Source organism: Phalangium opilio, unplaced genomic scaffold (genome assembly GCF_054372755.1).
Source record: "Phalangium opilio isolate 3A_F unplaced genomic scaffold, DU_Popi_V2 ptg000063l_1, whole genome shotgun sequence".
NCBI classification, from domain to species: Eukaryota; Metazoa; Arthropoda; class Arachnida; order Opiliones; family Phalangiidae; genus Phalangium; species Phalangium opilio.
Genome location: NW_028324180.1, coordinates 9,369,131 through 9,440,151, shown reverse-complemented (window position 1 = coordinate 9,440,151; position 71,021 = coordinate 9,369,131). Strand labels below are relative to the sequence as shown.

Sequence of the window (71,021 nt, the reverse complement as noted above, 5' to 3'; positions counted from 1 at the left end):
ATATATATATATATATATATATATATATATATATATATATATATATATATATATAATATATATATATATATATATATATATATATATATATATATATATATATATATATATATAATATATATATATATATATATATATATATATATATATATATATATATATATATATATATATATATATATATATATATATATATATATATATATATATATATATATATATATATATATATATATATATATATATATATATATATATATATATATATATATATATATATATATATTATATATATATATATATATATATATATATATATATATATAATATATATATATATATATATATATATATATATAATATTATATATATATATATATATATATATATATATATATATATATATATATATATATATATATATATATATATATATATATATATATATATATATATATATATATATATAATATATATATATATATATATATATATATATATATATATAATATATATATATGACATATGTGACATGTGCTACAATTGGTCCCATATCCACTGCTCTAAAATCGCTAAGACTCTCTACCAAGCGCACCTCGACCATCCAAGTGACAACTTCAAATTCTACTGCGTTAAATGTATTACATTAATGCCAACATTTTATCAGATACGTTCGAGCATACAAACAATTAATCAAGACCACCTCTCGCTTCAAAGCGCTATCACTGGTCTCCCTAGTCAAAACGAATTTACAGAGCTTAAAACTACAATCTCAAGTACTGCTACATCCTGTGATTCCCAACGTTGTGATATTTCCCAACTACAAACATTTCTCCATAAGAATGAAGATCTTATCTCAACACTCAAAACAAAATTAGATAATCTTCATTTGATCCCGGACAATCTCCGTTTGATTGAAGAAAAACTAGCCACAACCCTACAAGAAATTCAAGTCCTAAGTAACCTCTCACAAGATCTTCAAAAGAAATTCGCAACTATCCAATCACCTCCCACTACATCGGACACATTGAGTCCCCAAAACTCCACACACACTGAACTTACGGCCCTACGCCAAGAAATCGCTTCTATAAAGTCCTTGCATGCGGCCCAACCTACGCACCCCCGTGATACCAACTTTACAATCGAACATCGCAAACGCAATGCGTTACTCTTTAATGTCCAAGAAACTTCACAGTCGGACGATACGACCTTCTGTAAGACCCTTGTCCGCGATACCGGCCTCACACGACGAACTCGTTCAAGTTCAATATTATCGCATCGGCAAACCGACGTTAAATCACAACCCCGCCCGATTATATTTAAATTCCCGACTGTAAAAGACAGACAAAATTTTATAAGTCAGCTACACGACTTGAAGTCAGACCAAAATTATGGCTTTTCTTACTCTAACACTGTTGACCGATCACCAGAACAACGGCGACACCACACTGAGTTGCGTCACCAATTGCGTCTCCTTCGGGCCCAAGGTCGTAACGATCTAGTCATTCGCCAAGGTAAAAATCTGCGAAAAATCTTTCAATCGGCCCTCATATACCTCCCCAATGCCACAAGTGCCTATTCTCAACCAAGACAATACTACTACTTATATCAAATCCTTCAACCGATACGACACCCCTCCACTTTTGCCAACACCCCCTAATCAGACTAGGGCCCACCCTATTATGCACTTGCCACCAAGTACTCTTCAAGTACCTTGTTACACTCCAAGACTGTCCAATCCAGCAAACGTTATTATTATTGTTATTGTTTAGGAGGGTACGCGCCCTAGCACCGCTGCCAAGCGTTACAACACTCTCACATCAAAACTATATGCCGTCGTTCAACGTCTTCCCCAATAACACGATTTAACAAAAAAACTGACTTTAACCCCTATACTCCAAGTCACCTCATCTAGTCAAGCTACATCGTACACACAACCCCAACAGCCTTACCATCGATCTCCCCAATTACCATTTAACCCCGAAGTTTCACCCTTTGTTCCTTCACCAGACACATATCTACATTGCTTATTGACCTCCCTACCATCAATCATTCCACCACAACCTAAACTTGCCCCCCAATTAAACATTCAAAAGGCATCTTAGTCAACGCAAGAAGTTTGTTCGGTACCTTAATATTTGCAGAATTTCTCTTACTATTTAAACTACATTGCCCTCTACTCGCTGCCGTCACCGAAACCTGGTGGACACCAGATCACTCACCAAATGAACACTTTATCCACGGTTACAACCTATTTCACAATGACGGTCCCCATTCCCCTGGAGGCGGAGTGGCTTTATACTTGCTAGAAACTCTCCCCACTAGACAATTAGACCCCACTGAATTTAATTTCTGCCCCCCATCGTCGCATATTGTGGATTAGATATTATAACAGTCCAAATAACACTATCACATGCCCAAATAGTCATCAGCGTTCTATACCGCTCCCCAACTGACGATAAGCATGACATTTTGACGGACTATCTGACCAAAAATACCTCCTACTGTGATTCCCGCCAGCACCTTCTGATCATTTTGGGAGCCTTTAATTATCCGAAAATAGATTGGAAAACCTATACGAACCTACCAGGGGCTAGCCCCCACTCGCGTACCTTCCTCACCACTATAATTACTTGCGATCTTACCCAAACAATTACCACACCTACCCATAATGGTGGTTTACTCTCCGACGATAACCTCCTAGATTTGATCCTTTGTACCGATGGAAATTGTATTCAAAACCCGATCTTTGAACCCCCACTAGGTCTAAGCGACCACAATGTAATTTTATTCACTAACCACATATCTGGCTCCAATTATATACATCGTCCCATTAGAAACTTCTTCCGTTGTGACTTCGACACCTTCGCCTCTTATCTAAATACAATTGACTGGGTTATTCTCCTCCAAGATAATCACTTAAACTCACTATGGATGGCATTCCATTCGGTCATCTCTCGTTGCATAACTGCCTTCGTACCCTTTCGCACAAACACAAAATCGTCAACCATCAATCCCCGTACCATAGCTTCGTGATAAATTTATTATGTGTGAGAGTGGCCTTGATATGTACTGGTTCAATTTTTCAATTTGTTTAAAGTTTTAATATCTATGTCGTCGTACCCGTTAGATATCGAATTTTTTAAGGATGCTATTATTGTTGTGATATCTCTCGAATCTATCGGCAAGAAAAATATAGACTTGGGGTTGTTATTGTTAGTATTAAGATTTTGCGAGGGGTCGTTATTGTTAGATAGTATGTCATTTGCTAGATTTTCACCTATTGAGTAGAAATACACATTAAAGCAATTTGCTATTTCCTTTGGCTGTTTGTCACTTTGATATTCTTGGCCTTTATATATGATTTTCTCTATGGGGTTATATTTTTTCCTATGATTTGTGGACTCATTAATAGTCTCCCATATCGTTTTTGGATCGCGAAAGTACATATATTGTACATACATATTTGGTTTTATAATATTCATTTTGCAAAGGATTACCCCGGGTATTATAAGTGGCCGGTCGCAAAGAGGGGAATCGTTACAAGCCGCGGAAAATAGAAATAGGCCTATTTGTTCCGAGCGGAAGAAAAATGTAATATCAAGAAAACACATACCTTCTATGCATATCGTTGTAGTTTCTTTTATTAAACAAATCAAAATCAAAAGTTGTCCAACAGAACTTTAGAGAAATTCCAAATGGATGACGCGATATTGTCCTTTCACGTTTAGACCGATTTAAACAAACAAACGACCCGAGCTTGGTCCACTGGAATGTTCGAGAGAACTTACTCTCGCAACCGAAATTAAGACTAGACTATTGTATATGAGACGGTGCTACTTTACACCTCGGTATAAAACTAAACAGGGAGGGGGTAAGGAGGGTCGCCGTAGACGGGGCTGAGCATAAGACGTGTTTTTGTCAGCCGTCGTCTGCAACGACTTCTGCAGACCGTTGCATCCTCCCCCCGAAAGAAAAAGAGAGGGACAGGAGGAGACCAAGCTCGGGAATGATCCAAATATAAGTACATTTCGAAACAAAGAAAATTTTTTTTTTCTATTTATGGCGCGACGCTTCATTGTTCTGAAAAGTCGATGTAGGAATTTTTTATGCCGCGGTTACGGTCTTTCTGGATAAATTTTCTTGGGCAGACTTTTGCACGGTGAAGGCCAACGGCCTCGCAGACAGGACATATGTAGGTGGCTGCGGGGCGAGTTATATGTGGAAAACCCGTTGGGGTCACGGGGTAGAGACGCGCACGGTCAGATTCCAGCATGCCTTCCCATGCGATGGGAAACAGTTCCCGGTTGCGTGGAGGGGCGCGAAGATATGGCATATCTGGAACGAATAGGCGGTCGTATTCGGATACTTCGTACAATTGTTCCTGGGGTATGGGAATCGGCCCATAGTCTTGGTGGAGGCGTTCGAGTTGAGTATAAAGGGGCAAGGTGTCCCGAAAGGGGACGGTGGGGCGATGCGGAGAGAGTGGTCGATCTTGTTCTTCGATGTTGCTAGCTGCCTCGGCACCCAACAGGGGTCGTTCGTCATCTGGCGCGTCGGCATTGGATTGCGGAGGGGCGTCGTGAGACGCTTCCTCATGGAACGTCTGTAGATCTGCGCCCACAGGAACGGGGACTTCGATGGCGGGAGCTACGGTTGGCGGTTTCAGGGGCTACTTCTTCCATGATTTCCTGTAATGATCGCACAGGTGATAGGTGACGGGCCGCTTGGTGGTGCGGTGGGGTGTCAATCGCCACTGCCCGTGGAACAGGGTTTTGTTCAGGCTCTTCCGATGCCAGCAAAGCTTGTTGTTCGGCGCGGTCGGGATGGATTTGCAATACGTCCGGATTCGGATCGTCATTGGGATAAGCCCCAAGGTCGGGACGGCCTTGTAGAGCTTGAGGCGGTATGGCCTGAATATCCTTGAGTCGTAAAGGTTGAGGCGGCATGGCCTGCATATCTCTAGTTCGATCGTCTGTGTCTGGGGTGAATTGGCGGGCCGGAGGCAAGGATATTATCGGACATTCCCGTGGAAGGGGGCAAATTAAAAATTCTTCTGGGGCACACACCAAAGGGGTTCCTCGGAAACGTCGAGGTGGTATCCTCCAATAGACAGGACGATCTGGTTCTTTCCTAGGAAATAAGAGTACATAAATGAATTAAGGTTTCCAAAAGGATGCTGTGATAACCTTTGCACCTTATCGATTTATCTGTTTTTTATTAATACGTTTCAAGTTGTGTAAAAGCCAGTAGTAACATAATAAAAAAGTCGGTTATTGTTTACACGTTTACAAGGGTAGTCGTGCTTCTTTTACGCGTTACATACGGCGTTATTACAGTGGCGACGGAGTGAACTTTCGATTCTCGATGGCGGCATATTTGGGGTCTGTTGGCGAGTTCCTTCCAGGGGAGGACGACTGGAAGTCTTACGTCGAACGATTGGAGCTGTTCTTCACGGTTAACGGCATTGACAAGAAGTTCCAGGCGGGTGTGTTGCTGATTTCGGTGGGTAAGAAGGTGTATGCTCTTATCCAGGACGGTTCTCCTTGGGTGAGCTAATCGGATTCGTTCCCAAGGTGGTTTGGCTATGGGCGTCCTCTTAAAGCAAAAGTCACTCGGATCTAAATCTCGTATTCCCTTCTCCATTAAATATTGACTAACTTCATTAGGGGAGCGTAACATACTGCTCTTTCGACCAGGGGGATAGTAATAAATATCCATATCCACTTTTCCGGGTTGGACTGTATGGCGGTAACATAGTTCGCGAATCCATCCTTTCCGGAAGGGTTTTTCATAGTTTGTGGCTCTATGCTCCGGAATGGAGGGAGTTATTAGGGGTCGAGTGTCATCTTCACTACTCGATGATTCAGTTTCTTCTGCTACGGCGGAAGGGGGAAGATCGCCTTCCGGGCTTGTTGATAAGGTGTGGGCCTTCTGCATTTTCCTTTGAGGTCTGGTGGACGAACTTCCTGTTGTTGGCACTCTGGTTCGTTTGTTTCCTCGTCCGGCGCTTACAATTCGGCCCGCATTTTCGGAGGACGAACTCAATTCATCCCGCTTTTGAGCTCTCGGTCGAACTACTCGTTGCTTAGTCCGAATCCTGGGATCCTCGGTCGGAGGGCTTCTACTGGAGGCCTTTCTAAATTGCTTCCTCTTCGGTCTAATACCAGACGACGTTGTTGTCGGGTGACTTCTTTTACGGAGATCGGGGATCTCAGGTTCGTCGTTAGTGGGGTTACTACTCGACTTTCTTCTCAATGGTCGTCTCTTTCGTCTTGGAGCCGCGGAGGAGGTCATCGGAGGACCTCGTCTTTCTGGTTCCGTGTCGGATGCTCTGTCGTCATCAGTAGACGTACTCAATTTCCGAAGAGTTTTCTTCCTAGGTCGGATCCCTTCCGTTGTCGTTGTGGTAGGGTGGTCCCTCTTCGTTCTCTCAGTCGTAAGCTTCGGAGATACTTGTGTGGTCGCGGAGGGAGGTATTGTTCCTTGTGGTAGCGAGTCGAGTTCTGGATGTATTTCCTCCGGTTGAGGTACTTCTGCTCGAGGAGCATCTGGAATAACCTCTTCTGGTTCCTGAGTTTTCCTTTTCGGAACTCGGTCTACAAATCGGAATGGTCCGATCATTTCTACAACTTCCTCGAATGACTCAGAGGGTGGTCGAGGTCTGTCTTGAGATACGTTGGGAGTATGCGTTCCTTCGGGAGGTGGTGTTATTGTTGTCCTTACTGGAGTAACAGGTGTGTTCGGTATAGTGGGTTCCAAATTCCGAACTCCTTCCGTAGAGACGACTTCTTCAGGTATTTCTCGCGCTGGTGTTCCTTTTGGAGATGATACTCTTGGCCTTAGCGGAGAGATAACTTCTTTTGGTCGCGTCTCCTCGCTTTCCTGGTTAGGATTTTCCGGATCGATTCTTTCTTCTCCTGGGGAACTGGATGTCTCGTTTCCTTCCATTGGAGCTTCTGGGGTTTGATATAACTTCAACTGAGCGATGTTGATGGGGCCGGTCTTTTGTCCAGAAATCATGTCTTCCAAAATATATACCAAGGGACTGCGCTTTTCAATAATTTTGAACGGGCCGGTCCATTTCGGACATAGCTTGGCCATTCGGCCAAGAGTGGCGTTGGATAGAGGATGAGTTACCTTCCATACGATAGTTCCGACTTCAAATTCAAGATCTTCCCTCCTGAGATCGTAGTATTTCTTTTGTTTGGCTTGGGCCAATTTGGAAAAGTTCTTCGTTAGTTTCCATTGGTCCCTGAGGATACTTAACGTCTCAGATCGATCTTCGAATTCTTCAAGAGGCATACCAATGTCTATATCCCAGGGGAGTCTTGGTTCTCGTCCCATGTTTAGGTAGAATGGGGATCGCTTAGTTGTCTCGTGAGGAGCGGAGTTGATCGCGAAGGCGAGAGCATTTAACGTTTCATCCCATGTCTGGTGATTATTTTCGACATAAATGGAGATCGTTTCTCCCAGGACACGGTTGACTCGTTCGGTAATGTTCGATTGCGGATGATATGGGGAGGTATGAATTGGACCAATGTGCAATAATTTGCATGTGTCATACCATAAGGAGGACACGAACTGCGTTCCTCGATCACTGAGGATCTGTTTTGGTGCGCCCCATGAAGTACAGTCTTAATGGTAGTTCCATCAATGTCTTTAAGTTTAAAATAAAAATTTTAATATTTTGGTTTCGGGTGGGTTAGGTTAGGTTAGGTTTGGTTTGGTTTGGTTCCAATAATTCGTTGACACCTTTTCCAAAATATTCTCCATTTTAATTAGCTACCACCTTTTCCAAAATATTCTCCTTTTAATTAGCTGTCACCTTTTCCAAAACATTCTCCTATTAATTAGCTGCCACATTTTCCAAAAGATTTTCCTATTAATCAGCTGCCACCTTTTCCAAAATATTCTCCTATTAATTAGCTGCAAGCTTTTCCAAAATATTCTCCTATTAATTAGCTGCAACCTTTTCCAAAACATTCTCCTACTAATTAGCTGCCACACTTTCCAAAATATTCTCCTTTTAATTAGCTGCCACATTTTCCAAAATATTCTCCTTTTAATTAGCTGCCACATTTTCCAAAATATTCTCCTTTTAATTAGCTGCCACATTTTCCAAAATATTCTCCTTTTTAATTAGCTACCACCTTTTCCAAAATATTCTCCTTTTAATTAGCTACCACCTTTTCCAAAACATTCTCCTATTAATTAACTACCACCTTTTCCAAAACATTCTCCTATTAATTAGCTGCCACCTTTTCCAAAACATTCTCCTATTAATTAGCTGCCACCTTTTCCAAAACATTCTCCCATTAATTAGCTGCCACCTTTTCCAAAATATTCTCCTAACAATTAGCTGCAACCTTTTCCAAAACATTCTCCTACTAATTAGCTGCCACACTTTCCAAAATATTCTCCTTTCAATTAGCTGCCACATTTTCCAAAATATTCTCCTTTTAATTAGCTGCCACATTTTCCAAAATATTCTCCTTTTAATTAGCTGCCACATTTTCCAAAATATTCTCCTTTTAATTAGCTGCCACATTTTCCAAAATATTCTCCTTTTAATTAGCTGCCACATTTTCCAAAATATTCTCATTTTAATGAGCTGCCACATTTTCCAAAATATTCTCCTTTTAATTAGCTACCACCTTTTCCAAAACATTCTCCTATTAATTAGCTGCCACCTTTTCCAAAACATTCTCCTATTAATTAGCTGCCACCTTTTCCAAAACATTCTCCTATTAATTAGCTGCCACCTTTTCCAAAATATTCTCCTATTAATTAGCTGCAACCTTTTCCAAAACATTCTCCTACTAATTAGCTACCACCTTTTCTAAAATATTCTCCTTTTAGTTAGCTGCCACCTTTTCCAAAAGATTTTCCTATTAATTAAAAATATATTTAATGCAAAACCTCACAGTATGTCTTCTTCCAGTTCAATAGAATTTCGGTCCAATGGGACTATAATAAAATCGCACCTTTTGGCTACGTTCGGTCGAATGGGACACCACAAAAAAAGCCGTTCTGTCGAATGGGAATTCGGTTCAATGGGACCAAAGCCTAAATTGACTACCAGTAAATTAAGTTTATTCAATGGAATAGGGTGATAGAACATTAGTTTCTTAAAGGGGCTGTCCGACGCCCTCTCCTTTTTTACCCACCCGCCATGTTAAGCTCTATGAGGAAGATCGTCCTTTGTCCCACTGTCCGAACAGCATCTTAAGCATGCAAGTCTTAATTTAAAAAAAACTTTTAATATCTGGGCCTTCAGTCACTTGCTTAACTCTCTTCTTATCGGTACTTTTTAGGTCTTGGTTAAATCCAAGACGTTTTGATTAATATAAAAAGGACTTGGTTTGCCCAAGCCTTAAAAACAAAATGATAAGAGTTTTTCCAGTTGATGAAGCGCTGATATTTTTTTTCATATAATTTTAAAGACAATCCGTATGTTACTACTCTTTAGAATTTAATTCAATCTCCTGATTTTACTGATAATGGATTTATTTCCTATAAATTAATTGATATAAAAAAGGGATATCGTGTAAATTTAATCTAATTGACACATTATTTTCTAATTTCTGAGGATTTTCCTCTCGAAAGTTTTCAAACACAAGAAGTTTTCATAAACACGAACTTTTCTATTTCGTACCTCAAGGTTAAACAATAAAAATATTGGATCTTATGGATTACATGACTATTCAACTGTAATTAATCCAGGCCTCTTGAAAATAAATATTCTTTGGCTACTAAAGTTTGATTTCTAGTCATCTTATAAGCCTTTTCTTTCTGCTCTTTAAGATTTTATGGGGGTAAGGTGGGGTGTTCTACGTCTTACTAGAGGGGTTAGGAAGATGCAAGACAAACACCTACCTTTTTTCACTTATGATTCAACCTCGCTAACGCTAGACAAGATGTTAGAATGCAGTCAGTTGTGGAGAGTTAAGGCCTTATAACGGGAACGAGGGGCTTATAAAATTTCTGAATCAAAAGTGACCGCGTTTTGATGGTATGTGTCAATTGAGAGAGTCAAAATAGATTCTAATCAAATTTTTAATATTCAACATAATATTTAATCTTGTTCACAAATCTTCATACACTTTTATAGGGGTCAAAATAAGAATTTAAGCAAACTTTAAACTTACATCTAAGGGAGGTTTGCAATTTATAACCTCTTTTGAATGTCTCCTCAATTGGAGTACCTCCTACAGCCTTTAGTTTTAAATGTAAATTTAAGGGTATTTAGGGTAAAATTTTATCGTTATGCACTAAAATTATATTGTTCAAAAATAGAAAATTAAAATTTAAAAATTGTATCATTCCGTCAACCATAATCTAAGTTCTTTAACCATAGTTTCAAGCCAGTTTATCAAAATAATATCAAGTTTTTTAATTTCTTACGCCAATAAGTTTTTCTTCCATATTCTTCTTAGGGGTTCAGGATCTTTTTTCTTTCTTTTTTACGCGATTTAAGGGTTTTAATTCAGGATATTTTTTCTTTTCTCGCGATTTAATAACAATTCGCGCATTCGCGATCCTTCTCTTCTTCTAGGGGTTTTAGGGGGTTAAAAAAAAATATCTCCGAGTTTTCTCTTCCGAAAATAAACATTCAATTTGACGAAAAATAAAGGTATCAAATGAATAAAAAAATTCAATATAAAATAATACTCCGGACTTCTAAAATTTATTAAAGATGAGCCGACAGAGTTTCGTTAAGCATTTCAGGAATCGACTGAGGGTGGGACAGGAGGGACTTCGTATATATAACTTCTAGTTTCTCGCAAGGATCTCTGGGACAATGACGTTTGTTGATTGACTTTGTTTTGGCGAATAGTGGACCATATTTATTACGTAGCCGGGCGGATTCATGTTATCAACGAATAGGCAAAACTTTTAAATCTGGGACCAAATGGGGATTGGTCAGTTTAAGGGTTAAAAAAAATGTTCTAGAAGTTTCTCGGGCCAGGTACCAGGGTAGTGACTCAAGGTCTTGTTGCTTGGGGTCTAAATCAGCGTGACATTTCTCTGGGTTCTTGGAAAGAGTTTTCGTTGCTAGGTATTTCATTTTGCACTATGGATATAGGGGTATAGGATCTTTCTAGAAAGTTCTGTGTCAACATTGAGGGCTAGTTCCTTTTCTATTGTACGAAAGAATTTCTTTTCAGTTTATTTTAAAGGGATAGGTTTAAGATTAAAGGGCTAATATTATCTTTATAGTATGAATTTAAGGTATTTCGTTATTAATTAATGATTATTTATAAATTTAATTCGATTTTTGGGTCAAGATGGTTATAATCTTTGACCCCCCCAACTACAGAAACTCTACTTTAGTTCATTTGTGCTTTACTCTCTTTGTTTCACCATTATGATGAATTAACTAAGCTACCCTGTGTTGCTTTATGCAACTCAACCAACACTTCTAAAATCTTCCCTAAACCATCCAATAATTGTGCCTGTGCATAAAGAAAAAACAAAACCCTTTCTCAAATATATTAAAGGTTATAAATGTCCTCCGTTTTGTAGTCGAATAGACCGCTTATAATATGTTTTAATGAGAGAATTATTAAAAGTTAAACACCTTCTCCCATACAAAAAAAAAATTATATGATAAAATGTTTTAGGAAAATGGAATTGTTGTTGAAAAATCTGAGATAAGTAATTTTTTATTTCAATTAATTTATAGGAAATAAATCCATTACCAGTAAAATCAGGAGATTGAATTAAATTCTAAAGAGTAGTAAAATACGGATTGTCTTTAAAATTATATGGAAAAAAATATCAGCGCTTCAGTCAACTGGAAAAACTCTTATCATTTTGTTTTTAAGGCTTGGGCAAACCAAGTCCTTTTTATATAATCTCGTTAGGAACCCCACCCCGTTTTTATCATTTTTTCATAATAAATACTTATGTGTACGTACATTGATTGAAATAGGTTCCATAACTGTCCTAAAAATAAACAATTTATACACCCTAAATATATCAAGAAGTAAGTTTGCGTCAGTTCAAGGTATATAATTTAGAGTAATGAAACTAAATTTCTCGTGTAAAGAAGCCCATCGTATACCTTTGAGGCAGACTACTGCGTAAATTAAGAGGATTGAAGGTAAATTCTGAAAATGATAGAATAAAATGTCATAATAATTTGCCGCCGTGTATCAAATATTTTAAGAATACTTAGGTGATAATTTAAATATCGTACGTTTGGCCCATGACAACTAAGGGAAAGGAACAACCCTGCCATAATCCTTGCCAGAATACACACCCTACTCCCGAATTCTAGTTGTATAATGGCAAAATGAGAAGCTATTAGTGGTTTAGATTTGTATGTGCACTTATAAATTTGGCCCTAACTTTTAAAAAGCAAATCTTCACTTATATCCAAATTTTGTTTACAGGACAAAACTTAAGTATCGATGAGCGATAGGTTTTCTTATTAAAGCAGAATGCTGCTGGACGAAGAAGAAGAAGCGAGAGAAGAAGCCATGGAAAATGACTCGAGAATACCGATAAAAGAAGAAAAGTTAAGGCAGTGGAATTTGGTAAGAGTTATATCGTTGCACCTTTTTTAGCGGAACTTACATGGGTAGGTAAAGTAATTTCCGCAAAAACCAAATACAAAGTTTTAAATTAAAAATAAAATAAATCTACGTTTGTAAACGTCCACAGCAAGCTCCTCCTTTCCGGGAAAAAACGGCGTCGTCTGCTTTGTTAATTTTTAATTTTTTACACTTATTTTGGTATCGTGCTAAATCTTCCCGAAGTGGCGCCTTTGCTAATTTATTCAATGTATTTTTAAGCGGGACGGGATAAAAAGCCCGCCGCCCCTTTCTGGACACTCACTATCTTTCTCTCTCCGCCTAATTTTTGTTCTTTTCTAATCGTGTATTCCAGTTCCATGAACTTGTTCATTAACGTTTTTAAAATTCATAGTCTATGGTTTCACCTTGCGATATCTAAAACATTAATTGTACAGGGGTTCAAAATAATGTAGGCTGATACCATTAAACTCACTTGGTACTGCCTGTGGTTTTAGCTCATAACCAGGCACACTGACGTTTGGCAGCAAGACAGGGTACGCCGGGGACCTAAACTCTGGAAGCGGCACGACTGGAGTTTTGTATCGTCTCTGGAACATAGCCTTTTGCGACGACAGGACAGGATATGAAAATGCCGCAGAATCAGCACTCTGGCTCGGCATGGGCTACGACGACGGTCTCACCGTCTCTGCACTCTAGTTTGGCGTGGATCCCTCGTATTCGTACAAAATGACCTCTTCCAATTTTAACATTTTAACACAATTTTTAAATGTTTCTCTAGGCAAAGATTTCGTAAATACATCAGCAACATTATTTTTCCTCGATACATGCTTTAAACAGAACATATTCTCATTTAGTTTCTCGCGTATAAAATGGAATTTAATATCGATATGTTTTGACCGATTGTCCTCAACTGGGTTTCGGGCAAAGTAAATGGCTGACTGATTATCACAATATATAGTCGCAGAAGTCCATTAAATTAGCCTAGGAAGTGAGCAATTACAATGGCTGGTATAGCGTACGTCTCTGCTGGGATAAAAACTCCTTCTAACTCCATGGATAGGGGCTTAAATTTTTCCCCCTTTCCTAACACACAAATCTCGAGCTCCTCTCTAGGAAGTCTTTCTTGACGTGAGCGGGGCGTGACTTCTTCAGCCCATGAACGCTGGATCTCTAAAGGGTAGATTGTTTGCTTTATAAAATATTAAAAAAAGGCACGGCCACGGTTGTTAAAGGAAGGGTGAAGTAGTAATCAAGTGTTTTTTATCGATTCTTCTACTAATTATAAAAAGGCAGGGGGTTACGCGATTGGTCGGACGTCCTTATTTAAAATTATCCTATAAATCTGAACCTAATTTGAATTTTAAAATCATTCGGAAGTATTTCCTGAATGTTTGACTATGCAGACTGGTCTTGTAAATAGTAGAGGAATCGATAAAAAAATCACTTGATTGTCTACTTCACCCTCCCTTTAAATATATTTTTTTCAATAGGTTTATGAAGAGTCATAAAAAACTGAATGACCTTGACTGTTCCAAAATTCACACCCCCATCCCTTCTCCTATGCTAAAGCAGGCTCGGTTTTACAGTGGAAGGGGGCGTTTTCGGCCAATAGTTTTTTCTCTCTCGATAGGGCAAATTTTGGCGTACGAGTCGCACCTAAACCGGAGATCTGAGAAAATTACCGCGAGGTGGCGAATAAGTCGCCCTTCTTCAGTATTGCTACACAAGAGAGGGGAGTCCCAAACCCCGCTTTTGGTTACTTCCTAGGCTAATTTAATGGACTTCTGATAGTCGGTAAATGTTTTAGCAGGTAGATTTTAAAATCTTGCAAACCCTGAATTATAGGTCTTAACCAGAGGAGTTCGGTAACCGTTTCCGCAAGAGCGACGTATTCAGCTTCCATCGTTGAAAGTGAAACTGACTTCTTGAAAAATGATCTCCACGTGAACGGTGACTTTCCGATATACCCGATGTAACCACTACAGGAACGTCTCGTATCCCGATTGGAACCCCAATCACTGTCCGTGTAAAAGTTCAGCTGAGGATCTTTCTCCCGTTGATATATCAATCCCATGCCTGATGTTGATTTGACATATCGTAGAAGCTGGATCAAACAATTTCAGTGTATCTGTCCAGGGTTACTGTTGTACTGAGACAAAGATATAACAGTGTGTAGTATATCAGGACGAGTACGGTGAGCTACAAATAGCAAACCTCCAATGAGTTGACGATAAGGATATTTGGACATCTCTTCTTTTTCTCCTTCCGTCTCAGGACAATCGCTTCTGGATAAAATGTTGTTATGATTTGCGGGAATATATACTGGCGATTCAATCTTCACTTGAAATCGTTTTGCCAATTCTCTGCAGTAATTGGTTTGTTGAAGTTTCATTGAACCGTCCCGAAGTATAATAAATTCAACCCCAAGAAATTTCTTGATAGGACCCAGGTTTTTGATTTGGTATCTTCCTGATAGTAAATGAGAGACATCTTCCAAACATTTTTGGTTCGCCGCAATCAGGGCTAAATCATCAACGTAGACCATAATGATCGTTTTCCATGGGATAAAATATATACAGTTAGTACCAATGAGTTTCTGAAAACCCAATTCCCTGAAGGTTTTATCCAGTTCTAAATACCACTGACGACCGCTCTGTGGTAAGCCGTACAGCGCTTTTCGTAACTTGAGACATTTCGACGTATCTTGTAGACTAAATCCAGGTGCTTCTTTCATGAATACGTCATTATCGAGTGCGCCATAAAGATATGCATTTTTAACGTCCATGTGAGCGTGTACCCATCCAAGCGTGAGGATAAATAGTGCGGTGAAAAACCGAATTAGCGAAAAATTTATTACGGGGGAAAAGGTCTCGTCGTAGTCGACTCCTTCAACTTGATTGTAGCCTTGGTCTACCAGCCATGCCTTGTAGTGAATAATCTTATCATTATTATCGCGCTTTAGAGTAAAAACCCATCTGCAGCCAATAATTTTCTTCTTCTCAGGTTTTTCAACACTGTCCATAACCCCACGCTCCGCTAGGGTATCCATTTCTTCCTGCATGGCAGACTGCCACTTTTTCCTTTGCGGGGACCTTAAAACATCGTCATAATTCTTTCGTATTAGAATTTCTGCGCAATTTGCTTGGGGAAGAGTATCTTCTGCGTCATCGAATTCTTCCTCATCAGACTCCTGTGGTCCTTGATCTTGTAAGACTGGTGGTAGGTTATCTGGTATGTAATTTGTGGTTAGGTTTGTCCGAGAGAAACAAAACTTGTTGATGTCATCTTTTAGTTTATTTCTCCGTAGGTAATTCTTGACCTCCTTTATTGAACGTAATCTAGACCCATCCTTCCTGTAGTATATATCAACTCTTCCTTTGGACGCTCCACCAACACGAACAGCCACCTCCCTCAACCATCCATCCACCAGCCCTTTTTTACTGTATGTTCTTGTAATTCGTTGTGTCCATCCTCCAAGTTTTGTGGAACTGTATTGTGTTGTGCTACGTCGTGTCCGTCTTCTAAGTTTTGTTGGACTGTATTGTTTTGTGCTTCGTTGTGTCCGTCTTCTAAGTTTCGTTCATGCGTTTTCTCTTCATCGTTTTCATGCTATTTGAACATCGACCAATCCAGATATTTTGCCTCGCCACTCAAATTTACTCCTCTCAGATTATCCACCCCAAGTTTCGACTCATCGAAGGTCACATGCTTTGATTCAACGATGGTTCTTCTATCCGGCATCCAGACCCGGTAACCCTTGGTTTCGAATGCGTACCCAACCAAGAGACCACACTCAGCTCTACACTGAAACTTGCTTCTTTTTTCTTTCGGTATATTTACAAACGTTAAACAACCTATTCTTCTGAGATGAGAAACGCCGGGTTTTCGTCTAGTCCACAGTTCCAGGGGTACCCTCTCACCCAGTAAGGAATGTCTGTGTCGATTTTTCAGGTACACTGCCGTATGTACAAGCTCTCCCCATAGGTAATTTGGTAACTTTGCGTGTTCCATGAATGCTCGGACCATATTCATTAGAGTTCGGTTAAGGCGTTCGGAAACTCCATTCATTGGCGGTGAATAACAATTTGTCTTCTCATGCGTGATGCCCATTTGATCGCAATATATCTTAACCTCGGTGTTACAAAATTCCAACCCGTTATCTGAGCGCAATGCCATCAATTTCTTCCCAGTCTGTCTTTCTGCCTTCACATGATATCGTTTGAAACAAGACAATACGTCACTCTTCTTAGCTATCGTAAAGATATAGATGAATCTACTGAAGTCGTCGATAAAGATGACAAAGTATCTAGCTCCTCCTAGTGAAGCGACTGGTGAAGGACCCCAAACGTCTGTATGGACTAGTTGAAGTTACTCTGTGCTCCTGATTCCTTTAAGTGACTTGTGAGGTTGTTTTGTACTTTTACTCAACTTGCAGGGAAAACAGAGTTCCAAACTTCCCGGAGTTTTACTCAGCCCTCGTAGCATTTCATTCTTAATTACGTGATTTAGATCATCCTCGTTGATGTGACCCAGACGTTGATGCCAAAGATCCATTGTTCCAAGTTTTGATGAGTGATTCGCCTCTGGTATCTTGCCAACCGGTTCTATCTTCAGTACTTGTGCTTCTGCAGTGTATAAGTCTTGATACACCGGTGCTTGAAACTTGAATTTACCATTGAGATATATTCTTAAGTTGGAATTGTTCAACAGACCATTGTATCCAGCTAAGTCAAGTCGTCTTCCGGATATTAAATTATGTCGCATCCCAGGAGTGTGAAATACATTCTTCAGACAGAAATCAGTCTTCTCTAAACGTAGCCAAACTGTTCCAACGCCTAGTGCTTTGGTCCCTCCTTCTCCAACACAAACATCCGATCTTTGAGGTGTGTAGGTTGAAAACGAACTTCGGTTATTACAGAAGTGGTGAGTTGCTCCTGTATCGACTACCCATCTGTCTGATCCTCCTGGTTTTGAAATACAGGCAGTTGCAAAACAAGCATCCTTGTTATCCGGTCTTCGTTGATTCGATTGCCATCTTGTAAATTTGGTTTTAGCCTGACTTCTACATTGCGCTTCCTTATGTCCTCGTTTTCCACACTTGTAACATTTCCCAGTGAACCTTGAATGATTAAAATTCTTCTTGTTATATTTGGGGTAAAGCTCCAATCATAAAATATGCCATGATCCTATCTGATACAGGATATCCAGAATCCTTCAGTTGCTATCCAATCCTGGTCATTCTTCCGACAAAAGTATTCATGGGTTCATCTTCGTGATATTCCGCATTGGCCAATTCTTTGAATAATTTCCCAATTGTTGCTTTGGATTTGGGCATTAATTCGTCCCCTAACACCTTCCATGCTGCAGCTGCTGTATCATGACCAATTATTGTGTCCCGAACGTCATCGTCCAGACTAAGGGCTATAGTTGCGTGTGCCCTAGCCTCACGTTCCTCTTATTCAGCCTTTTTCTCTGATTCTTTGGGTTCCAACTCCGTCCCTGCAACTATCTTCCATAGTCGTTCTGCTTTAAGATTATGTTCCATTTCATATTTCCAGCGTGCATAGTTGTGAGAATTTAACTTCACTATCTGCCCCATCTTGAACTGTCTTCCTTCCGCCATTATTGTAGTTAAGCCTTTGCAGTCGGCTTGTCTTGGCAATTAATTCGGTAGTCTTCAATGCTGAACAGGTTTACGATTGTTGGGCTTTGTTAAATTACTGCAGTGGCCATCCCATGTAACTCGTTGACGGACCACTAACCACGCTCTGCTACCATGTTGAGGAGTGGTGGGGATAATTAGCAGTAAATTAAAACCCGTAAATCAAACATAACGCATTTATTTAACCATGTAAAATAAACTATATAAACCAATTAATAAATAATAAAAGCAACCATTTAATTACTAGGGAGGAGTACTGCACCGCTCAACTGACAGAAGGCATCTAAAACTAGATTAAAGAACTCAGTATAAAGACAACTATGATAGCAGACGACAATATCTTATCTAATACTAGCGACTAGGGTCCCCCTGGTGGTTGTTATGTTAAAGCTCATAATTCAATATAAAGTCTAATGTATTTTTTTAGCAATTTGGCGCTTACACCATCATGGCCAACAGAGGAGCTATCATTTAGGTTTTTAACCAATTGTATTAGTTCCATTTCATTCACTGATTCCAAGTATATAGAGTTTGACAAAGGATTTGTAGTTTGTGGTTGAGTGAGCGTATTGTCCCTTGTAATCGTTGTAGCCATTTTTTCTTCAATTTGTGAAAAATACATATTGAAACAATTTGCACATTCAAGCGGGTTTTTATAGCATCTACTTCTTTCTTTTCATTATTTATGATTTTCATAATAGGATGGTTTGTTTTTAGTCTAGATGTATGTTCATTAATAATACTCCATATTTTTCTACTATTTTTGTTTGCTCGTTCTATATGTTCTTAATAATAGTTATGATTTCTCAGTTTTATTAAATTGTTAAGTTTGTTCCTGTATGATTTATAGAATAGTTTTAAATTTTTATTGGATGGTTCTTTTAATAGTTTTTGATGGATTTTGTCACGTTTTTTATGTAGAAAATTATGCCGTTAGTCATCCATGGTTTCATTTTAGCGTATTTCTTCATTTGAGTGTTATTGAAAGCGGTTTTGGTAGATGCTAAGTCAGTATAAAACTTAATGAGTCGATAAAACAACTCATAGCTTCATTTATATTCTGCTTATTAATGGCAGAGCTCCAGTTATCAAAACTTAGTAATAATTTCAGCTTATCGTAGTCAAGGTTAATCGTGGATATATCTGATTGATTTGGTATTTCTTGATTAGTTTTCATTTTGTTGTTTTCAGCTTCGATATCTAATATTACCGGGTAGTGGTCCTTAATTGAGGTTTGTAAGATGCAGCATATACTATGGATATTTCCCATATCCAATTTGGTAAAGCAGTGATCTAGACACGATTTACAATGTTCAGTTTCTCTAGTATAATTTTTTATGCGCGGAAGATACCCATGGATTGATAAAATATCTAAGTAGTCCGAAAGTCCTCTCTTCTGAGTGATTGACAGAATGTCATTATTGATATCTCCAATTATAACACAGTCGTGTACGTTAGATTTTTCAAAAGCAATCAAAGTTTGGTTTAAATTATCATTAAATTCTTTCACATCGCTATTCGGCGATTTAAAAATGCATAGTATTCTTATAGGTTTATTATTCAGTAGGAGATCTAAATATAGGTTATTCGATTCAGCAATATTTACTTCATGAAAATTTATAATGAGGTTATCTCGAGCGAATACACTATTTCCATCACTTCGATTTTTAAAGCAGCTTGTATAGTATAGCCATTTATTCGAAAGTTTTTTGTATATTTTTGTTCGAGCCAACATTCAGTTAGAATAATATCAAAATTTGCATTAAGGTTATTTAACATTAAACATAGTCCTACAAAATTTTTAGAGATACTTCGAATGTTGGCGTGGAATATTTTAAATCCGTTCTGATTATTTTTTAGTGATAAGTGATATTGATCAATGGTAAAATAACCCGGATAATAATTCTCATAAATTAGGTTAGGTGGGTTAAAAATGTTTTCGTGTAAAGATAAGGTCATAACAAGTTGGAAAAACCAAAATATTACCTCTCCGAGTCAAGAGGTCTACTACTACAAACTTATTTACCTAGATATGGAATTATTTCACTTTTTTGAAGTAAAAATTTACGAAATATTGAAGCAGTATTCCAAACATAGCGAATGTACAGTAAAGCAGACGACATTTTACATCCAATATGGATAAATCCTGGACACATGGAGATCAGTCAATGGGGAAAAGAACAGGAAATGAAGTCAACGCTTCAGCTGTTTACCGTATATTCTGATAGCTACATTCACAACTGGTTTGCAGTGTAAACACTATCGTCTCGTCTCACCTCAACAATACTCCTAGTTTGCCAACATGAAGGTTTACGTTAAATAACACCAAAGCTAAATTGTAGCTAGACGCACTAATAGTCAATGCGCACAATAAAGAGAATAATAAGTCTGTAGCTACTACCCGTTTACCATTAGCCCTTTTACTAATCTAATTGCCATCATGCTCTTTTCTTCTATTATAAAATCTTAACCTGATTATTTAAGAGTGTGTTTAACTTTCGGTTCACTCTGAACCGTTAATGTCTCTTCATTTCAGACACGAAAATCAGAGCCAAAAGTTTATTTCACCTCAGGCCCCAATTATTTACTCTTTGTTTCACTAAGCCTATTGCGGATAAGACTTGTTATACCCGCCGGACTCTAGGTTTTAGTTTTCTTCAGGAAGTCACTAAACCAAGGATTATTCTATATACAGATGTAGTATAGCTTAAGTAATATATAAACAGCCATTTCAAATAACAATATTAAAAAAAATCTTTGGAATATCAAAATGAAACAGAGCTCTAAAGCTACAAAAGTACTAAATGCATCATAATTACGAAAAATACTTCCACATTTTCACTTTATATTATGGAAAAAGGGAATATTAAGGTTTTGTATGATTTCTTAACACATCAACACAAGGCTAACTGCTAACGCGACGCACTAGTGTAACAATGGACGGACAGACACAGACAAAAACATAAGCTGCTTTTTAACTCTTTCCGTATTAATTTTGAGTTGAGAAACAAGATCATCTTAAATATTAAAATAAATATAATTAATATTAAATATTTTCTTCGTCAGTTGTTTGCCTTATTGAGCGTTACATCGTTTTGATAAAGAACAATTAAACATACTTGAGAGACTTGACTAATATTGGCGTTTGAAATGAAGCATACGCCGGTTGCTTTTCCTTACTCAAATAGGTAGTATATAAGGGTGTCGAACTACACTTTAAAGCAAGAACAACCGCAATTGCGAAAACCTTTGGTGGACAACCCACCCTAGGGAGGCTAGACGTTTCTCGTAACCCTAGCTGATCGCCGCGAATGTCTTAAACCGAACGATGACGATGGAGTTAGAAGCCAATGAGACAGATTGGTGTCTATGTGGAATAGACGGAAGACCAGTAGATGGTGGTGTTTAGAAGCCAGTATGTACAGACTGGTGTCCAAGTGGAATGGACGAAGACCAGAAGATGGTGGTGATTAGAAGCCAGTGTGTACAGACTGGTGTCCATGTGGGATGGACGAAGACCAAGAGATGGTGGTGATTAGAAGCCAGCAAGTACTGGTGTCCGTGTGGGATGGACAAAGACCAGAAGATGGTGGTGTGAGAACTCAAGTAGAGGAGCCATTTCCGTGACTGTGAAATCAGTTCGGAAATGGCGAACACGTTTGCTCCGATTTGGAAACTGCGAACGCGGTCACGTGGGTGTAACAACAGACACACACACAGACAGACAGACACACACGATCGTTACAGAACCTCTCCGTGACATACGTCACTCGGAGAGGTAAAAACCAAAGAAAAAGCTATATGTCTCGCTAATTTATAATTTTAAATTTGTTCTAGTTTTTTTAAGTGATCTATTTTATAAATTTTGGTACCACCGGCTTTACGTAAGACCTTTCCGTTATTTACCCAGATAAATTTGAAACCCTTATATTTTGCATACATTTTAGATTCATAAAGTTGTTTTTTAATATATGGGATTAGAAGTTCATTAACAAAAAATCTATCTTTAGGTAGGGTTTTATGATGATTTTGGCAGATTAAGTGGTTTCGATTTTTTTGGCATTTTCTAAAAAATCATCTCGTATAGTTTTACTTCTAAATGTAATTACTAGCGGCAGGAGCAGATGACAAAGGAGTCTCGGACGCTAGCTTCCATAATGTAGAGGGCAATGGGATCCGCGAACGTCACGATTATTAACCAAAATCATTACGCCAGTGCCACCACTCGTAGGAAATTTGAGCTTAATTTCCCAACCAATAGCGTGGCTGCAAAGTCTCGAAAGGAGATCTGGGTAATCGCGTCTGGAGCCTCTCTTTAAAAATACGTATCGTCTGCTTATAATTAGCCTAGGCTTAACGAGTATTAGAGTTTAAAAATGGATTTCAACGGCTTTTTAATCTTTTTTTAGACTAAAATTGAAAATGAAAAGCCCAGCGAGTAACGTATGTACACTATTAAAAAACTAAAATGTGTTTCAGTGCGAATTTTTTCTAAATTTCTTCTTGAATTAAATGATAGCTACAAGAGGTTGGGAAAAGAAATCACTCACGATCTTTTAAAACCCAAAAAGTAAGAGACAGTGATTTCGTTTCCAACCTCTTGTAGCAGTCAATTAATTCAAAAGAAATACGGAATATTTTGGCCCTAAAACACATATATAACACTGTGTTTCGGCATCTTTTAAAACCTTGCTTTTATCTTTTGAAAACCCCAGCCCAATCATTCCAGTGGGCACAAAGTGCTCATTAAGCCTTGGCTTACCTGGGTTTCTCTGCTAGTTTGGACTTACTTTGACTATTTAGTAGGTTTAAAGTCACAAAATGTAGTCTTATCTTTTATCTTAATACCAACGGTTACAGCTGTTTGAATAGAGTAATTATATTGTGTATATGTATGTCGCGATCGGATAAGACGAACCTCAGTAGCCACCGTTAGTCCGTTATTACAAAAATAATTCCCAGCAGACTTTGGTGCCAGATATAATCCACCAAAAACATCGTCTGCTATAATGTCTGATAGCGCCTCTATGGCAAACGATACCGCTACAGCTGTGACGTACGCGGGTCCCATTGCCCTCTATATTGTGGAAGCTAGCGTCCGAGACTCCTTTGTCATTTGCTCCTGCTAGCGGATTTGGTGACTTCTTAAAGTTTCCTGTATTAATTCTGATTCTCCGATAAATTTTGGATATATCTTGGGCAACGTTAATGTTAACACCTATTAATTTAATAATCGCTTCCGCAATTACATTTACATTTTCGTTTTGTGTTTCAGTAAGGCCTATAATTTCTACACTATCGCTGTTTTGGGTATACTGTAGGTCAGAAACTGTAGCCTCTAGGTAATTGACCTTTTCTTTTAAATCTTCGTTTTCCGCGATTAAAACTTGTTGACTTTTCTTTATTTCTGATATAACAGTATCTAAATTATCCATTTTTTAACGAAATCATCTATACTGGTTAAGCAAAAGTTTACCGATTGTTCGAAGTCATTCATTTTCTTCTCGATTTTGTTAATGAATCTAGCTTTCCTGACATATCCTTCATCATACTCATCAAAATAACTAGTTGGTCATTAGTTGCATAGCCACTTACAGTGTTTACAGATTCCAAATCAGCGTGCTCTTCACATTTCCAAGTAATTTTTCGTCCACTCGATTTTCTCAAAGTTTCAGAACTAATTCCCACGCATTTTGAGTGGAAGTAGTTTTCACATTCACCAGCGCACTTAATTATATCTTTCGGCTTATTTGGATCAAAAGATCCGTCACATTTGTTACACGAGTCTGCCATTATCTATTAACGAAATCAAAGCGGAAGCTCAAAAAATTGCGACTACTCGCCTCAACGGCCAATTATTCCAGTGATGGAACGAAGACATCAAAGTTTTCCAATTAAGTTGAGACTGTTCAATGTAGTTAATATATACGCGTAACAGGTCACAACGCTCCACGATAGAACTTTAAGCACACTTAGTGTTGTCACAATGGAAGAGCAGTCAGATATGGTGTTGGATCACGGTCACCAACTTGAAGCACACTTAGTGTTGTCACAATGGTAGAACAGTCACATACGGTGTTGGATCAGGGTCACCAATTCGATTTATAAATACCACACTTCAGTATCACACGTTCCGTTGTCTTGATGCTGCCACACACCTGTTTACGCAGACCCCACTCCACTAGATTGCTTGGGACCAGATCAGAAACAGGTTTGTATAACCTCTTAGCACTTGATTTGTCACAATCTTTTGATAGACACACGCACCATATCGCAATTGAGTACAATAGCGTGATGCAAAACGTCAAGTGTTCGTGGAGAATATCGCACGAAGTTCGGAGCCATAGTCCAGCATTCCAGAAATATCAAAATTATGCGACGTTTGAATTTTTATCCAGATTCCTTGTTTTGCCCGAATTTGGGGTTTTTACGAAGGCGTACGAAAATTTATTTCTAACCAATTTTGTTAAAAACACACACACTCACGTAATACATTTTTTCTAAAATAACTTCTAAATATTTAATTAAGCTAGTTGGTTAATTGTCCGGCGAAATTTTATGGAGCGATGCAAAACCACGTCCGTACTCTAGCACAGCCGCGGCGTTCATCTAGGTTATTAACTGGTTTTGGTTCATTTAGTAAGTTAACCAAGTCATTTTCATCAGAGGTTGATACATCAGGTGTAATACAAGCTTTGGGGTTTCTTTAGTAACTGGGGCAACTAGAAAATTATGCAGCCAATATGCTAACGTAGATAATAGTATGGACTGTGTTCAGATCTATGCAACATTGTACTAACAATAGTATTTGGACAAAGTTAATTTTGTCTGTTCTCCATCGAATAAAATGGAAATGTGGTGAATATTTTATTTCAGGGTTATTAGGGTCATAGAATGTTTTGGAAAAGGTGGCAGCTAATTAATAGGAGAATAATTTAGAAAAGGGGCAGGTAATTAATAGCAGAATATTTTGGAAAAGGTGGCAACGAATTATTGGAACCATTGTTTTGGAAAAAGTGGCAGCTAATAAATAGGAGAATATTTCGGAAAAGGTGGCAACTAATTAATAGGAGAATATTTTGGAAAAGGTGGCAACTAATTAATAGGAGAATATTTTGGAAAAGGTGGGAGCTAACTATTAGGCCAATAGATAAAATAATGGTGGGGTAATATCAAATTGGAGGTGAGGGTTTGGTGGTAAAGATAGACGAAACCAAAATTGGCAAAATGGAGTACCATCGAGGCCGTAAAGTTGACGGACAATGGATAGTTGGGATGATAGAGCTTCAAACTGGAAGCTAACGCCGTGGAGGAAGGTTCCGCATTGAATTATGTCCGGATAATCGCCGCGATAGTTTTACATTATTGACTATTACTTTATATTAAAAAGAAGTATTTGTCGAGGAGGTGTTCAAACCAAGGACTTGGACATGCTCCTGTGCGAGTATTAGTAGCGCCGTGTAGCTTCACGATGTGGAGATGACGTGTTTTTTCTCTTTTTGTATAATGTGTTATAAATGTGTATGACCCTAATAACCCTGAAATAAAAGAGGCCATGTAATGAAATCTGACTATTCCATTAATCTTAATTGTAGGCATAATTTAAGTGTGTAATTAACTTTCGGTCCACTCGAGACCGTTAAAGCCTCGATTTCGAGGCAGCAGGATTTACCTGTTCCAAGCTTAGGATACTGAGCTAGGTGCCGTGGAGATGATTTGGCTTAGTATATATATCCATTTTGGTCTAGCTAAGTTAGGATCAAATTCATTTTGAAATGCAATAATTAACCAAAATTATCGTAATATTGAGTTAAATTTGTCTTTACTAGCTATAGAATTACATTCTGCCTCGAATTATCATAAAATATTCCCCACATTTTCATTTTATTCGATGAAAAACAGAGAAAATTAACTTTGTTAACGTTATGTCCAAATACTATTGTTAGTACAATGTTGCATAGATCTGAACACAGTCAATACTATTATCTACGTTAGTATATTGGCTTTATAATTTTCCAGTTGCCCCAGTTATTAAAGAACAGCCCAAGCTTTCTTGTAAGTATTTGATAGCAAATATTCAGTCTTGTTTTCTGAAAATGTTTCCATTGACCCATTGCTTTCTTTAAATGTTAGAAGGTCCCAAGATAAATACTCAGCGTAAGTCATATCAGTTGTATTACTATAAGTATTTACTATGCCAGGACTTTTGCCTAAAATAATCATTCTTATCCGGATTAAAGCGTTAAGTGGAGTTGGATGACCATCCAACTCCACTTAACGCTTTAATCCGGATAAGAATCTAAACCACCTCGTAAACGAAATTGAGAAAAAGTTCTCGAGGCAATCTTGGTTGAGACGATTAGTTTAGAGATATTTTATACCATACTTATTTTTCATATTAAAAAATAAATCCTTGAGAGATTTAGTGGAAATAATTAAACCTTTCTGAAATATTTGCAAACAGTTTGTACCTTTGCATCTCATGTCATATACAAGCTCACTCATTTCATCCAATACTTCTAATTGTTCTCGTAGATTTACGCCAAAAGCACACTTAATTTTAATGGAGTTTTTTTCAGTGTACGTGTTAAAAACCTGGAACCAAGCATTAATCTTTTCTATAAAATTAGAAGTTTCTCTAATATCTTCAAAATCTTCATCTTTGCCTTTATCGTTTTGTTTTGAGATGTAGAGAGAATGTAAAGCTTTAGCAACATTATTTGATAGAAGTTGGGCAGCTAATTTAACATTTTGTCTAGTTGGTCCTCTACAATCCAGATGAATAGGTTTCAGTTTGTGACACATTTTTATTTCATGGTGATCAAGTTAGCATAAATCATCGAGGGGTTTTTTATTAACGAATACGTCACCATCTTCTAATAAAAATCCTTTATCTAGCAGCCAATTCCGCATTAATTTTAAAGCAAAGCAGTATATTAACTGATCTTCATCATCTGGATGTAAAAACCAGTTCCTATTTATGTTAATTCCAAGCTCCCTCCACAGCACCATATTTCCTCCCCCCCCCAATATTACAAACGGTAGCGACGGTACATAAATTTTAGATATGATTTCTAAAAGCATTTTCGTTCTCATTTTTTTTATCAAAACCAATATAACCTGGCTGTTTCCATATTGAAAAAAGCCCTCTTACCATGGCCACCCGCATTTGGTCATGTTTTCCAACAACCTGGTCTGATTTTACATGGTATTCAAACTGTCTTTGTACCTTCATTTCATCAAATGTCAGCACGGCTATTTTGTCGAGACTATTTTTCTATCACCTGTAATTTTTATAACTTTTAAAATATCATGTAAAATGCCCTGCCTTAAGTTTATTTTTGAGCGTAGGATCTTAATGTAGACAGTCCAGAAAGGGGAATACGCATATCGTTTCTTAAAATTAGAAGCTCGTTTGCTAAAGTAGCGAAGCGTAAAGACTTTTGACAAATCATTAGGTGACCATTTAACCTTTATCTTGTCCACTAACATCTTTATTTGGCTTTCCGAAAATACTGTTCTTAATATTTCCGCATTCTTTTCATTCAGTATTTTTTTTCTTCATCTTTTCTTTTTTTACTTCTTTCTGACTCGTATATATACATCTGCCTGGCAATTTTTATCGTTATATTTCCAATACCTAGTGCTTTTGACTTGCCTTCTCCAAGGAGTATTTTACTTTCAAGCTACTTGTATGTCTGGAACCGTTCCCACAGAATTCGAAAGTGGTGAATGGAGACGGTATCGATAACCGATTCATTTTTTACTGTTGCAGTAAAGGCTCGTTTACATGTGCGCGAGAATTAAGCTTAAAGCGGATAGTAGAAGTTGAAAGTCGAATCTTTTTCTCGCGCCTAAAACAATCGCGTCTGCCAAAAGCGTTTGTTCCCGCTGCTCCACCCGCTCCTTCGTTTACATACGAGCTGGGCGGTAGCATGAGCAGAGTTGCCTTTCAGTCGGAAGTTAACAACTAAAATGGCGTCGACTGTCGTTAGTTTGCTTCTGGTTAAAAAGAAACTATTGCTTTTGAAATACATTCGACATTTATAACAAAAATTGAATGGAACGTCGTTGGTGGGTACATCCTATATGGAGATATAGAAACAAAGAAGGCATATCAAACGATATTCGGTTCTTGGCTATTATTGGCTTGGAAAATCACGTGACTCTTTGCGACAAGCAAACATGAGCTGAAAAATCTACCACGGCAGATCGGAGCTCATTCGGAACACCCGCTTCATCTATGAGCAACAAGCGCGACTTAAAAAGTTCTCGCTTGTTTGTAAACGGTACGCCTAGGGACCGCAAACCCCAATACGCCTCAGCTTTACGCTTCGACTTTTTCCATTTCTCGCGCACATGTAAACGAGCCTTAAGACACGTCGATGCCAATAATGCTTCTGCTCTATAACGACGCGATTGTCTCTTCGTTGCAGTTTATGCTTCTATGTCCTTGTCGGCCGCAATTATAGCAAGCATTGTGAAAACCACCGCGGCCTCGTCCGCGTCCACGTTCCTCTTGCCTTGCCGCGTACACCTGAGGTTTCTCTTATTCCTTTTTATCTTGTGTACCTGATAATCCCGAAGAATAAGCAGCCGATTCTGCACCTGCCACACGTTGCACTTTTCTTGCGTATTCTATTAATAATATCTCTTGTACTACATCAGGTACAAATTTACTATCATCATACCGATAAATCTCAGAAAACTATGGATTGATATGAGTCCGGTAACGTGCCAATCATCATAGTTGCATATTCCGCATCTCTAACTTTATTTCCAGCTTCCGCAAGTTGTAAATGAACGTTGCTCAAACGAGCAAGAAAGTCAGGTAATGGTTCTCCATCCTTTTATCGAAAAATTCAGTCAGTAAGTTGCCAACTCTTGCTCTGGAAGTTGGTTCATATCGCTTCTGTAAGGCATCCCATAATTCGTGTGATATTCTCAGGCTTGGATACAAACTTCTTGTGTCGGGGGAAATGGCTCAGGTTATTGTTCCAAAAGCCCTTGACTCTCTAGTTTTAAAACTAAGTATCCTCTCGGGACTTGCTCGCGGCTCGGGGGCTTTTTCCAATTTGGTTACTATCTCCCAGAGTCCTCGTTCCCGTAGTAATAACTCTATTTCATATTTCCATGTTCTGTAGTTAGATGAATTTAACTTTACCACCGGATGTACTGAATTGTGCTCGTCCGCTATCTTGATTAGGCTTAGCATCGTGTAATCACAGATAAAACCACGCACTGCTACCACTTGTTAAGGCTTGTTAGGCTTATCTGTGAATCCAATTGTGATACTATTCAATAATGACGCCGTAATTAGAAACATACTGGTTAGTAGAACATGGTTTACTAAATATATAGTGAAGTATTAGTTTAAACTGGAGAAAAATACTGACTATCTCATCTCAACTCTGGTTACCAATTGAACTGCCTTTCTAATGTTATCTTGGGAAGAGAACATGAATAGCCATAAGGTCGTCTGCTAGAGATATTCGGTTCAGTTCTGTTAAATTATTTAATGTGCAATCAACAAAAACCGGTTGTGTTAGATTTTGAGCAGGAAGTACGTCACATTTGAGAGTCCTTTAAAAGAAACGAAATTGGGAAATTGGCTAAATAAAATAGGAATTTTACCATTTTTTTAAGAAAGGGTATAAACTAGTTATATCCACGTAATGAACACAAAAGTCAAATCAGACGAATAAGCAAGAGCTTCATTTTATTAAACTTTAAAATATATGAATCTGATAGAGGAGGGATTCGAACCCATGCCCTCGAAAAGACTTCGGCCTAAAATTTGCGCCTTATACCAATCGGCCACTCTCCCAAAACGCACAATACAACTCACATTAATAAGCAAAAGCTTCCTATTATTAATTATAGAAAATACATCAGTCTTATAGAGGTAGGATTCGAACCAGCGCCTACGAAGAAACTGGTACCTGAAATCAGCGCCTTAGAACACTCGGCCACTCTGCCTGAAAGAAAAAGTCACCTCAGACTAATAAGCAAAAGCTTCATATTATTTATCTTAGAAAACAATATAGGCTGATAGTAGTGGGATTCGAACCCACGCCTAAGAAGAGACTGGTGAATAAAACCAGCTCCTTAGACCACTCGGCCACTCTACCTGGAAGCAACAGTCACCTCAGACTAATAAGCAAAAGCTTCATATTATTTATCCTAGAAAACAATGTAAGGTAATAATTGTGGAATTCGAACCCACGCCTCCGAATAGACTGGTACCTGAAACCAGCGCCTTAGACCACTCGGCCACTCTACATGAACAAACAAGTCAGAACAGACTAATAAGCAAGAGCTTCACTTTATTAAACTTTTAAACTACATGATTCTGATAGTGGTGGGAGGCGAACCCACGCCCCCGACGAGACTGGTGCCTTAAACCAGCGCCTTGGACCACTCGGCCACTCTGCCTGAAAAAAACGTCACCTCAGACTAATAAGCAAAAGCTTCATCTTATTAATCCTAGAAAACAAAATAGGCTGATAGAGGTGGGATTCGAACCAAAACCTCCGAAGAGACTGATGCCTAAAACCAGCGCCTTATACTACTCGGCCACTCCACCCGGAAGCAACATTCACCTCAGACTGATAAGCAAAAGCTTCATATTATTTATCTGTGAAAACAATATAGGCTGATAGTGGTGGGATTCGAACCCACGCCTCCGAAGAGACTGGTACCTGAAACCACCGCCTTTGACCACTCGACCAATCCACCTGAAAACACTAGTAAACTCAGTCTATTAAGAAAAATCTTCATTTTACTTTTCTTAGAAAACACATCAGAATGACAGTTGTGGGATTCGACCCCACGCCTGCGAAGAGCCTGGTACCTGAAACCAGCGCCTTACACCACTCGGCCACTCTACCTGAACACAAAAGTCAGATCAGACGAATAAGCAAGAGCTTCATTTTATTAAACTTTAAAATACATGAATCTGATAGAGGAGGGATTCGAACCCATGCCCTCGAAAAGACTTCTGCCTAAAATTTGCGCCTTATACCAATCGGCCACTCTCCCAAAACGCACAATACAACTCACATCAATAAGCAAAAGCTTCCTATTATTAATCATAGAAAATACATCAGTCTTATAGAGGTAGGATTCGAACCAGCGCCTACGAAGAAACTGGTACCTGAAATCAGCGCCTTAGACCACTCGGCCACTCTGCCTGAAAGAAAAAGTCACCTCAGACTAATAAGCAAAAGCTTCATATTATTTATCTTAGAAAACAATATAGGCTGATAGTAGTGGGATTCGAACCCACGCCTAAGAAGAGACTGGTGCCTAAAACCAGCTCCTTAGACCACTCGGCAACTCTGCCTGAAAAAAAAAGTCACCTCAGACTAATAAGCAAAAGCTTCATCTTATTAATCCTAGAAAACAAAATAGGCTGATAGAGGTGGGATTCGAACCAAAACCTCCGAAGAGACTGGTGCCTAAAACCAGCGCCTTATACTACTCGGCCACTCCACCCGGAAGCAACATTCACCTCAGACTGATAAGCAAAAGCTTCATTTTATTTATCTGTGAAAACAATATAGGCTGATAGTGGTGGGATTCGAACCCACGCCTCCGAAGAGACTGGTACCCGAAACCACCGCCTTAGACCACTCGGCCACCCTACCTGAAAACAATAGTAAACTCAGTCTATTAAGAAAAATCTTCATTTTACTTTTCTTAGAAAACACATAAGAATGACAGATATGGGATTCGACCCCACGCCTGCGAAGAGCCTGGTACCTGAAACCAGCGCCTTACACCACTCGGCCACTCTACCTGAACACAAAAGTCAGATCAGACGAATAAGCAGGAGCTTCATTTTATTAAACTTTAAAATACATGAATCTGATAGAGGAGGGATTCGAACCCATGCCCTCGAAAAGACTTCTGCCTAAAATTTGCGCCTTATACCAATCGGCCACTCTCCCAAAACGCACAATACAACTCACATTAATAAGAAAAAGCTTCCTATTATTAATCATAGGAAATACATCAGTCTGATAGAGGTAGGATTCGAACCCGCGCCTACGAAGAAACTGATACCTGAAACCAGCAAGAAGACAACTCGGCCACTCTACGTGGAAGCAAAAGTCACCTCAGACTAATAAGCAAAACCTTCATATTATTAATCCTAGAAAACAAAATAGGGTGATAGAGGTGGGATTCGATCCCACGCCTCCGAATAGACTGGTGCCTAAAACCAGCGCCTTAGACCACTCGGCCACTCTACCTGAACAAAAAAGTCAGATTAGACTAATAAGCAAGAGCTTCACTTTATTAAACTTTTAAACTACATGATTCTGATAGTGGTGGGATTTGAACCCACGCCCCCGAAGAGACTGGTGCCTAAAACCAGCGCCTTAGATCACTCGGCCTCTCTACCTGGAAGCAACAGTCACCTTAGACTGATAAGCAAAAGCTTCATATTATTTATCTTAGAAAACAAAATAGGGTGATAGAGGTGGGATTCGAACCCACGTCTAAGAACAGACTTGTGCCTAAAACCAGCTCCTTAGACCACTCGGCCACTCTACCTGGAAGCAACAGTCACCTCAGACTAATAAGCAAAAGCTTCATATTATTTATCTTAGAAAACAATTTAGGCTGATAGTGGTGGGAATCGAACCCACGCCTCCGAACAGACTGGTACCTGAAACCAGCGCCTTAGACCACTCGGCCACTCTACCTGAACAAATGAGTCAGATCAGACTAATAAGCAAGAGCTTCACTTTATCAGGAGCAGATGACAATGGAGTCTCGGACGCTAGCTTCCACAATATAGAGGGCAATGGCACCCGCGTACGTCACAGCTGTAGCGGTATCGTTTGCCATAGAGGCGCTATCAGACATTATTGCAGACGATGCTTTTGGTGGATTATATCTGGCACCAAAGTCTGCTGGGAATTTTTTTGTAATAACGGACTAACAGTGGCTACTGAGGTTCGCCTTATCCGATCGCGACATAAATATACACAATATAATTACTTTATTCAAACGTCTGTAACCGTTGGTATTAAGATAAAAGATAAGACTACATTTTGTGACTTTAAACCTACTAAATAGCCAAATTATGGCCAAACTAGCAGAGAAACCCATGTAAGCCAAGGCTTAAGTAACAATTTGTGCCCACTGGAATGATTTGGCTCGGGTTTTCGAAAGATAAAATCAAGGTTTTAAAAGATGCCGAAACACAATGTAATAAATGTGTTTTAGGGCCAAAATATTCCGTATTTCTTTTGAATTAATTGAGGTTGGAAACGAAATCACTGTCTCTAACTTTTTGGGTTTTAAAAGATCGTGAGTGATTTCTTTTCCCAACTTCTTGTAGCTATCATTTAATTCAAGAAGAAATTTAGAAAAAATTGCCACTGAAACACATTTTAGTTTTTTAATAGTGAACAAACGTTACTCGCTGCGCTTTTCATTATCAATTTTAGTCTAAAAAAGATTAAAAAGCCGTTGAAATCCATTTTATAACTCTAATACTCGTTAAGCCTAGGCTAATTATAAGCAGACGATACGTATTTTTAAAGAGAGGCTCCAGACGCGATTTCCCAGATCTCCTTTCGAGACTTTGCAGCCACGCTATTGGTTGGAAAATAAAGCTCCTATTTCCTACTAGAGGTGGCACTGGCGTAATGATTTTGGTTAATAACCGTGACGTTCGCGGATCCCATTGCCCTCTACATTATGGAAGCTAGCGTCCGAGACTCCTTTGTCATCTGCTCCTGACTTTATTAAACTTTGAAAATACATGATTCTGAGAGTGGTGGGATTCGAACCCACGCCCCCGAAGTAACTAATGCCTAAAATCAGCGCCTTATACCACTCGGCAACTCTTCCTGAACACACAAATCAGATCAGACTAATAAGCAAGAGCTTCACTTTATTAAACTTTGAAAATGCATGATTCTGACAGTGGTGGGATTCGAACCCACGCCCCCGAAGTGACTAATGCCTAAAATCAGCGCCTTATACCACTCGGCAACTCTACCTGAACACACAAGTCAGATCAGACTAATAAGCAAGAGCTTCACTTTATTAAACTTTGAAAATACATGATTCTGATAGTGGTGGGATTCGAACCCACGCCCCCGAAGAGACTGGTGCCTAAAACCAGCGCCTTAGACCACTCGGCCACTCTACCTGAAAACAATAGTAAACTCAGTCTATTAAGAAAAATCTTCATTTTACTTTTCTTAGAAAACACATCAGAATGACAGATGTGGGATTCGTACCCACGCTTGCGAAGAGACTGGTGCCTAAAACCAGCGCCTTAGACCACTTGGCCACTCTACCTGGGTGCAACAGTCACCTCAGACTGATAAGCAAAAGCTTCATATTATTTATCTTAGAAAACAATATAGACTGACAGTGGTGGGATACGAACCCACGCCTCCGAAGAGACTGGTACCAGAACCCAGCGCCTTAGACCACTCGGCCACTCTACCTGGAAGCAACAGTCACCTCAGACTAATAAGCAATAGCTTCATATTATTTATCTTAGAAAACAATATAGGCTGATATTAGTGGGATTCGAACCCACGCCTAAGAACAGACTTGTGCCTAAAACCAGCTCCTCAGACCACTCGGCCAGTCTACCTGGAAGCAACAGTCACCTCAGACTAATAAGCAAAAGCTTCATATTATTTATCCTAGAAAACAATATAAGCTGATAGTGGTGGGATTCGAACGGACGCCTCCGAACAGACTGGTACCTGAAACCAGCGCCTTAGACCACTTGGCCACTCTACCTGAACAAATAAGTCAGATCAGACAAATAAGCAAGAGCTTCACTTTATTTATCCGTGTGGGATGGACAAAGACCAGAAGATGGTGGTGTGAGAACTCAAGTTGAGGAGCCATTTCCGTTACTGTGAAAGCAGTTCGGAAATGGAGAACACGTTTGCTCCGATTTGGAAACTGCGAACGCGGTCATGTGGGTGTAACAACACAACACAATTGGGGGTCATATTATTCCAATTTCTACATTTGGGGATAGGCTTCGATGTAAAAATGCTAAAAAAATGAAACAAAAAAAAATACTTCAGAGATAATAAATAGGATTATTCCTCATTGTAACCCAATAATAACTTTAGATGTATGGTTCCCTTGAAGTGTAGCTTCTCGGTGGATGTCTCGTCATCATTGGAATCTTGTAATGATAATTACACCCTAAAGGAAATTAAGTAAGAACTTAATTATTAAAAAATGAATTCATTTAAGTTAAACTTTTTTATGGTTTTCAAGTTCCTAATTAGTTTAATTAGAGTTAAACTTGAATTAAGAATATTTGAAGCTCATAGTTTTAAGTGCCTTGATTTATTAAAATATAATAATTTCTGTTATATATATTTCTTCGAGGACCGCGGGGCAAGGTAGTACTAACCTGGGTTGAAAGTTGGTTATATTCTAATGAAATTGAGATTAATTTGATTAAATTCAATTGTAGTAAAAGTATGAAGTTCTGAGAGAAGTGCGGACTTCTCTGAGATGCCTGAATGCGCTTTCGCAACGTAAATACAGCTTTTTTAGTTGAAATACAGGAGCCTTTGTTAGTTGAAGAAAAATGTTGATGGAAGTCACTCACTCTAAGAAAGAGGTGTAAGTCTACACCTTTTTAACTCTTTTTGATGGTGCTAAATTCAACACCATTTTCAGTATTGGTTTACAACCCAAAGGGTGGTAAATCACACACACAAGAAAATGGAGTGTGCTTTAACGCCTTTACAATAAGTATATACGGGTCGAAATTTGACACCGTTTCAGTTGTTCCTTTACACCCCTCAAAGGATTTAATAACACTTTTGAGCAATTAGTGTCAAAGATAAGAATAAAAATTGTGCAACCCAGGTACATTTAACACCTTCGTAACTCTTATTTCGCACTAAAATTAAATTTTTTTCCGAGTTTAAATAACACTTTTAAGGGTGACGCATAACACTTTAAAGAGTGTCGCATAAAACCTTTAAAAGTGTCGCATAAAATCTTTAAGAGTGTCGCATAACACCGTTCAGTGTCGCAAAACACCATTCAGTGTCGCAAAACACCATTCAGTGTCGCAAAACACCATTCAGTGTCGCATAACACCTTTCTCAGTGTCACATAACACCTTTCTTAGTGTCGCATAAAATCTTTAAGATTGTCGTATAACACCTTTAAGAGTGTCGCATAAGGAGTCTACCCATTCAACCGAATACCATTGGAACGAATCCCATTCAACCGAAAATTTCTAGCCAGTATCTTAAAATCTAGCCCAATGGCGGTTATTAATTAAAAGGGAATATTTTCCCATTCAATCGAATCCCATTGGAACGAATTCCCTTCAACCGAAAGTTCCAAGCTAGTATATTAGTTTATTTGATTTCGAAGTGGTCTGCGTCCCACCGTGGTCTAGGGGTGTTGCGCGAAAATTTAGTCACTCGTATTGGGAGAGCTTAATTACCTTCGAACCCGACTGAAAAAAAAGTCCGAAAGTTTTTAGATAGAACTTTGAGAATGTTCGTTCAACACGCGCGGATTTAAAATGAGGATACTACAACCAAAAAAAACGACTTTAGTAAAATTAACAAAAACAGTTTCTTTAATAGTAGCTTAAAGTATCCAGCTCTGAGTTTACAATTAGATATCATTCACAAGGCGGACTCACAGACGAATCCCTAAGGCGGACTCAAAGAAGAATCCCTAACCTATTAGGCTGAATGACAACATCGCAACTAACGTTTTAAATTCCCAATACTTCCTTATATAGTAATCTAGTTGCATGGGCAAGAATATTTTTTAGAGTTACAGTATTTTTTAAACAGGGTCGCTTACAGGAAAGATTAAGCTATCGCAAGGTAATTTAAAAAAATATAAAATACTAAAAATAAGATTATTTTTTCGGTAATCTAATAAAGAACTAGATTTTTGATTTAACACAAGCTCCCCCCCCCCTTGAACATTTAGTGTTCAAGAAAGATTTTAAACCGATCAGTTCTGATATGGACGCAGTTCCAAAATTTTGCCCAGAGGTTGGACCAGTTAGATATATCCCCTTTGAAACGTTGCATTTTCCACTTTGGAAGTCTCACATGAAGTTCCCGCGAGGCCGACACACCTCCGTACTTCCAGACAGCTTGCAAACAATTTTCATCTTGTGGATTAGGTTGAGACGAGAGTCCATGCATTGGTGGGAGATCTGGGTTGATTAGCGTTGACGACGTGGATCCAGCTGGATTTGCTCGTAGATTTTGAACTAAGGAAGTTCCTCGTTGTTTAAGACGATCGTGTAGACGCTGGACAGCACCACGAACCTCAATGATTTCGTCATTGTCCTTAATACAGGTCTCGAACTCCTTTTTCTCTTCTTCAGGGTTATCGATAAGACGCTCCACGGTAGCGTTTAGTAAGATCAGTTTCTTCTCCATATCGTTGAGAAGTAGAATGCCATTTTGAAGGTGATCGAGACAAGGATTTCCATCACCCTTTTCTTTCTGAAGCGCAGAGGTAGTCTTCGTTCTGGAAGCTCGCAATGGTTTACGTTTTCTTGTTGTTTTTGCAAATTCTCTGGCGGCAAAGTCCGGATCTTCTGGCTGTTGTTGACCCTCCATGGTATTAAGGTTAAATCGGCATATCCTCCCGGGTTTCGGCACCAAAATGTTGCGCGAAAATGTAGTCACTCGTATTGGGAGAGCTTAATTACCTTCGAACCCGACTGAAAAAAAAGTCCGAAAGTTTTTAGATAGAACTTTGAGAATGTTCGTTCGACACGCGCGGATTTAAAATGAGGATAGTACAACCAAAAAAAAACGATTTTAGTAAAATTAACAAAAACAGTTTCTTTAATAGTAGCTTAAAGTATCCAGCTCTGAGTTTACAATTAGATATCATTCACAAGGCGGACTCACAGACGAATCCCTAAGGCGGACTCAAAGAAGAATCCCTAACCTATTAGGCTGAATGACAACATCGCAACTAACGTTTTAAATTCCCAATACTTCCTTATATAGTAATCTAGTTGCATGGGCAAGAATATTTTTTAGAGTTACAGTATTTTTTAAACAGGGTCGCTTACAGGAAAGATTAAGCTATCGCAAGATAATTTAAAAAATATAAAATACTAAAAATAAGATTATTTTTTCGGTAATCTAATAAAGAACTAGATTTTTGATTTAACAAGGGGTAAAGCGTCGGATCGACACGCAGAAAATTTTCGTTCGAATCTCCATGAGGAAGGTGAGTTTACTAAAATCGAATTATAAGTATAATTCTGAATAATCGATAATAATCGAATTTAAATTCCTTGCAGGTGCTGAATTTAGAAGGCGAATTTATAATTCAGCAGTATTAAGGATTTCACAACGAGAAATATAGCATTGTTAGGTTGAGTTACAAATTGGATGTTTTAGCTGGGGTATTTTATTTTGGTTTTTTAGGTTATGTTTGGTTAAGTTAGGTTAGTAATATTTTATAAATCATTTAACAATTATACGCCTTTTCCAAAATATTGATGTTTAACTTCATTGACTTCTCAAATAATATGCCTTTTCCAAAACATTACTGTTATTTTAGGTTACGTTTGGTTAAGTTAGGTTAGTAATATTTTATAAATCATTTAACAATGTTACGCCTTTTCAAAATATTTATGTTTAGCTTTATTGACTTCTCCAATAATATGCCTTTTCCAAAACATTACTGTTATGTTAGGTTAGGTTTGGTTAAGTTAGGTTAGTAATATTTTATAAATCATTTAACAATGTTACGCCTTTCCCAAAATACTGATGTTTGTATTCATTGACTTCTCCAATAATATGCCTTTTCCAAAACATTACTTTTATGTTAGGTTAGGTTTGGTTAAGTTAGGTTAGTAATATTTTACAAATCATTCAACAATGTTACTCCTTTTCCAAAATGTTAATGTTTAGCTTCATTGACTTCTCAACTAATATGCCTTTTCCAAAACATTACTGTTATGTTAAGTTACGTTTGGTTAAGTTAGGTTAGTAATATTTTATAAATCATTTAACAATATTACGCCTTTTCCAAAATATTGATGTTTAGCTTCATTGACTTCTCAAATAATATGCCTTTTCCAAAACATTACTGTTATGTTAGGTTTGGTTTGCTTAGGAGGACGTCTCTTCCACTTTGGAGCGGTTATACACTTCAAGTAAGTGTATCCCTTATGGAATGAAAAAATAAAAAAATAAACCATCAAATTCTACTCTATTATTTGAGTCTTTTTGGGTCTGCAATATTGCCAATGTTTTTGAGTTTTACTATGAGCTATTAAATCGCTATAGTGAGCTCTTAAGTTTTGATTGCACAAACGATATCTTGCCTCCTCATCTCCCTCATTTCCAGGTATAAAGTCTTTTAATATTGGATCTTTCACCCACTCCTTGTTAATTTTTTTTATATTTCGCCCATTTACCCATGACTAGTAAAACTACTGACGCTGACTTTTAACTTAAAATCCAAATTCTTTATTACTTCAACTTTTTTATCAGAGACTCAATTTTAGAATTCCAATATCCCGCTTTTTGTAGAAGCAGTGTCAAAGAGAGAGAGAAGTAACTACAACGGTTAATCGGTTACGGACCTGCCCGATCTCTCTCTCTCGCGCAAACCAGAGCCAGACGTCACGTGATCCGGACCGTACTTCGTTTTTTTTCCTGTCTGGTTTTTTTCCTCTCTGTTGCGCTGATTGCGCATGTGCGGAACTCAGTACATGGGCTGACGGAGAAAGCGAAAAAAACCAGAGAAGTTTCATTACGACTAATACGGATCACGTGACGTCGGGCAGGTGCGTGTGAGAGATTTTTTTTATTTTATTTTATTTATTTATTTACAATTGCCCACAGAGTCATCTGAGTGGCATAAGCATGAGCAGCGATAATATTAGGCGTTTGCCATGAGAGATAACAGAATTTTTAAAAGAAAACAATTAATTAAAAAATACAATTGGAATGGATTGAACTGCTGTCTCTAAGGTAAGGTAGAGCAATTTTGAGGAAACGATGAAGTAGCAAAATAAACCGCCCAACAGCCCAACGAAAACTTTCTCGTGAATGAACATTGAAAGAAGCCCAATTGGGCTGGAAAATAGCCCAACTGGCAGCCCTGAATATTGGGTTAATTGGAATAGGAGAACTGGGAATTGGGTTGAATGAGGTTTGGGTAAATGGGAATTGGGTGTTTTAAATTGTGTGAAATGGGAAGTAACCGAAATTAGTACCCAAAAAGTTATTAGTGCAATATGACCTTTAAATTTTCAAATATTTACGTACAAAATATAAAAACATTAATTGGCTAAAATATTTTTATAAGAAGATAACTATAGAGGCTTTTTAGACCAAATTACTGCAATAATTTACCGCCAAATTTGGCTACATTTAGGTTGAATGGGCCAGGAGCATATCAGCGTGTTTGTCCCTCAGTTAAGCTATCACTCCTTGATTAAGATCTGTGACAATTTTTCCGAAGACAATCATCATGTTTGAGAAAAATTTCAAACCCTCTATTTCCACTTTGTTAGGAAAAACCAGGGCTATCTGCTCGGCCATTACCACAAAAGGTGTACTTCTTCAAGGGATCTGAGAGTAGTAGTTTTTCTTGTTCGCTGACCCAGAACGACATGGTTTTTATTAGAAATGAGCGAAAACATCCAACACCTTTTCTATTAGAGGATGAAACATCCTTTGATAAATGAAATACATTCTTGTCGAAAAAACTTAAAATATGAAGTTTTAAAAAACTCTCAGAAACTTAGCAGGTATTTCTCCAGAGAAAAACATTGATGCTGCCAGTAGGTAATTTCCCCACGTAGTTAATCCAAATCTAGGTTGGCTTTCCCAAATGTCCTCGTGACCCTCTAAACATTCAGTCTTCACTGTCAAACATGTTCCTGAAACCTTTCTACTCAAATGGACGATCGGGTTTGGGCAGTCTGGTTTTCGGCGAAACTTGAATAGGAGGAGAAATTGAGAGAGAAAAACCAAGTATTTATCCTCTAGGTGGGGTTTTGTTTCAGGAACAAACCCCTCTGAACATCCAGCGTAACATATTTGCAAAATTGGAAAACCTGAACATAAGTGTAACTTTCTTGAGTACCAAAAGGACTAGGCTCGTATGAAGAACTTGAATCAATACCCAATGCAAGAGTAGATCCCGGCACAGGTTCCCCATGGAAAATATCCTCATCATAAAAAACAGGGTCCTCAAAGCAACATTCTTCAATAGAACTCTTTGGCCAATTTATTCTTTTTTTATCTGGAATTTCGCGTTGTTTTTCATCTAATAAGTCAAAGAATATTACAAAGGTTAGAACAATACCTGAAGAAAACCATTTCTTTATAACTTGGAAATTTTTGGTTGAATCCCTTCTCGATTCAGAGCCAGCAGATGTTTCAACATTTCCATAAGTTTCTTTGCTATGCATCTTGGTGCATTTTTGAACTTTGAGAGATGAAAAGGGTCCCCAAACACTTGGTACCGCCGTTCTATTTAACTATTTCCGAATTTCACTGGAAACATATGAACTTGGTGTGAAATGCCTTGAAAACACTCTCAACCTTTCCTGGGGAACCCAGTCATCAGGTTTATCCAATGCCATGCACCATAATTTTCTATTCTCAGGAATTTTTGGAAAATGATGTAATTGGATGTCTTCTGCTTTGGCGTTTTCCGCGGTAATCTCGTACTGCGCAAATTGCGCTTGTCATGATGATATTTGTCACTGACTTCTGTTTATCACTTCAACTGCGAACACATTCGTTAGATTAATATTAATGTGGATAATATATATATTTGGTACATTTCAAATTTTGCATTAAGGTCCGTCCACACTGAGCTTCGCTTTACCACGCGCTCCTTCGCGTTGCTTTTGACAAGCGCGCCGCGATTCAGTGCAACGCGAACAATTTGCTTCGCTGTTCCGACTGAATGCAACCCAATACTAAGCGCAATTGTGACGTCATAGCAAACATGGCAGATAATAAGGCATGTAGGTTGGTAAAATTGCCTAGTGGAGCATTAATTTTAACTAGAGATGGCCGATACCAGGCTTAACCCGATACCGATCGATACCGGTACTAACATGAACCGATACCGATCGATACCGATATTTACTCACTATGATCCAAAACCCGATACTTCAACCGATACCGATATAGTATCGGTTCATCCCTAGAGTAGTAAGCGCGTACTAAGCAAGATTTTCGCTTATTAGTTGTTAGATAAACTGAATTCAGGTACTTTTTATATAAATGAGGACTCGTCACGATTGAAATTCATAGAAATGAGATATTATCACCATCATTACTTTACTAAAAGACCTAAAAATGTCATGTAGCGCCATATAACGCATTTTAAACGAGTATCGGTATCGAACCAACCGATCCGATACTATCGGGAAACCCCGAGTATCGGTGCCGATACCGATATGGTGTCGGTACCGGTTCATCTCTAATTTTAACTAGGAGACGACGTAGGAAACATAAGGAGACGACGTAGGAAACATAAACGAAGTATTTGGGTTTGAGATGTTTTCAGGATAGATTTGTTGATGGAGATTTTCATAATTGGATCCCAAAAGTGCTCTTGGCGTAAGAAATCAAACATGATACTCTATTCCTGAAATATATGCGCCTGTATCCAATTCAATTCGAGTTTTTGCCATTGGTTACTCCTCTTCTTGAAAAGTGCGCCTCAAATTTCAGAGAGCTTTGGATTGTCTCTTTCCAGAGTAATTAAATATCCTTCAAAATCAGAAGTCTCAGGACAGTTCGACATTTCAAATGCCTGAACTAGTCTACAGGTTGGCTTTCCTTTCCTCTGATTGGTTTTCACTTGGTGCTTGCTAGTCGCGACGCGAAAGTTTTTCGCTACTAGTCTATTCCTTCGCACCCTGTAGCGTTCGACGTGCAACGAGAAGAAAAATGTTTTTGCTGCCAGTGTGGATAACGTTACGAACACAAAACCGAGCAAAGCAACGCAAAGCGACGCGAAATAGCTCAGTGTGGACGGCCCATTATAAAGGAAATTGTCAGTCACTCGCCACTAAGCCTTGGCGTTTAGCAGAGGTTTTTAGTAGTTTACTCCGCTCACTTATAAAACTGAACCGAAATTTTTAATAAATATGGCGTAAAAAAAGAAGTACTATTCCGAGGTATTTAGAGTTTTTATCAGAAATAAGAAAGAAAATTAGTAGGCTAGGACAGATAGGCTAAAAAAGGGCTTGACCTAGAACATTTGAACACAAAGATGAAAATTGGTACATGTGTTGCTTTTGACCCAACAAAAAACATACTAAAAGTCCCCTGCTGTAGAGCGCGAGCTTTCGCCGCCATCTTGGAAAATGGCCGCCGGGAATGCCAGCATCAAAGTATTCCACGTTCTTCTTCAAAAATTACGAATTATGAATGTAACCACATGAACATCATAGAAAATTTCACAGCTCTATGTTTGATAGTTTGGTCGCCATACTGGAAAATGGCCGCCCTGAATGCTAGGTACAGTTTATTTCATTATGTTGTTGGAAAATTATGAAAATTTATAGATATTATAATGAAAGCTGTGTGAACCTCATAGTAAAATATTGAAGCCATTCATGCGATAATTTGCAGGAATCAGAGTGGTGTGAATGGGTCTTTGACTTTAGCGATAGCGAACCCATCCCCACTGTTCGGGATTAAATAATACTACTGTGGATGTAGATGATCCGAATTAATTTACTCAGCATTGCGTGGACATTGTCGTTGTACTAGTTGTGATGGATCAGAGCAAAAGGGCTTCTTGTGGCGGAGGGGGCCTGAGTTCGGTGAGCCGGTTCGGTAGTTGCTTGGGTTCGCCCTTGGTTCAGACCGTTCCTTGCCCCGTTCGCCCAGGTGTTGCCTTAATTGGCTCAACCCGCTATTGGCAACCCTCTGAAGGTCGCGAATACATTGTTTCGGTCGTGTGGCACTGATGTTTTAGGAGGGAAATCCTCCGTCCCCTCGAGCCTCCTGCTGCCTTAATCCTTCCCTGTCACCGACCACCTTCTGGCTGGGCTCGCCGTTGACGGTGTCCAGCTTCTGTCACCTGCTCAAGGGGCGTTTGTCGGGGCTGCTGGCCGATCCCGTGTGCATTGACGGCGTTTGGAATATGATGAGCCCCCAGCTAGGTGCTACGCCTAATCAAGGCCTCTGACATGCAATTATTGTGAAAAGAATTCAGGCTGACGAGATGAATATGAACGAACTGTTAGAGATTTGTCATAAATCTAATCTTTAACAACACGAGAATGTATAAACCCCCATATTAAATTATTTACCCTAATCAACATGTTGAGAATTACAGCATTGAATAACTTTTCTTTCTCTCAGAATTTAGGGTAATAATTTTCGAGTGGCCATTTTTAAAGATGGCGTCGATTATATCGACTTGGAGATGCCTATTTTTTAGTGTTTATTACGTTAATGAAAATCATCTACTCAATCTAGGAATTTCGGAATGATTTATATGTTTGAAATATATTTAGTATTTCTAGAAGTCATTTTCCAAGATGGCGCCCAAGCTATCATCAGCACGTCTTCAATATTCAATAATGATGTTTAGACGGTATTCAACATAATAATTACCAATTTTCATAATTTATGAATAATTTACTGTATCTAAATGACATTCCCGGCGGCCATTTTCCACCATGGCGGCCAAACTATCTGATGAATGGCTTCAATATCTTACAATGAGGTTAACACAGCTCTGATTATAATATCTATCAATTTTCATAATTTTGAAACAACATGGTGAAATATACTGTACCTAGCCTTTACGGCGGCCATGTTCCAATATGGCGACCAAACTGTCGAACACAGAGCTGTAAAATTTTTCTATGATGCTCATGTGGTCCCGGTCATAATGTGTACCAATTTTCATAATTTTTGAAGAAGAATGTGGAATACATTCTAGCTGGCATTCCCCGCAGCCATTTTCCAAGATGGCGGCGAAAGCTCGCGCTCTACATTAGGGGACTTTTAGTATTTTTTGTTGAATCTAAAATAACACATGTACCAATTTTCATCTTTATGTTCAAATGTTCTAGGTCAAACGCTAAAAGTCCTAAGCTACTCTCCTCTATTTTTGTGCTCACTCGATGTATTTGCACGAACAGGGCTGTTCCTTCGACTTTTGGAAGGGTACTTTGTTGCACAGTAAGTACCAACAACCAGCAATTTGTGCTCCCTGGTAGCACCCTGCGCCACGCTCCTCGAAGAAATGAATGACATGACGAAGAACTAAAAAAAACATCGATTTCTGAGTAACGTGGAGAGGCGAGGGCCGCGAGAATCGGGAAATGGAGATTGGAGAAAGGAAATTTTGCCTGCGTGCTGTACCAAGCAGGGGTATTGTAGAAGGGATAAGACACATTAACTATAAAGAGCGTTACAGTTCCTTTGCTTTAGGAAATTTTTAATTTTGTCTTTAATAAAATAAAATATATAATTGGCGACTAAATGAAATTTAAAGATATAAAATGGAAAAACATTTATATTTTAATAACTAATTACACTCAAAGCTATGAGCTGCTGCTAATGTTCCTTTTTTGAGGTTTGAATGCAAATTGGGTCAGTGGACCGCGGCAAGGATGCGATTAATCAGGTTGCAGTATGTGTTTAAGCAGGGAGGGAAATGAGGTTTACTTGGGAGGTGATGGAAGGGGCGTTGGGGTCACGTCACCCCCGGCGGACATGGGGCAGTCGGCACCTATAGGGTAGGAGCGCTGACATGTGTCTTATTCCCTCAAACTTTGCCACCCAGAAGTGCTGCTAATGTTCTTAATTCAAGTTTAACTCTAATTGAACTACTTAGTAACTTAATATTGGACTTAACCTTAGGGAACATCAAAAAACCAATTAAAGTATTTCTTTCATCTATAATTGCTTAAATTTTAATTATTAAGGCCGCATAATACCATACCAATCTCTTTTGTATTTAAACTAATTCGTAACTTAAAACTGGATTTCTACTCTTAGGAAACCTGAAAACCATAAAAACATTCACATACAACTTTATTGAATTTATTTTTAATAATTAAGGTCTTTTCACTACACCAATCGCCAAAAAAAAACACTATTAAATTAATTATTAAGTTATATATAAATTTCGCGTAACAGGACGTTTGACAATATCAAACGACGTGTTACGAAAAATTTTAGACAGTTATCGAGGCTAAAATTCAATCAATAATCGCAAAGTATAAAACAAGCTACGAGAACAATAAGCCCTACTTTTTAGTCTAGAAAATGAGCGTTAAGTTCTCGCTAATGACATATTTATACGTGAAACGAACGCAATTTCCTGTAATCTTGGCATGCGGCATTACTATACACAAAAGCCTGGGAATGAGTTTAAAATGCGCAATTATGGATTTGGGGTCAAATTTATTTGGAACCGGCATGGCATACGTTGCTCTATCGCGAGTGACTTCCTTGGCCGGTCTCCATCTCTTGCAGTTAGACCCGGATAAAATTTTGGCAGATGGACGAGCCATTGCGGAGTATAACAGGCTGCGTCAAAAACACAGACCTGATCTTCCACTTATAGAAATAGTGGGGTCGGAAGCAAAGAGAGGTACAAAAAGTCCGACGTCGAAGAGTATTTTAGAAGGTGAAGGAGAGCGACCTGATGAAACGGCAAAAGAAAGACCAAATAAAAAGATCAGACTATGTCTTCAAAGCAAGGACATTTTTCCCTTGAAAGGATTTGAAAATAAAGATGGAGTAACGTGCTACGCAAATAGCGTTTTGCAATTGCTCTTTCTGATTCCGGAATTAAGAAACATAGTTAAAGGGCATAAAGGATCATTGAGCGATAAGTCTATTTTGACTTGCCTTTGTAACACTATTGAGCATGTTGAAAATTCAAATTCGAGTTCCTGCGACGATGGTTTCAATTTGCGAACGGCTGCTGGTCTGCATTTTACCCACAAACAACAACAAGATGCTAGTGAATTCTTATGGGTTCTCTTGCCAAAACTATGCGAAGAAATAGAAACTTGTGACTCTAACGCTCTTCAAGAACTATTATGGTCAAAGTCGCAAAACGTTACCAAATGCCCGAACTGTCACCTTGAAAAAAGTTCTGGAAACATAATCCAAAGCTGCATCTTCACTCTTCCTTTGCCAAACATCGCTAAAATTGAATGGAAACTATTAATCGAAAGAATGAGACCAACAATGATGGCAAGCGGAACTTGTAAACACAGAGAAATTAATGAACGTGATGTATTGATTTCTGCCAATAAGTACGTATTTCTGTGGTTTCCAAGATATACTGTAGTAAATTGTCACCCTATTAAGATTTTAACCAAAATATCGGGATTCGAAAAGCAGAAAGTGATTTTAAACCAAAGCGTTTAAAAAACCCGGGGCGTCATCATTCACAAAGGTACATCTTTAAACCAAGGTCACTCTCTGAATTTTATTCGAAAAGATAACAGCTGGTACGAGGTTAGTGATACAACAATCACCAAGCGAGACAGATTCGTCAGTAACTTGACTGATGTCTCAATCATCCTTCTGGAGAAAGTCTGTCCTTTTTAAAGAGAACCCAGTCAAACTAGCGTTGTTAAGGGTGATCACTAAAAATGGTTAATTAAGGAAACATAGGAAATTTGCCCTTGAAATAAACGTAAGCGGCAAAAAAAATTAAACTTCAGTGAAAAACACTAGGAAGAAATTGAGGGTAAAAAAATAGGAAGAAATTGTGGGTAAAAAATAGGAAGAAATTGTAGTGGGGAAAAAAACTAGGAGGAAATTGTAGGGGGAAAATAGGAGGAAATTGTAGGGGGAAAATAGGAGGAAATTGTAGGGGGAAAATAGGAGGAAATTGTAGGGGAAAAAATTAGGAGGAAATTGTAGGGGAAAAAAACTAAGAGGAAATTGTAGGGGAAAAAACTAGGAGGAAATTATAATGGGAAAAAACTAGGAAGAAATTGTAGGGGAAAAAACTGGGAAGAAATTGATGAAAAATAAGCGAAAAGTACAGAAATAAATTATCAATCATAATCTCATTTCAAATGAAAAGTAGAAACTTTATTATAATTTCATGGTTTGAGAGTTCTACAAAACTAATCAAAATCAAATGATATAACTTTACGATTAAGAGTTAAATTCCAGCGATTTTGATGTTCTTCCAATTTATAGGAAATTGTTAAAGTTATTTAGAAATTATCCACAAACCCCCAAGAAAGTAATTCCCTGGCGTCTATTGCTATATATTCCCCGCAAACGAGGAACTCTCTCATTTTTAAATTTAACGATTTCGATTATTCCAAAATGGAACTTTTCCATTTAAATTTCATTAAAATAGTTCGCAAAATCACCAGCGGCAATTAAATATATCAACATTCCGTTCTATAATGCTGCCAAGCAAAACAAGAGGATCTAGCTCAAAATTAGGCCACATCACTTGCGATCTCTCGTTATCCCTGATTCAATCAATTTTGTTCTACTGAAATATCCTCTAGTATTCCGGTGAAAAAAGGGTGGGGGCCGGTGTATTTTTCCTTTGCCTGTGATGCAACGTGGATCACACGTGCCATCTTTCTCATATCCGTTAAAAAAATAATCTTCGAAGCAAGCGCCTACACAACCCACTTTCCCTTTGACCGCTTCACCTTTTCCCCTCTCTTAAAGCTATTTGGCACGGTTTAAAATATATAGACATCATCTTCTAACTCTTCTCAATGATAAATGTATAGAGTGTATAAAACAAATAAACATTTATATTCTACGTTTCAAATACTGTCATTTTTCAACTTACTTCATAAATAAGTACAACATAATATGCTTATCGGAATCTATGTTATTAGATATAAATTAAATGTAATTAACGATACGCAAGTACTTCCTCAAAAATTCTCAATGATAAATGTATAGAGTGTATAAAACAAATAAACATTTATATTCAACGTTTCAAATAATGTCATTTTTTAACTTACTTCATAAATAAGTACAACATAATATGCTTATCTTAATCTATGTTATTAGGTATAAGTTAAATGTAATTAACGATACTCAAGTACTTACTTAAGCTATTAGAAATGTATCAACCCCTAGAGTATGGCGGTACAAAAAACATAAAATTATTCAAATTTTAATTACATTAAGACTGAAGGGACAGATATTATAAAAAAACGTCTTGGTTTGGACCCAGGCCGAAAAAAACAAACGATATGTGTGTGGTTTATCATTTGACTGAAGTTCAGATATTGCAATTTTTTAATTATTTTTATTCCTTTAATCCTTAATCAATTCAATCAACTGATTTTACTGTTAATCGATCTATTCCCTCTAAATTAATTTAAAAAATTACATATCTACGCTTTTTCAAGAATAATTCCATTTTCCGAAAACATTTTATCATGAAATTAATTATTTTGAAGGGATATCGTGTCGATACTTCCTAACTTGTAAGCACCTTGACAGACATAGTTTTAATTAAGGCTGGCTTAACAAATTTTCAAGTTTGCACCAAAAATTTTTTAATCTGTTGTAAGTTGCGGACAAGACTATTGTTCCAGAAAATATGATAAAGAATTTATTTTGCTCAAACTAATTTATTAACTAATGTCGTCTACTTAAGACGAAGCAACAACCTTGGTACTCTGTGCTTTCTTTTAGTAGGTAGCTCTCCTTTTATGCACTGGAAAAATATGATATCGGTATAAATATAACCAATGGTAAGGGTAAAGATTACATAAATAGAAATACGTCTCAGTACCAATGGTTTGTTATATCAGAAGTAATATAATAAACCTCCCTACGGGAGGGAAGTATACAAGACGCCATAGGCATAACGTTAAAACTCGCGAGACATCCTCGAACCGCCAAATACCATATTCAGACACTATTGCTCATGGACAAGGTACGGTAGTCCATCGATATGGTCGTTGGAAAAGGAAAGAGGAAAAAGCGCTTCAAACTTGTGTAGTCTGCTTAGCCGTCTGTCGTAAGAAACCGATGATTCCTGATTTTACTAATAAATATTCACATACTGTTATCTCGAAACGAAAATCTAGTTTGTTGTGAAGCCAAGAAGATGAAAATGATGAATACAAGAATAAGATTTCGAGATAGATAATAACACAATTTTAAAATCTATAGTGTTAGTCATATACCTTGGCAAGGTAAGGGTTTAATTCAAATTTTATGCAAAGACCTATGAAAATCCTATAATCTAGTCACTGCCTTTCTATTAATGATTGATTATCATCAAAATCTAAAAATACTTCACGAATTATTTCATTGGAAAAGTTTAAAATTACAATGAGTTTGTGAAATTGACAAACTAAAGCAGCCGACGCAATCGCGAGATCAGAGAATGTATTCCTACGCTCTACGCGGCCCAGCCCTATTTTTTAAACGTTGTTTACGGCCGTATAAGTGCGCTAGGACATTCGCGGTACGAGGATGTATCGGGAAAAATTCGCCTTTGTACACTTTCCTCCCGTAGGGAGGTTTCATATATTACTTTTGCTTATATTCATTTCCTTTGGAAATGATATGGTTCAGCACATCATACCTTACCAGTTGTGCGAAGTCACACTCAACTCCGACCTCCCCTCTTCCTCTTTTTACCAATATATGAAATATATAATTCCAGTGTATGAGTCATCTGAGCCGTCGCAACACACTCAGCCCATATTACCATATAGGTCGAAACCTTTTCACATTAGTAAACGGTATTTGACTTTCCAGACCTAACCTTAATAACCTAACACTATAAAAATACATGTAAATAAATGATTATGATTATAGCTTGACACTCGCTTTCGTCGAAGGACCGATCAGTTAGGCGGTGTACATTTGTTAGCGTTTACACCGTTTTGGAATTTACATACAGAGGAACTAAAACACAGGGTCGATGCTGCCATTGGGGTCGCGACAAAGAAATGTAGCATTTCGATATTCGAAATTAAATGTATAAATTCGCGTCAACTGTATATGCAACTACTATTAATTATTACCATTTCACTTTCGAGTTACATCAAAGTTCGTTTGCTCTTTTCAGACACTTAGTATAATATTTCAAATATTCAATATTGATCTCTTAACACGTACTCCCTTCAAAATAATTAATTTCATGATAAAATGTTTTCGGAAAATGGAATTATTCTTGAAAAAGCGTAGATATGTAATTTTTTAAATTAATTTAGAGGGAATAGATCGATTAACAGTAAAATCAGTTGATTGAATTAAATATTGATTAAGTATTAAAGGAATAAAAATAATTAAAAAAATTTGCAATATCTGAAACTTCAGTCAAATGATTAACCTCACACATATCGTTTGTATTTTTCGGCCTTGGTCCAAACCAAGACGTTTTTTTATAATTTACTCTAAGTTCTGAAGCTTTTATCACAATATCAGTTTTGGGATTAAATGAGAGAAAGGTAGAATTTTGAATTTTAAATTTCAAGCCCTGTGGAGGATTTTTAAAAGAAATAGGTTTACAATTAATTTCCTCGTTTTCCAAATTCAGCCCCTTCACGATGTTAAAGTCGTAGCATTGAGCGTACCTGGTGCCGTTCTGCCAGAGTTTTTGAAATATTAATGAAATTTCTACTGGCATTAGCAATGTTTTTGAAGTACTGGTGTTTTGCCTCAAACCTGATACAGGAAAATCTTAAATGGCCCATATTTTAAGATTAGACTCGCGTAATGCAAAAGGTAGTGAACTTTAGGCGTAAACTTATTGGATGCTAGCTTTTTAAGCATCTGATGTTTCATCCTTCTCCCGGCACGACCTGCAGAGAGGGTCGTCAGCAAAACCCATCAGATGGAGGTGTCTATTAAGCCGACAGTGTCCGGTCAGAAGACCGGTGGCCAGCCTAATATCCGATCTGCTGAGCGAAATTAGGTCTCTAGCGCGAGACCTGCAGGGACCACTGACTAACTGTTTTGTCTGTCTCTGGCCCTCCATGTTATGACAGAGCTGGTTTTGTATGACAGTCAACCTGTCATGCAGACTCCGTTTGACGTGCCCGTATGGGATGGGGACGGCCGGCTCCGGCCCCAAGAGCTTGGCCTCCGAGCCCCTTTTCGCAAAACTATCGGCTTGCTCATTGCCATAATACCCGCTATGCCCTGGCACCCAATACAACAGAACCCTGTTGCAGGACGCCAGTCGTGCTAGCAGATAAAGGCAGCTGCGCACCAGTTGAGAGGTAATCTCACACTGGTTCAGCGCATTCAAGGCGGACTGACTGTCAGAGTAAATTCTCACAGTCCATCCGGTATACACTTTGTTAATACAGTAATCTGCGCAATAACAGATCGCGGCAATTTCCGCCTGGCACACACTAGCAAAGGTGCCCAGGCATGCAGAAAAACCGACCCTTGTGGTTTGGCAGTAATAGCCGGCGCCAGCGCCGGAGTCAGTCTTAGAACCATCGGTGAACCAAATATTTTCACCTCCAGTGCCAAGAGGCAGCAGGTTAGTCCACTCGGCCCGACTGGGAAAGTGGATGCTGAATGGCTTAGTGAAGTCAAAACTGGTAACGGTTTTGTCAGAGCACATCGTAAGCGACGGTTCGCGTGCGGCGTACTCCCGGAAGAGCTTCGTAAGTAGTAAGTTACCACACTTTTAGGCATGCAAATTAGCCAACAATGATCCAAATTTGCATAATTCAGAAATCCCACTTTTAACCATGCCTGAAATGATCAAAATTTGCATATGCGCTCAAAATTTGTATTATCACACCTGTCAATCAAAAATGTTAATAAAAGCAATTAGTAAATTGATGAATACGTCATTAGCAATAAATAACTCGACAAGTAAACATGGCAATGTTAGCACCCGCTTACGATTCCTTTTACATTACTTTACCTAGTAATGCCTCCATGCAATTATATCCTGAAAATACTAAAACAAGTTATAGAACGGAACTACCTACAACGTATAATTTATCGGATGGAAATTGGGAGGTTGGATTGTCGGAAATAAATATGCCTTCCAAGTGGGATAACATAACTGATTGTTTTGATGAATTTGTCGTTAGATCGGTGGATCTTGATTATGAGTACGATATTGGGGAAGGCGGTTGTGGTAAATTGGGAAATATAGTGAGGGGACCGAACGACGAACCTACTAGTATATACCAAAAATTATTCGAAACGTTTAAACAGTCAATAACAACAAACGCTAGGGATGATATAAATTTTGAAGTAATAACGAAAGAGGGAATGACATTTATGCAAATTAAAATTAACGGTGACAAACAAACGGCTATTAAGTTTCCTAAAGAATATGGAAAAGTACTTGGAATTGCGGAATTAGATTGGGATCGATGGATTGTTCGGGAAACATATATAGCTAGTAATCCTCTAGATACTGCACGGGATCAATTGGATACCAGAAATTTGGGTAAATTCCAAGTCAAACAATTTGTTCCAAGGGACCGAAATAGAGTCGTTGACGTTGATAAAGATGTTAATAAAGCATCAATCGAAACGAAAGCTTACACGATACCTCACGGAACGTATGAAAGTATAGATACTGTGGTCGAAGCAATGAAAATGGTTTTACCCGAATCGAAACGAAAATATTTCGATTTTGTGTATAATAAAACAGGAACAGTAACAATCAAATGCGGGGTTGGTATTGTTAAAGAGAATACCCCATGGAATAAAATAACCAAAAATGAGGCTAAATATATGGATTATTTTTCAATTACATTTCCAAAAGATAATCCCGGATTAGGTTACATGTTAGGATTTGATAAGAGTCAAGTAGACACTCCGTTGAGGAACAATACGGAAAGTAAACATCTCGGAGATATAAATAGAGGTGTACAAACCTTATTCATTTATACGAGTCTCATATACCCCCAGGTAAAAGGTGACTCTTGGGGTGGGCTTTTACGTACAATTCCAAGACCTGAAAACAGTCGAGATAATAAACCTCACGTGTTAACATTCAATCCAATTAATTACTATCCAGTACGTACACCCAATTTTAATTTAGTTGAAATTGATATAAAGACAGATTCGGGAACGAAAATTCCATTCAAACTCGGAAAAACTGTTACGACTTTACATTTTAGAAGGATTCGTAATCACTAATAATGTCTGTACGGAATAGATATTATAATTATTATTTACAACAATCGGGCGAGGCGTTTGTTGGGCCAGTATTTCAAAGAGGAAATGGATTAGGATCGATATTTAAGAGTTTAGTTCGGTTCATAACCCCCATACTCAAACCAGCAGCAAAAGCTGTTGGACGAGAAGCGATAGGTGTCGGAAGTAGATGGTTCGGCGACATATCAACGGGAGCAGATCCTAAAAGCTCTTTCAAAAAGAATATTAAAATTGCGGGGTCTAATTTATTACATAAAGCGGGTGATAAAATAGGGGAAGCGCAATTTGGGAGTGGAAGGCGTAAAAGAAGAAAAAGAGCCAGTAAGCTAGGAAAGAGAAAAGTGAAAAGAATAAGGAAGAAGTCTGATTTTTTAGCTTAAAGAAGACTCGATAAAAATCAAAGGGGGGTATAAAAGTAGGGAATATACGCGAGTAATAATTAGTTTACGCTTAAACATTGACAAATAAAGTTATACAAAAATGGAAGGAATGATGTCGGAATTAGATTTGTTCGCTAAACCCGTCTCTAATTTGAATATTGTGGCCAGTAACGATATACAACTACAAACTGTTAATGCTATAACGGATGGTGGTCCATTGGAATTTTTTATTCCAGGAACTCCTGATAGTTATATAGACACTTCAAAAATTAAACTGTACGTTAAGGCTCAAATATTAGGATTTGATACAACTGATAATAAATGGAAAGCTATCGCGGGAAGCGATAAACTCGGCCCGGCTAATTTAACCTTATGGAGTTTATTTGATCAAATAGAAGTTATGTTTAACGATACTCAGGTTCAAGTCGTGAATAATTTGGCCCCATATATCGCTTATTTCGAAACAATGTTAAATTATGGGAAAGAAGCTAAAGACACGCAATTGGCGTTAGAAATGTTTTACAAAGATTCAAAACTAACAAATACCGATTCACACCATGCCGATAATAACGGAATGAAATCTAGAAGAACTAGAACCGGAGCATCTAAAATATTTGAAATGATAGGGAGATTACACGTTGATGTATGTAAGATGAACAAGTTCTTATTGAACAACGTTGATATAAAGTTTAAATTTATTAGATCAGCGGATACTTTTCCAATAATTTATCAACCTGGTGCTCCTGCTGCTGCTCCGCCCCAAGGGAATGCTCCTCCTCCTGATCCAATTACTAATTATAAAATCGTTATTAAATCAGCTTCTTTATTTGTACGGAAAATAAAACCAAACACTGAAATTATGTTAGCGCATGCTATGGTTTTGGAAAAAAACACCGTGTGTGTATCCCATTAATCAAACTGTGGCAAAGTATTTTAGTATCGAAACCGGGAACAGTGACACGATAAAAGAAAACTTATTTTTGGGTAGAATTCCTAATCGAATGATTATCGGATTCGTTAAAACATCAGCCTTCAATGGGGCTTTATCTCAAAATCCATTTTATTTCGAACACCTAGATTTGAACTTTTTATCAGTTACGGTAGGGAATAAAAATTATCCAGATCAACCTTTCACACCGGATTTTACTCAGGATCATTACTGTAGGGAATACGCGACCTTATTTACGGCTCTAGATATGTATGGGAAAAATAAAGGAAACTACATTAGTCTTTTTGATTATCCTAGAGGTAACACTTTATACGCTGTTGACTTTACACCGGAAGAGCAGGCTAGTGCCGAGCATTGTTCTTTAGAAAAGCACGGTAGTTTAAGGTTGACTATACGTTTTAAAAGACCACTCACTTTCGCGGTAACAGCCATAGTATACGCCGAGTTTGAAAACGAGTTATTAATAACGAGGGATCGTAACGTTTTGTACAAACTAGAGTGAGAGTATGGACGAGTACGTTTATTTACCAACTCGAAAAGATAATAATCTTCTCGTCACAGTTAGAAATAACAAAAGACACGTAACTATCGTCGGTAATTGTTGGGATTTTAAGGAAATTAAAAAGGTGTTGAAAGAAATATAAAATTAAACGTCTCCAACGAAATAGCGTCAAATGATCGCGTGAAAATCATGAAACAACAACAGTACAATCTCTCCGATAAACAAACTATCGAGATAGCCGAAGCTGGCGATGAACTAATTATTTCCATTTCCGATAATGCGAGAACGGAATATATGGTTACTATCAGTAACAAAGTATATCAAAACTTATGGTTCTTGGTGGATTATATAAACTTGTTTTTCCAAGACGTCTTACCCCGCTTCCACAGTACCCTACCGGAAAATTTTCAAGTTGAAGGTTACGTATCCGGAACCGGAACAAAGTATATCGACATTCGCCAATACGTATGCGAAAATTCGAATATTCATCGTTACGATTTACTATGGATGGCTACTTGTAAAGGATTTTGTTTAAATAAAACCACGTGGAATCGATTGAAACAAATAAAACCGGAATTGGACCGACAATTGGAAATAAAAGCTAATACCAAGGAATTATTCAGATCAATGATTTTGCGAGACATTACCGAAAGTTTACTGGAAAAGACCAACTTCTGCGGTAATCTTAATTGCCAAGGCGAAATCGAGCATCACGTATCCTGCACCTCAAATTCGAATACTGACTTGAATATCCTACAAGCGATATCGATGTTAAATAAGACGAATCTGAAGAATGAGTTTGAAAAACGATTTGGAGAGAAGAACGAAAATTTGGATCAATTATTTCTTATTATTACCGACAATGTAACGGAATTGAAAAGAGATGTTTTTTACAATTACGTTTGATAAATAAAAAGCTTATTCACAGATGGTTTCTTTCTTTATTTCCCAAATACCTTCAAAGATGGTTAGTAAACGAATAGCGCGTAAAATCGAAAATATATATTACGATCCGCAACATCCCGCGAGTTTAGGATCGGTGAGAAAATTACAAAAAGCTCTACCAAATGTATCAAAGGAAGATATCGAACAATGGTTGATTTCCCAGCCCGCGTATACGAAACATAAACCCAGAAGAAAAATATATCCTAGAAACCAAACGTACGTCACTAGTATGAACGAGGTTTTCCAATGCGATTTAATCGATCTACCCCAATTGTCCAAATACAATAACAAATATCGTTACATTCTAACCGTCATTGACGTCTTGTCGAGATACGCGTGGGCTTTACCGTTAAAAACGAAGGGGGCGAAAGAAATTATAAAAGCTCTCGGCACAATCTTTAAGCAACGTACACCTTCGAGGTTAAATTCTGACGAAGGAAGCGAATTTAAAAACAATAAAGTGCAAGCCTATCTTAAAAGTAAGGATATCCATTGGTACGCTAGTTACGGAAATTTAAAATGCGCCATGATAGAAAGATGGAATAGAACATTGAAAACGCGAATGTTTCGATTAATGACGAGAAATAACAATTATAATTACACGAAACATTTACAAAAAATTGTAAATGGATATAACGCCACTGTTCATTCAACAATCGGTATAGCTCCGAAAAACGTAAATATAAATAACGAACATTTAATATGGAAACGATTATACTACAAGAAGAAACGTACAAGCAACAAGCCAAAATTACGAAAGGGTGATTTGGTGAGAATTACGTCCGACAAAGGCGCTTTTGGTAAAGGATACACTGGATATTGGACGAATGAAATTTTTGTCGTGCATAAAGTACTACTACGTACTCCAACTGCTTACATAATAAAAGACGAAAACGACGAAATAATAAAAGGATCATTCTACGAGCCGGAATTACAAAAAGTTGCTAAATGAACACGGAAGAATTAAACCTTTTTTTAAGCACAGATCCTCGAACGAGACCCTACTTCATAGGAGTGTTCCCGAAAGATATTTTACCCGACCCACCAGAACGGAAACCCTATTGTTTCGTGGTCAATTCGGAACCATCCTCAAACGAAGGATTGCATTGGTTAGGAGTCTATATCGATACCAGGGGTAAATAACGAAAGGAGTTAGAGACGCTAGCTTCCGTAGTGTAGAATACAGTGGGACCTTGAAACGTCATAGAATTTGTAACTAACGTAGTGCCATCTTTGGAACTGTATTGTAAATAAGACCAGAACCTTAAAAGTTTTGCCTTAAAATCTCGCACCGCAAGGTATTCTGGGTAAAGTAAAATGGCGGGTGTCGATGTTGTGAAGTCGTCTCATAAATCAACCCAATATAGTTATTATATTCAATCGCGAGTAAACAGCGATTTAAAGAAGAAAGATAAGTCAACAATTTGCAATTTGAAGCCGGGGAAATCCTCAAAATGTGTTCAAACTTGTTTTGCCGTAAGTGCGCGGTTACAGAGTCGGCCCAGTGAGCTAAGGCTTAGTGATTTTTCCGAGTCAGTGCCAGTGGGAACTGTGGGATCAGGATCATCGACTGTATCTGTGACTAAAGAAATTAAAACAACTAAAACTGTATTGAAGGATGCAAAAACGACTTTAATTCCATTTCATTATCGAAAAAGGAATTTACCAACTTTAAGATTGCATGTTTCTAATTCAAGTGCACCTTAATGAATAAACTTTACTCTAAGCCTAATTGTCACTTAGTCGTAAGCAGACGAACACTAGCAGACGAAAGTAGCAGACGAAAACTAGCAGACAGGAGGAAATCGATATCCCAGCATGACTTTCGAAACTTTGCTGCCACGCTATTGGTTGGAAAATATCATACTTATTTTGAATTATAGACGGCGCGACCGAGGCGTTTTCTCTTTTCTGTGTCTACGTTTGAAAGTCCCACGTTATTCTACACTACGGAAGCTAGCGTCTCTAACTCCTTTCGTTATTTACCCCTGTCGATACTAACGATAACGGTTATTTCTTTTGCTCGTACGGTAAAGACCCTAGTTATTACGGTTTTAATCTATCAAGCTACGCTTCCAATTGGTATTACAATAATTGTCAAATACAGCCGAATAGTTCCTTTACATGCGGGGGACACGTTATTTTTGTTTTAACAAGTTTGTGTCACGGATTTTCTTTTAATGAAATAATACGAGAATTGTACGACGTGAAAGATAAACCTTACAACGACGTGATTATTATGTTAAATATGTGTATACATTTATTGAATCAAGAGAAAAAATGAAATAAAATATTTTTTATTTTAAAAAAATTGGTACATTTTCATTTAGACCATTTTATCGGTGTTTTGACTTTTCGCAATTTCATACCAGTAAGGAGACGTCTCGGGCGATAAGGATGACCGTCACCATCATCACCATCCTCCGCCTCCGTTACACCTCTGGTATATCGTCGATGTCTCTTCGTTTTCGGAGTCGACGTGAGTTTAGGTCGTGGGAATGACTTCTTAATCGTCGAGGGCACCCTCGAGGGTGACCTCGGCGTTGACCTTGAGAGGGCCAGGGGGGTCCCTTGAGGTGATTGTTGTTGCGAAGGAGGCTGTTGCAATACTGAAAACGGATTAGGTGTTAGAAATTGCGGTGGTTGAACGGGTTGTTGTTGTTGAACTTGGAAAACTGGTGGAATATTTGCAACGTTGACGTTAGGAGGTTCTATCAGGCTCTTCATAGTCAAATACTTTTGTAAAGTTAATAAATAATGTCGAAGTTTATCCTCCGAAGAGGTGTTTTGTTTTAAAATCCGACTCATTTCACGATCCAACTCTGTCGCTTCTTTTTCAGCTCCCGATAAAACAGCGGATTCGGGTAGTAATACCATTCGTTTCATCTCGCTAATGAAGTGATGGTAGATATCAATGTCGGTACCAAAGCAGCTATTAACCCGGGTAAAAATCCTCCCGCCTGTTTTATAAGAAGTTTCCGTTTGTTTTTAGCCAGACCTCTTTTATTAGCGATTTTTCTTATATATACTCGATGTTTTTTAATATAAATTCTATCCTTTTCGGGTAAAGGAATATTTCCCTTTAACAAATTATAAAACGTGTTGTGAACGGCTTTGATTTGACTTTGCTTGGCTTTTTTCAGTACCTTGGTTAATTTTCCTCCGCCACTTTGACTGGCGCGTACCAATCCACGAAAAAATGGTAAATGTCTGTGTAACGGATGACGTCCTCTCTTTCGAATTTTTCGTTTAAAATTTCTTTTTAATACTTTTTTTAACAAACTCGATTTACGCTTTCTCTTAACCATTCCAACTCCTCGAACGTTCCAACGCGAAATAAAAGACATACGGAAACGATAAATAGTTTTATATACGAATTTTATTTGTCATCGCATACAATAATCATATTTCCTTCATGCGGAAAAATATTTGTTCTTAAACGCAAATCATCGTGAATGTTTTGTTTTAAATCGATACACAAGTAAGAATAGGGAGTACCCTTGGTAACAAAATCATACGCTCTAGTTACGAGGTTTTTATTATTCGGAAATATTTGTCTGCTCAAGTAAGTTATTTGAGACCCGTCTCGCGGATTTTTAAAAACAATTATGTACGAAGAGTTAAGACTAATGGTTCGACTCTCTTTACCTTGACCAAAAAGATTTTGAGTTAAAAGAGCGACGGATAAATTTTTATGATGAGAGCCGACGCAAAATATATTAGCGATATGGGAACTATTATAACAAGAGAATGCCAGATCATCTATTATTAGAAAATTATTAATACTTTCATCCCAAAAGGAAGAATCATCTGGGGGGAGTCCTTCCGTAAATTCAATGTTTTTAATTTCTTTTTTCGCAATGTCAAATTTCGGTTGATATTCTTTATAACAGTACACTATCCTGTCCGGAGGTGGTTCGATCAAACAATGGGCGTGTTTCAAAAGGTTAAATATCCACGTCGTTTTACCAGCCATAGTACTACCGGCCAGTAAAATTTGCATGGGGGCTTGGAATTTTATTCTACAAGCATCAAACATTTCTCAAAAAGTTTATTAAAATCGTCAATCCGTTTTTGAAATTGGAGTTTGTTTATTTCTCTCCAATTAACTCGATCTTCGTACGGAATAATAAAAACCACGGGGATATCGTCGAAAGTCACTTTTTTTCTTTTAGAGTTGAAATTCCGTGTTGAAAGCATCTATCGACGATTCGAGAATTAAATCGACGAAACTAGACGTAAACGTTTTGATGGATTCGTCAAAATATTCCACGATTTCTTCCTTTAATCTTCTCTTTTCCCCTTCTTCATCAGCCAGACTCACGTTAGTAATATCGAGTCCGAGAATATAATTACAAAATGGAGCTTGTTTTTGATGCACTTCGTGAGGATTAGTCTCATTCGATCCTCCCCAATCGAATAAGTTATGACAGCTGAAACACATGGTTTTTAAGCCGTCGTTTAAGTAAAAGAGACCCGACGCTGCTAGTTCCGCGGGGATAACTTCCAACTCCGACGAATTGGAAGTCCAATGACCATTGAATGATTTTAAACGTAGACTTTCACGATGCATCTTGCTTTAACGAGTATCCAAACGGATATGTTAAAAAATTGTCCGCGATTATTCTCTTATTAAAAGTCACGCCGAAACTTTTTTTCAGATTTCCTAAAAGTAGTTTCGCGCGAGCTTTGTCACGCACAACGTTAAAGGGGATTTCCAAAGTGTAACTAGTTCCCGGAGTGTCTAAAGCCGATTTGATCGAATCAAAGTTAATTATCTGTTCGTTTTTCCTGTTTAACGAAATTCCTTTCATTTTCGTAACGCAATGCCCCGTATTTGTTTTGTAACTGTACGATTTCGGACCCGAAGTAACGAATTCCGATATATACCCATTCGGAACTTCGTCGGTCCAATCACCCATAAACTGTCCGACGGGTGGAAGAAATTCGTCACTTTCTTTGTGAATAAATATAATACTATCCGTATCGCAGTACAAAACCCTTTCTTTTAATTTATTCAGAGTTCGAAATAATTCGATCCGACCGTACGAACTAACGAAACTCCCCAACACTGCCGATCCTTTGTAATATGTCGGGCAAAAATCTTTTTTGAATTTGTAGGTCATTAAACAAACGTCATCGTCGTTAATTGGCCGCATATCCGTTAATTCCAATGTCGGATCCATTATAATTTTAATGAAATCTTGATAATCCTTGACGAAAACCGATTTTGGTTTATCGTTGTTTAAGCAATGTCGACCCCATAACGAGTTTAAAGCTAATTTCGCCAACGCGCGTAGAGCTGAATTGTTTGTTACATCTTCGGGTCTAATCTCGATATCCTCTCGTTCTTTAATCAGTCTTAAATATTCCGTTTTTTCCTCGTCGGTGGTAACGTTGCGAGGCCAGCCAGAGTTTTGGATTTTTAGTTTCAAAAATGTATTAATGTAACTGCCGAAAAAACCAGGATCTTTATCCTTGATATAGGTGTACCTTTCGGGGTAATGGTGAACCTCGAAGATTTCCAATATAACGTAACCGGTTTCGACCGCCATGTATATTTCTGGGGTGGGCCAAATCCCTTCGAAAGCTCGCTCGGAGTCGTTATGCGCGCAGGCTGTTTGTATATCGTTTTCCACGCAAGTACGACACAAAGCGAAAAATAGTTTTTTTCTGGTTCGAATTGGTAATGCCGGTATGTAAGCGTCTTTCGGAGCTAATATTTTACAAGACATTACCCCAAAGTAATGATTCAAATCGAATGAAAAATCTCTCGTAATAATCTCCGGGTGATTTTTAGGATAGTCTCTGTTTTTACATACAAAGGGGTACAAACTACAAACATCGTAATATAGAATTTTTTCGTTTGGTTTGGTTTTATGATACAGCCTGAAGCATTCAGTACGACCACCGTATAATGCCGATCTTGGTCCTATCGGATCTCGAAAGTGTAACGAATCGCAAAACTTTCTTACCTCGATTCTGTTTTTCAACATTTCGTCAAACTCGCAACTCCATATTCTAACATATTCAGCGTTCGGTGCATTACACATGATATCATCATCTCGATCCAGAGTTCTCTCGTATAAATTTTTAAACGTATCTTGCAATAACGGATTCCATTCGCCTCCTTTCGTATGTTTCGGACATCCGTGAATAAAATCTCCGTTAAATTGAAATATTATTTCGGGTTGAGAAGAATAACCATCTACCGGGTATCGTCCAATCTTTTTTTCCCCTTCCAACGAGAGAACCGATTGAATTTTTATTCCGCGTTCTTTTTCTTCCCACGCCAACCATTTTAAAGCAGATTTGCTTTGATTGTAGTTATTCCTGTAGCCGTTACACGGTACTACTCCGAGTGTAAATTCTTCCAAGTATTTATGAAGGAAAATATTCGTGCAGGCCCCCGCTATGGTTAAAGCGTTCATATTTAAAACATCGAAACCAGTTTCCTTCTCGAACAATTGTCTAAATTTATCCATACCCTGTTGTAAAACCTTAACATCCATGATAGTATAATATTCCAGTTCTTCGCGTAAATTATAGACCGATTGGCTCGATTTCGTCGCGTACCATTCGAGAAAATCTTTATAATCTTTTTCTTTCATATGTTCCGGTTGAAAATACTCTTTCGGCGGTAGTGGACCGACATAATCCAAAGTTTCTTCGGTGTGGAATATGTAAGGGAAAAATTCTTTTCTATTTTCGCCCAAAGAAAACGTCGCGGGGAACGATCTTAATGGTTGCGAGACGAAATTGAAAGAGTCGATAAATTTCATTTTTTGATTTTTCAAAAAAATGGCCAACATATTGCTTCCGTCAAAAACAATATCCGGTATGATGTTCAATTTTAATAACCCACGAAGAATAAAGAACGAATCGAAACCTTTACTGTTATGGGCTAACAACGTAATATTTTCAAAAACCGGTTTAGTTGCTTTAAGCCGTTTGGTCGCGTGTTGGAAAACCATTTCTTTCGTCCGGAATAAATAATTTAGAAATTTATCGACGCAGTCGAACCCCCGAAATATCTCGTACTCGTAATTGTTCCCTTCATTTTCTTGCATAGCGCTTACGAGTAAGACAGGGACGTGTTCGTTATTTTTAACGATTGATTCGATATCGAAATAACAATATCTGGTTTTTTCGTACGTTCTCGAAAGAGGCATAACGTAACAACGGTTCCTCTCGTGTACGCGTAAACAGTTTTTACATGGTTTCGAGCAAGAGTGTTTTTCATTCAGTTCTAGTCCACATTTTAAACACCTTTTAAAGTTATCGCACGTTCCGTTAGATATATGAAAATTCAAACATTCTTCTCCTTTAAAATAACGATGGCATTTTCGACATTTAACAGGTTTAATTAGTTTATCTTCGTGGAATACATTTAAAGTTCTACATCTACTACATTTAACTCGAGTTTCGCAAAAGTGATTATTCTTTTGATTAGTTCCGTGAAATACTTTTAAACATTTAGAACAATAAGATATACCGCCAAACATTGTATGCAATTCCTTAACTACATGCACGTGATCATTAACTAACAATAGAAAAATTTGTTTTTCCTTGAAAGGTCCGACAAAATATTTTTCTAAATTATCAGCTCTGAATATAATAATTTGATATTCGTTTAAGTAAGTTTGAAAATTTTGAATATCTAATAAATTAACGGTATCCGGAGAAATATTAGCGTTTTTATATAATTGCTCCGCTTTTTCTTTTTGGAGGGGGTGATTACATTTTTTTATCTTTCTAAAATAATTAATTGACTCGTTCGTTGTTTGATACTTTTCATTCGTATTCTTTTCGAATCTCTTATCAGCCAAATAAATTCCTATCACCAAAGCTCTTCCAAAACATAAGTTATCGGTATTGTCAATGTAAATATAATTTGGACTCGTTTTTATAAACGTATCCAAAATTACTATATTTCTATTTTTTAATGATTTTGATCGACGTCCAACGGGTACGTCGCAATGTAAAAAAATAACGTCAAAAACTAAAGAGCTTTGTAAATGGAAATTTCGATTTGATTGCGCAACTTGACTTATAGCTCCTATTACTCTTTCAGCCGTTAATTCATTAATATTCATAAACCTTAAATTTATCGGACTATCCAACTCATCCGAACGAATACAAAATCTAACTCTATTATATCCTTGATGATTGCGTAATAATTCAAAGAGTATGGAATTAATTATACTAACAAACGTTTCGTTTACTTCGGTTAATTTAATACGTTCTAAATTTTTAAATTTAATTTTACATTCTACTTGATTACATTTGTATTTTCGAGATTTTTTATCTAATATTTTTTCGCAAGTATAAAATTGTTTAGGATTAGCTTTAACACTTAAATTTAGCGGTTCTTCATTTTCGGAATCGCTCGAACTACTCATCTTTAAATGAGTAAGTTTATCAAATTGTTTAGAGTTTTATATATTTTTTTTTCGTTTTTCTTCTTTTTCTTTTAAATCGTTTTCGAGTCTGGCTTGTAGCATGTCCGCGTAAGGTGATAGTTTACAAACTCTGCTGCGATCATTTTCCGGTCCCGAGAACTTCCTATGCATTTCCTCTAAATAATTACGACCAATGATAGGGACGTTTCCACACCTCTTTCCGTCCCCACGAAGAAATAGACATAACGGTTGTTCGCGCCAATGAACAGCCAATGGATGATTGTCGGCTCTCCATCCAGTCAAGGCGGTAAGGCAACAAAAACAACGAACGGTTTTAGGACTAATGCAATAAAAACCGCTAGCTGCCATGTCATCCACGCTAATACCTTCGACAGACCATATCTTGAACGTTGATAATCTGTTAACTTCGAGTCTCATATCCATCCCATCAAACGTAGACATAGTGTCTTCTTTTTTTTATATTAAATAGTAGTAGTAATTGATATATTGGGTATATAGTATATATAGATACGTTAATAGATATACGAGTAATAGATATTGGGATTCCATATTGATTAATTATTTGTTTTTGTTAAAAAACGGATAAGTTTTCGTGATCTTGTCGGGATTATCGATCATATGCTTGGCGATCTTGTTCACGATAGATCGAATTTGTTTACATTCGACGCTATCTTTAGACGCGACAAATCTTAATCTTCTTCCATCGCATTGCCAAATATCTTTATTATCTCTATCTTTTATATCCTCGTACTTGTATATTTGAATATCGAAATAAAAATCGTCACGCGACGCTGGTAATGAAGTAACGTAACTAGCTAAACCTCGTTTAATATCGTATCGAGGGACAATGCCGGCTTTTTCGATAGTAGTTTCCTCTTTAACGTTTTTAATTTGCTCAAAAATATCTATTTCCTCCTCATCATCTGATATATTAAGTTTTCGCTTACCGAGTGAAGATGCCATAACGAACGTCGAGTGAAGAACGAATGAAATATCCGAAAATCCCGAGAGTTTATATACACCGTCCCCGCCGCCCCCCGGGGGAGGGGGTGACACACGGCGTCCCCGCGCGCTAGCGCGCGGGGAACGCCTAATTATACGGTTAAAAATATTTTTTCCCAGTAATAATTACGATAGGAATTCTCGTAGATAATTATAGCCTCTATAAAATTTTTTAAAAGTTAGAATTCTCATGGATAATTATACGATACCTCTTGGTTATAAAAATATATTTTGAATTCTCGTCGTTAATGATACTTAATGATACCTCTTGGTTGTAAAATATATTTTGAATTCTCGTCGTTAATGATACTTAATGATAGCTCTTGATTATAAAATATATTTTGAATTCTCGTCGTTAATTATACTTAATGATACCCTAGGTATATACAATGTAACAAAAATAATTGCTTTTTTAGCTGGCTGCGGGTATACTTTTTAATGATGGGTAGATATACGATTTCAAACACCTGGATACCCCTAGGTTATCAAATATATTTTTTAAAAGTAATTTACCGAGAATTCTAGTCGTTAATTATACTTAATGATACTTTTAGGTTGTAAAATATATTTTTTGTATTACAATGTATCAAAAATAATTGCTTTTTTTTATCTGGCTGCGGGTATACTTTTTAATGATATTAGATATACGATTGGAACACCTGAATTCCCCTAGGTTACAAAATATATTTTTTAAATTACATTGTATCAAAAAAATAATTGCTTTTTTATACGATGCACCTGGGTGTAATTACCGAGAAGTATTTTTTGCTTCGATTTGGGTGGAGTTTATGTAGAAGGCTAAAGACGCTTTCCAATACACGTCCTACACAGATGGAAAGCTTTAATTGGTATTTAATGGTTTTATAAAAAACGAAAAAGTGTGGGAATTTAAACAGGGATTTTTCGGGGGAAAGGTGCTCCGATCTTAAAATGGATGATATTTTTGGAAAAAGGTCGAAGGGTCAAAAACTTAAAAAAAAAAAAAAAAAAATTCTCTCTCGTAGATAATTATACTTTCAAAAATCACGTGTGAATTCTCCCAAGGTTTTTATTTTCTCGTAATTATCAGGTATAAGAATTTCTATCGCTTAAGGGTAATATTATGGAATTTTTAAGTGGAGATATTTTACTATAAAAAGACCCCGAGTTTTTGTTAGGAAAGTCAATCGAAAGTAAATGTTTGAAACTGCACTGCTCGTTCCTGAATAAAAATACCCGTGATGTGTTGTGAGTAATACTATTTTTATAAAAATATGGCTACGTTTCGCGATTTGAACTTACACTTAACAAAAAGCGGTGTAACGGTAACTGTTTGTCCGCGGGGATGAGACGTAGAACCAACAGTTATTGTTGAAAGTGGAAACTTTATTTTAATACCGTATAAAATATGGTACATCTTGAACAAACGTAAATCTGAATTCGCGGCCTGTATGCAGAAATCGTCAATTAAATTTTGTCGTTGTCAGAACATCTATATATCTATTACGAATTTGGGTCTTGTCTTTACGTATGACGAAAGCGTTCCAGTGACAATTAAACCCGAAGTATGTGCGCTTATTATGCAAGACCCCGTGAACGGGTTTATTTCAACCCATATTAACTTAATTATTAATCAAAGAATTTTCATAAAAAATATGCTACTCACCTTTCGAATTCTTTTGGGTGATTTTGAAAAAAAACTATTGGATGTTAAACGCGAGTATAAAACTACCTTACACGCATTTTGCAGCACGTTAAATTTAACCGATCTGTTAAAATCTTTCGAAAATAATTTACGTAATCCTCAAAATATTCAATGTGTTTTAAGCATTCAACAAATGATTTCGTACTGTTTAATTGAATTTTAAAAAATCTTTTAATAACATGTAAAATTAAAATACAACAATAATAAATGGTATATATTTGGAAAAAGTTAATATTTTTTTTAGAAAAAGAGTTAAACATTTAAAGGATAATCAAACATTTCCATAAATGCCGTATTAAAATCATCGGGATGGCCGCGACAGGGGTAATGAATATTAAACCTAAAAACGGGGATGCAAATACCCACTATCTTATTATATCGGGGACAGGATAGAGTTCTACAATAGAAAGCCTTTGAAATATTTCTATCGATTTCAGAAACCTCTCTTCCTTTACAAACGCAACACGGTACGAATGCGTATGAAGAAGTTTCGAAGATTCTAAAATACATAGCTACTTTTACTTAACTATACTTTTTAATGGTAAAAATATCACTTACCCTGCAGATGCCCTTTCTACCGCTAAAGCTGCGGTAATTTCTAACGGTACTTGGGTTCTATAAAAAACACTCTTAAGAAACTAGAAGCTTAAAAACAACTAGTAAACTTTTAGCTTACAGAGAGTCCATCTCCTGTAACTGCGGCTGAGGATTATCTTCTGGGAGACCCATGTTTTTTAAAAGACTTTCTCGGATGAAGCGTTAAAAGAAAATGATAAAGTTTTCCCCGAGATATCTACTATTTCAAAAGAATTATTATTGGGCGTTGTCTCAAGGTTAACTACTTTTTTAAGCAATGTTTGGTACTACGGTTGTTTAAGAGAGGGGATTCTTATAGAGTGTTTAAGCTTAATATAAAAAGATAAGAGACAAGTTTCGTTATAATATATATATTTTTATTGAGAATTAATTTGAGATAATAATTTAGGTAAGCGTCTACGATCAATAAGAAAACAGAAATGAGAATTATTTAAAATATGAACAGGATAATATTTTTGATGATAGGAGAAGCAGATGAGATGTTGATATAAAGGACACTCTCGAATAGGACAGAAGTAGAGCTTGTAGACAGTTGTACGTCGTTCCGGAACACAGACAGTTTCCCTGATAGTGTAGTGGTTTGGAGTACGGCAATAACAATTAGGGCAGCGAGTAGGAATATCGTAGGTAGAACTATAAAAATAGGTTAAAATTAGTTTTTTATATACAATAAGACTCATTTCCAACTTACTTTAAGTCAATTTGTAGATCTTTTTCGTATAGGGGAAGTCGGTGTGCTTTATATTTAGAAAGGAAATAGGTGTCTAGGAAAATGTTAATTGGATAGAAATTAGACTGATCCCAGGTAAGGCAGATGATAGTTCGGAAAAGAGGGCAATTAGGAGTAGCGCAAAAGTATAATATATAGCGGGATTCAATAGTACGAAAAATGACATGAGAATTAAATTCGGTGGAAAAACAACAAGAACACAATGTAGGATAGGGATATTTAAGACTGTAAAAACATGTATTAGTTTATTAATTTTTAGATAATAATTTATTTTGCTTTACTTTAAATCAATTTGCATGCATGGGTTGTAAAGTTCTTCGCTTTCGCTGTTTTAAAAAATTTCTTGTTAGGTATCTTACAATTCCTCAAACTTATTTAAAACCTTACGTTTCTTCATCCGAGGATGATTCGGTAGAGACCACATCCGGGTCGTCCGCTTCGGCGAACATATCAATACTCGCGATTAATTCGTTTATTTCCTCCTCCACTCCATCTGGGATATCATGCTCCTCGTGGATGATGATTGGTTCTACTTCCAATTCATCATCGATATCCCAGAGTTGGGGTAAAGCGCTATATATAAAATATATCCGGTATTAAAAAATAATTTTAACTTGCTAGCTAAAATAACTTACAATTCCTCAACCGGTTGAAGAGCGTTTGAGTCAAAAGATTTTGCTGGACACATTTTTCTAGTAGTACTCTAGACTTTGAAGATATTTTCAAACTTAAAAGTTTTTTGCGTTATGATGTGAAACTTTGAAATCCGTTCAGTTTATATATGAAATTTTCAAGGTTGTTAGCTTAAGAAGTCTAGTTAGGAATTTGTAATGAGCGTCGAGGTCATCCCTGGTTTTCTTTGAAAAAATATTTAACTGTTGGTTTTTTATGTGTTAACGATTTTAAAGAAGGGTCCATATTAATGAGCGTCGATTTTTTTCCCTGTCGAGGTCGTTTTTTAAGAAGGGTGCATATTAATATGAAAGGAAAGACCTCTATTATGGGGTGTATAATTTTAAAAGAGGCCCTCGCAACGTACGTGTTTCTTATAAGATATTATTACTTTTAACAGACTTGAACGAATCGCAATTATCAGAATTGAAAACAAGAGGAGAGACTACTTTACAGAGTGGTCAAGATCTAAACTGTCATTTTTGTAAAAAAGACGATATCGCTAGTTTTTCATCTATTGGTGGTGAAATTCATTACTGTGTGAATACCGAGTGCGTTAAATTTAAACGGGCTATATACAAACAGTACGGTAAAGTGTTAATTAGCAATATTGAAAACGCTTACGCGATTTTGGACAATAGTTTTTTTGTATAAACTGTAATCAGTTTTGTTACAAAAACCAACGTCAAGAAAAAGAGTGTTCATATTGGGATAGTGAAGAGGAACCAAATTACTATCTCTGCTCTTTCCGTAAACACAAATGAAGGAAATTTGTTCGTTCAACCTATCAAACATTTTA

At 37.5% G+C, this 71,021-nt stretch overlaps 1 protein-coding gene and 4 non-coding genes across 5 annotated transcripts; all 5 read right to left on the bottom strand.

The window, feature by feature from the left end:
- Positions 1-31,774: 31,774 nt before the first annotated feature.
- On the bottom strand, positions 31,775-31,856 carry TRNAP-CGG (transfer RNA proline (anticodon CGG)). Its single transcript has one exon. It is a non-coding gene; the product is annotated as a tRNA-Pro (tRNA).
- A 524-nt stretch (positions 31,857-32,380) lies between these two features.
- On the bottom strand, positions 32,381-32,462 carry TRNAL-UAG (transfer RNA leucine (anticodon UAG)). The gene has a single exon. It is a non-coding gene; the product is annotated as a tRNA-Leu (tRNA).
- A 374-nt stretch (positions 32,463-32,836) lies between these two features.
- Positions 32,837-32,918, bottom strand: TRNAL-CAG (transfer RNA leucine (anticodon CAG)). Its single transcript has one exon. It is a non-coding gene; the product is annotated as a tRNA-Leu (tRNA).
- A 1,378-nt stretch (positions 32,919-34,296) lies between these two features.
- On the bottom strand, positions 34,297-34,378 carry TRNAL-UAG (transfer RNA leucine (anticodon UAG)). The gene has a single exon. It is a non-coding gene; the product is annotated as a tRNA-Leu (tRNA).
- A 34,768-nt stretch (positions 34,379-69,146) lies between these two features.
- LOC149663386 (uncharacterized) lies at positions 69,147-69,999 on the bottom strand. Its single transcript, XM_089842348.1, has 4 exons — positions 69,938-69,999; positions 69,832-69,876; positions 69,512-69,775; positions 69,147-69,453 (listed from the first exon to the last, which is right to left on the bottom strand). The coding sequence occupies exons 1-4, from the start codon at positions 69,997-69,999 to the stop codon at positions 69,177-69,179; spliced, it is 648 nt and encodes a 215-aa protein (XP_089698474.1). The 3' UTR covers positions 69,147-69,176.
- Between the last annotated feature and the right edge of the window lie 1,022 nt (positions 70,000-71,021).

Coding starts and splice junctions, on each gene's coding strand:
- LOC149663386 (XM_089842348.1), bottom strand. CDS start 69,999: ATGTTCGCCGAAGCGGACGACCCGGATGTGGTCTCTACCGAATCATCC. Junction 69,877..69,937: donor TCATCCTCGGATGAAGAAAC/GTAAGGTTTTAA, acceptor TTTTTAAAACAG/CGAAAGCGAAGAACTTTACA. Junction 69,776..69,831: donor TGCATGCAAATTGATTTAAA/GTAAAGCAAAAT, acceptor ATGTTTTTACAG/TCTTAAATATCCCTATCCTA.